Source organism: Tachyglossus aculeatus, chromosome X1 (genome assembly GCF_015852505.1).
Source record: "Tachyglossus aculeatus isolate mTacAcu1 chromosome X1, mTacAcu1.pri, whole genome shotgun sequence".
In the NCBI taxonomy this organism is placed as follows: domain Eukaryota; kingdom Metazoa; phylum Chordata; class Mammalia; order Monotremata; family Tachyglossidae; genus Tachyglossus; species Tachyglossus aculeatus.
The window spans coordinates 7838965-7911053 of NC_052101.1; the positions used below are offsets into that span (position 1 = coordinate 7838965).

General features: G+C 45.0%; 1 protein-coding gene across 3 annotated transcripts; it reads left to right on the forward strand.

Annotated features, from left to right (window-relative positions):
• Positions 1–834: 834 nt before the first annotated feature.
• Positions 835–57743, forward strand: FBXO25 (F-box protein 25). 3 transcript variants are annotated; one of them, XM_038739837.1, is made up of 11 exons: positions 835–870; positions 13384–13524; positions 37075–37178; positions 37741–37790; positions 42054–42146; positions 46701–46794; positions 47574–47758; positions 50249–50431; positions 51896–52039; positions 53939–53965; positions 57136–57743. In XM_038739837.1, exons 2-11 carry the CDS (start codon positions 13391–13393, stop codon positions 57223–57225), a joined length of 1104 nt encoding a protein of 367 aa, XP_038595765.1. In that variant the 5' UTR covers positions 835–870; positions 13384–13390; the 3' UTR covers positions 57226–57743. The 3 variants fall into 3 exon arrangements, with proteins under 3 accessions (XP_038595765.1, XP_038595766.1, XP_038595767.1); XM_038739838.1 differs by lacking the exon at positions 53939–53965; XM_038739839.1 differs by lacking the exons at positions 835–870; positions 13384–13524; positions 37741–37790; positions 53939–53965 and having other exon boundaries at positions 37092–37178.
• The last annotated feature ends 14346 nt before the right edge of the window (positions 57744–72089 follow it).

The following is a 72089-nucleotide window of genomic DNA, read 5'->3' on the forward strand; positions in this document are numbered from 1 at the left end:
GTAAGTGCTTAACAAATACCATCATTATTATTATTATTACTTTCTCTGAGCCTCAGTTCCCTCATCTGTAAAATGGGGATGAAGACTGCGAGCTCTTCCTTGGGAAAACCTGATCACCTTGTATCCCCCTTAGCGCTTAGAACAGTGCTTGGCATGTAGAAAGCACTTAACAAATGCCATCATTATTATTATTTTTAGTTCTCTGTGCCTCAGTTCCCTCATCTGTAAAATGGGGATGAAGACTGTGAGACCCCCTTGGGACAACCTGATGACCTTGTATTCCCCTCATTGTTTAAATCAGTGCTTGGCACGTAGTAAGTGCTTAAGAAATGCCATCATTATTATTATTATTATTATTGTTAATAATAATAAGAAGAAGTTAGCACAGCGCTGTGCACAGAGTCAGCGCACCGACCCCAAGCAGGCGCGAAGGAGGGAGTGGGCCGGGCGCAGCGCGCCTGCGCAGGAGGGAGGGCGGGCGGGAATCCCCAGGCGCGCGCGGACCGCCGTCACGTGCCCGGTCTCCATGGAAACCGGGGCCCCCGCCCTTCTGCGCACGCTCCGGAGGGGGGCGGGGCCTCCGGGTAGCAACACGGGCACGCGGCGGCGGCCCCGGCCAATCCGGTGCGCCGGCCGCGGGGGCTGCCGGCCAATCAGCGGCCCGCCTGCGCTGGCGGACGGAGCGCCCTCTACTGCCGCCAATAACAACAGCGCCGCCGTCCGCCCGCCCGCCTGGCTGCCCGCCCTCCTGCCGGTCCGACCTCTGACCTCTGCCCCCCGTGCCCGCCGTGCCCCCCGTGCCCGCCGTGCCCCCCGTGCCCGCTGTGTCCCTCCGTGCTCCCCCGTGCTCCCCGTGCCCGCAGGGCTCAGGTAAGGGCCGCTCCGTGCGGGGGGATGGCTCCCGTCCTTTCCCTTCCCCCTCCCGAACCCCAACACCCCTTCGGGTCCCCCTCCCTAGAACTCCCCCCTGAACCCCAACTTACCCCCCCTCATCTCAGGTAGCCCCCCCTGAAACCTCTTCCTTCTCCCCCCAACTCCAACTTTCCCTCCCATCACCTCGGGTCCCTCTGCCTACAAACTAGACCTCCCCTCTGAACCCCAACTTTCCCCCTTTCATCCCAGGCCTCTCTCCCCAGGACCCAGGACCTCCCCCACCCCCCCCCCACCACTGAACCCCAGCTTTCCCTCCATCACCTCGGGTCCCTCTCCGTAGAACTCCCCCCTGAACCCCAACTTTCCCTCCCTCATCTCAGGTAGCCTCCCTGGAACCTCTTCCTACTCCCCCGAACTCCAACTTTCCCTCCCATCACCTCGGGTCCCTCTCCCTACAACCTAGAACTCCCACCTGAACCTCAGCTTTTCCTCCCTCATCCCAGGCCTCTCTCCCCAGGACCCAGGACCTCCCTCCCCCACCCCTGAACCCCAACTTTTCATCCATCACCTCGGGTCCCACCCCCTAGAACTCCCCCCTGAACCCCAACTTTCCCTCCCTCATCTCAGGTAGCCCCCCTGGAACCTCTTCCTACTCCCCCGACCTCCTACTTTCCCTCCCATCACCTTGGGTCCCTCTCCCTACAACCTAGAACACCCCCCTGATCACCTCGGGTCCCTCTCCCTACAACCTAGAACTCCCCCCGGAACCCCAACTTTCCCTCCCTCATCTCAGGCCTCTCTCCCTAGGACCCAGGAGCTCCCTCCCCCACCCCTGAACCCCAACTTTCCCTCCATCCTCTCGGTTCCCTCTCCCTAGAACCTAGAACTCCCCCCTGAACTCCAGCTTTCCCTTCCTCATCTCAGGTTGCTCCCCTGGAACCTGACTCCCCCCCCGAACCCCAACTTTCCCTCCCTCATCTCAGGCCTCTCTCCTTAGGACCCAGGATCCCCCCCCCCCCCCCCCACTCCCTGAACCCCCACTTTCCCTCCATCACCTCGGGTCCCTCTCCTTAGAACCTCGGACTCTTCCTACTCCCTATGAACCCCCACTTTCCCTCCATCACCTCGGGTCCCTTGCCCTAATAATAATAATAATTGCATTTTTTAAGCGCTTACTATGTGCAAAGCACTATTCTAAGCTCTGGGGAGGTTGCAAGGTGATCAGGTTGTCCCACAGGGGGCTCACAGTCTTAGATGAGGTAACTGAGGCACAGAGAAGTGAAGTGATTTGCCCAAAGTCACACAGCTGACAATTGGCGGAGCCGGGATTTGAATCCATGACCTCTGACTCCAAAGCCCAGGCTCTTTCCACTGAGCCATGCTGCTTCCCTAGAACGCCCCCCCCCCCAACCCCAACTTTCCCTCCGTTATCTCAGGTCTCTCTCCTGGAACCTAGGACTCTTCCTACCTCCCTGAACCCCCACTTTCCCTCCATCCTCCCGGGTCCCTCTCCCTTAAACCAAGGACTTCCCCCCCAGAACCCCAGCCTTCCCTCCATCATCTCGGGTCCCTCTCCCTAGAACCTCGGACTCTTCCTATCCCCCCAAACCCCAACTTTCCCTCCATCACCTCGGGCCCCCCTCCCTAGAACCTAGGACACCCTCCAAACCCCAACTTTCCCTCCTTTATCTCATGTCTCTCTCCTGGAACCTCGGACTCTTCCTATCCCCCCGAACCCCCACTTTCCCTCCAGCACCTCGGGTCCCTCTCCCTAGAACCTTGGACTCCCCCCAAACCCCAACTTTCCCTCCATCACCTCAGCTCTCTCTCCCTAGAACCTCAGACTCTTCCTACCCCCACCCCTGAACTCCCACTTCCCCTCCATCACCTCAGGTCTCTCACCCTAGAACCTAGGACCTGCCCGTGAACCCCAACTTTCCCTCCCTCATCTCAGGTCGCCCCCCTGGAACCTCTTCCTACCCCCCCAACCCTCACTTTCCCTCCATCCTCTCAGGTCCCTCTCCCTAGAACTCCCCCCCTAAGCCCCAACTTTCCCACCCTCATCTCAGGTCCCATCCCTGGAACCTAAGACTCCCCCCCAAACCCCAACTTTCCTTCCACCATCTCAGGCCTGTTTCTCTAGAACCCAGGACCCCCCTCCCCCACCCCCCAAACCCCACCTTTCCCTCCATCACCTCTGGTCCCTCTCCCTAGAACCAAGGACTCCCCCCCGAACCCCAACTTTCCCTCCATCATCTCAGCTCTCTCTCTAGAACCCCAGACTCTTCCCACCCACCCCCTGAACCCCAACTTTACCTCCTTCATCTCAGGCCTCTCTCCCTATAACTCAGGACCCCCCACACCCCAAACCCCAACTTTCCTTCCCTAAGCTCAGGTCCCCCCAGGACCTAAGATTCCTCCCCAAACCCCAACTTTCCCTCCATAACCTCAGGTCTCTCTCCCTGGAACTTAGGACTCTTTCCAGCCCCATCCCACCGAACCCCAACTTTTCCTTCATAACCTCAGCGCTCTCTCTCTAGAACCTAGGACTCCCACTCTCCACCCCCGAACCCCAACTTTCCCTCCATAACCTCAGGTCTCCCTTGAACCTAGGACTCCCTCTCTCTCGTCATCATCATCAATCGTATTTATTGAGCGCTTTCTGTGTGCAGAGGACTGTACTAAGCGCTTGGGAAGTACAAGTTGGCAACATATAGAGACAGTCCCTACCCAATAGTGGGCTCACAGTCTAAAAGGGGGAGACAGAACAAAACCAAACATACTAACAAAATAAAATAAATAGAATAGATATGTACAAGTAAAATAAATAAATAAATAGAGTAATAAATATGTACAAACATATATACATATATACAGGTGCTGTGGGGAAGGGAAGGGGGTAAGATGGGGGGATGGAGAGGGGGATGAGGGGGAGAGGAAGGAAGGAAGTGGCTCAGTCTGGGAAGGCCTCCTGGAGGAGGTGAGCTCTCAGTAGGGCCTTGAAGGGAGGAAGAGAGCGAGCTTGGCGGATGGGCAGAGGGAGGGCATTCCAGGCCCGGGAGATGACGTGGGCCGGGGGTTGATGGCGGGACAGGCGAGAATGAGGTACGGTGAGGAGATTAGCGGCAGAGGAGCGGAGGGTGCGGGCTGGGCTGGAGAAGGAGAGAAGGGAGGTGAGGTAGGAGGGGGCGAGGGGATGGATGGACAGCCTTGAAGCCCAGGGTGAGGAGTTTCTGCCTGATGCGCAGATTGATCGGTAGCCACTGGAGGTTTTTGAGGAGGGGAGTAATATGTCCAGAGCGTTTCTGGACAAAGATAATCCGGGCAGCAGCATGAAGTATGGATTGAAGTGGAGAGAGACACGAGGATGGGAGATCAGAGAGAAGGCTAGTGCAGTAGTCCAGACGGGATAGGATGAGAGCTTGAATGAGCAGGGTAGCGGTTTGGATGGAGAGGAAAGGGCGGATCTTGGCAATGTTGCGGAGCTGAGACCGGCAGGTTTTGGTGACGGCTTGGATGTGAGGGGTGAACGAGAGAGCGGAGTCGAGGATGACACCAAGGTTGCGGGCTTGTGAGACGGGAAGGATGGTAGTGCCGTCAACAGAGATGGGAAAGTCAGGGAGAGGGCAGGGTTTGGGAGTGAAGACAAGGAGTTCAGTCTTGGACATGTTGAGTTTTAGGTGGCGGGCAGACATCCAGATGGAGAGGTCCTGAAGGCAGGAGAAGATGCGAGCCTGGAGAGAGGGGGAGAGAGCAGGGGCAGAGATGTAGATCTGGGTGTCATCAGCGTAGAGATGATGGTTGAAGCCGTGGGAGCGAATGAGGTCACCAAGGGAGTGCATGTAGATCGAGAACAGAAGGGGACCAAGCACTGAACCTTGGGGAACCCCCACAGTAAGGGGATGGGAGGGGGAGGAGGAGCCCGCAAAAGAGACTGAGAATGAACGACTGGAGAGATAAGAGGAGAACCAGGAGAGGACGGAGTCTGTGAAGCCAAGGTCAGATAGCGTGTTGAGGAGAAGGGGGTGGTCCACGGTGTCGAAGGCAGCCGAGAGGTCGAGGAGGATTAGGACAGAGTATGAGCCATTGGATTTGGCAAGCAGGAGGTCATCGGTGACCTTTGAGAGCGCAGTTTCCGTGGAATGTAGGGGACGGAAGCCAGACTGGAGGGGGTCGAGGAGAGAGTTGTTGTTGAGGAATTCTAGGCAGCGCGTGTAGATAACTCGTTCAAGGAGTTTGGAAAGGAATGGTAGGAGGGATACGGGGCGATAACTAGAAGGTGAGGTGGGGTCAAGAGAGGGTTTTTTTAGGATGGGAGAGACAAGGGCATGTTTGAAGGCAGAGGGGAAGGAACCAGTGGAGAGTGAGCGGTTGAAGATGGAAGTTAAGGAGGGGAGAAGGGATGGAGCGAGAGATTTCATGAGATTTCATCTCTCACCCCCCAGAACCCTGACTCTCCCTCCATAACCTCAGATCTCTTCCCGAACCCCAACTCTCCTAGCCTCATATCTCTCCCTTCCCAAACCCAGACCTCCCCCCCGAATCCCATCTCCCCCATCCAACAGTCCATTATTGACCACTTTATCAAATCATCTTTCATTCATTTATTCAATCATGTCTGTTGAGCGCTTACCGTGTGCAAAACACTGTACTAAGCACTTTCTGCCCTTGTTTGCTGTCAGATCAGTCAGTGGTGTTTATTGAGTGTTCATTGTATGCAGAGCACTGTACTAAGCGCTTCGATCTGAGTACGGTACAGGAGAGTAGGTATCAAAGTTCCCAACCTAGAAGGAGCTCAGACTAGAGAGGAGCTTGCTGTGGAAAGGGAACCAACCACTGAAAAACTGAGGACTCTCTCTGTTCGCTGGGGTTCAGAGAAGATCTGCTGGGGGGATTTTACCGCTTGGCATGGTGGCTTCACAAGCAGATGTGTGGGGTAAGCAGGGTGGCCTAGTGCAGAAGGGCAAGTCTTTTAGCCTCCCTGTCTAATAATAATAATAATCATGATGATGGCATTTGTTAAGCACTTACTATGTGCAAAGCACTATTCTAAGCGCTGGGTGGGATACAAGGCGATCAGGTTGTCCAACGTGGGGCTCACAGTCTTAATCCCCGTTTACAGATGAGGGAACTGAGGCTCAGAGAAGTGAATTGACTTGCCCAAGATCACACAGCAGACATAATAATAATAATAATAATAATAATAATGGCGTTTGTTAAGCACTTACTGTGTACAAAGCACTGTTCTAAGCTCCGGGCCTGTTACAGGGTGATCAGGTTGTCCCACGTGGGGCTCACAGTCTTAATCCCCATTTTCCAGATGAGGGAACTGAGGCTCAGAGAAGTGAATTGACTTGCCCAATGTCACACAGCAGACATAATAATAATAATGATGATGGCATTTGTTAAGCACTTACTATGTGCAAAGCACTGTTCTAAGCACTGGGGCGGATACAGGGTGATCAGGTTGTCCCACTTTGGGCTCACAGTCTTAATCCCCATTTTACAGATGAGGGAACTGAGGATCAGAAAAGTGAAGTGACTTGCCCAAGGTCACACAGCAGACATGTGGCGGAACTGGGATTAGAACCCATGACCTTCTGACTCCCAACCCTGGGCTCTTTCCACTGACCCACGCTGCTTCCCAGTTTCCCGTCAAATGGGGATTAAATCCTAAAATCTCCTATTTAAGAATAATCGTTGCATTTGTTAAGTGCTTGCTATTTGCCAGGCACTTACTAAGCGCTGGGGTGGATACAAGAAATCAGGTTGGACGCAGTCCCTGTCTCGCATGGATGGGGCTCACAGCCTTAATCTCCATTTTCCAGATGAGGGAACTGAGGCACAGAGAAGTGACTTGCCCAAGGTCACGCAGCAGACAAGTGGCAGAACGGGAATTAGAACCCACATCCTCTGACTCCGAAGCCCGTGTTCTTTCCACTAATTAATGCTACTTCCCGCCTAGTGTAGTTCTTGGACTGTAGTAAGCGCTTAAGATAATGCAAATAATTAATGTGAATCTTGTCCCTGGCCACCTAGAGCCCCTGGGCCTGTGTGTGTACTTGTGTGTGGTGTTTGTCTTCACACAACTTTTTCTCTGAGCCTCAGTTTCACACCTAAAGTAAGGGAATTTGGGGGTGGATCCTGCGTTGTAGTCATTCAGTTGTACTGCGCTCTTACTGTGTGCAGAGCACTTTGCTAAGCGCTTGGGAGAGCGTGGCTTAGTGTCAGGATCTGGGGCTTGGGAGTCAGAGGACGTGGGTTCTAATGGCAGCTCCGCCACTTGTCTGCTGTGTGACCTTGGGCAAGACGCTTGGCTTCTCTGGGCCTCAGTTACCTCATCTGCAAAATAGGGATTAAAGACTGTGAGCCCCACGTGGTATCTACCCAACAGCGCTTGGCACATAGCGCTTAACAAATCCCGTTGTTATTATTATCATTATTATAGAACAATAAACAGGCACAGTCCCTGCCCACAACGAGCTTACACATGCCGTCCGAGTGGTTGTCTGCTGTGGTCCTCTGGTTTCTGACTGATTCCAAACACTCCAACCAACAAGAACCAGTCATCAGGACTTGACCCCAACTGGTTGCACTGGATTCCGAGCATTATCAAACCAGTCAGGGACTTTGTCCGACCCAATTATCTTCTATCTTCCGTTAGAGAAGCAGCGTGGCTCACTGGAAAGAGCACGGTCTTTGGAGTCAGAGGTCACGGGTTCAGATCCCGGCTCCGCCAATTGCCAGCTGTGTGACTTTGGGCAAGTCACTTCACTACTCTGGGCCTCAGTTCCCTCATCTGGAAAATGGGGTTTAAGATGGTGAGCCCCAAGTTGGACAACCTGATCACCTTGTATCCTCCCCAGTGCTTAGAACTGTATATATATATATATGTTTGTACATATTTATTACTCTATTTATTTATTTATTTATTTTGTACAGATCTATTCTATTTATTTTATTTTGTTAGTATGTTTGGCTTTGTTCTCTGTCTCCCCCTTTTAGACTGTGAGCCCGCTGTTGGGTAGGGACTGTCTCAATATGTTGCCAACTTGTACTTCCCAAGCGCTTAGTACAGTGCTCTGCACATAGTAAGCGCTCAATAAATACGATTGATTGATTGATTGATTAGAACAGTGCTTGGCACGTAGTAAGCGCTTAACAAATGCCATCATCATCATCATCATCAGTCGACAGTACTGTACTAAGCGCCCTGGTGAGGACATTACAGTAGTTTTGGTCGACACGCTCCGTGCCCACCAGTCTTCTCCCCTGTTCCCTCCCTTACTCTGTCCCACCCTGGCTCCTTGCCCATCTCTCCTTGCTAACCCAGCTCCTTCTTTGTCCTTTTCTCTTTGGGCATCGTCGACCCTCACTCTAGTCAGAAGCCCTCCGCTGTCTTAGAGGGTCCCTTCCCAGCCTGACCTCACTCCTTCCTCTTGCAGCCTTCAGCCCTGATTTTCCCCCGACCCATCTGCCTTTTAATAATAATGATAATAATAATAATAATAATAATAATAATAATAATTAATACTAGTATTTTTGAAGTGAAGCACTGGGATAGATAATAATAATAATAATGGCATTTATTAAGCACCCTGTGCAAAGTACTGTTCTAAGCGCTGGGGAGGTTTCAAGGTGATCAGGTTGTCCCACAGGGAGCTCACAGTCTTAATCCCCATTTTACAGGCGAGGTAACTGAGGCACAGAAAATTGAAGTGACTTGCCCAAAGTCACACAGCTGGCAGTCGGCGGAGCCGGGATTTGAACCCATGACCTCTGACTCCAAAGCCCGGGCTCTTTCCACTGAGCCACGCTGCTTCTCTAATAGAAGATAATTGGGTTGGACAAAGTCCCTGTCCCACGCGGGGCTCACAGTCTTAATCCCCATTTTACAGATGAAGGAACTGAGGTCCAGAGATGTGAAGTGATTTGCCCGAGGTCTCACCCAGCAGAAAAGTGGCAGAGCCGGGATTAGAACCCATGATCTCTTGACTTTCAGGCCCACGCTCTATCCATTAGGCCACACTGCTTCCCAATGAGTTTTCTTCTAAAACCACCCCCACACCCCCAACAGTCTAAGCGTACCACTGACCGAAATTGTCTAGCCAAACTTCCATTTCAAAAAGAGAAATTTGGGAAAAGTCAAAAGGACGAGGATGGCAGGGAGGACCAAACCAATTGTAAAATGGCATCGCACGCTATTTGAGAATGATATGATTCACTCATTGATTGTGCCCATTATATTCATGATGTTTACTTTTGTACAAAGCTACCGTGCCTTTATTATTTAGAGTTGGATGTTGTTGCTTTGTGCTTACACTATAATATATGCCCTGTATGCTCATTTTATTTTAAAGACCTATTATTAGTATTATGATCGCTATTTAATAACTGCCAACATGGCCGCTCGCTGGAATGCAGCTATTAAAAAATCAAAACATGTAATCCTTCATTTTAAAGGTTACTGTAAATGTGTTTTGGTCCTCTTGCCCATGTGACTTTTTAGGAAAGTACACAACTATTATTATTATTGTTGTGGGTATTTACTGTATTTCTAAGCCCTTTGTTTAAGTGGATGCCATTTTTGCAGGCACTCTTTGAATTTCCAGCTATCGTCTGCTCTGCAGTGCTCTGCACACAGTAAGTGCTCAATAAATACAATTGATGATGATGATCTGGGGTTCTCCAGACTCCCCATTTCTTGAAAAAGTAATAATAATAATTGTGGCGTTTGTTAAGCTCTTACTGTACTAAGCACTGCGGTGGATGCAAGCAAATCGGGTTGGACATAGTCCCCGTTCCATGTGGAGTTCACAGTCTCATTCCCCGTTTCCCAGATGAGGTCACTGAGGCCCAGAGAAGTGAAGTGACTTGCCCAGGGTCACACCTCAGTCACGTTGTGGAGCCGGGATTAGAACCCATGACCTTTTAACTCCCAAGCCCGTCAGGTATTTGCTAAGCGCTTACTGTACTAAGCACTGTGGTGGATGCAAGCAGATCGGGTTGGACATAGTCCCCGTTCCATGTGGAGTTCACAATCTCATTCCCCATTTCCCAGATGAGGTCACTGAGGCCCAGAGAAGTGAAGTGACTTGCCCAGGGTCATACCTCAGTCACGTTGTGGAGCCGGGATTAGAACCCATGACCTTCTAACTCCCAAGCCCGTCAGGTTCCCCTCCCAGATCTGGCTGAACACTTTTCATCCTTGTTTCCTTTCCCTGAAACCTGGTGGGAGAAAGCAGGGCGGATGGAGTCTGGGCCCTGCGATGAAAAGTAAAAACACAAGCCAAAAAACCAGACCACTCAGAGGGATGGATCGGTTCAAACCAGGCATCCGGACACCCTAGTGGGACGCCCAGGCCGTCCGTGTCCAACAGTTCCTGCTTTTTTCCCCCCCTTCTCCCTGCTGAGAGTTAGCACGAGGCCGGAGGGAAGACGGGGGCCAGTGGTCGTGGGCCAGGGGCCCGCAGGGAGACGGGCCTGACCCCGGTACAGCGAGTAGGTTGGAGTGAGAGGAGCGAATTGTGCGGGTCGGAGCAGGAAATCAGAGTGGTAAGTTAAGGGGGAGCGGTGATTGAGGGCTCTAAAGGCCATGGGAAGGAGTTTCTGTTTGAGGCGGGGGTGGGTGGGCAGCCACTGGAGATTTTTGAGTGAGGAGGTGGGAGCTGAACGTTTTCCTGGCGTTTGCTTTTTTAGCACAGCGAGAGCGCTGTCAAGTCAAGCTAGCTCTCTCCCTCCTTTCAAAGCCCTACTGACAGCTCACCTCCTCCAGAAGGCCTTCCCAGACTAAGCCCCCTCCTTCCTTCCCCTCCCCATCCCCCCCCGCCTTACCTCCTTCCCCTCCCCACAGCACCTGTATATATGTATATATGTAAGGAGAAGCAGCGTGGCTCAGTGGAAAGAGCCCGGGCTTTGGAATCAGAGGTCATGGGTTCAGATCCCGGCTCCACCACTCGTCAGCTGGGTGACTGGGCAAGTCACTTCTCTGGGCCTCAGTTACCTCATCTGTGAAATGGGGATGAAGACTGTGAGCCCCCCGTGGGACCTCCTGATCACCTTGTAACCTCCCTAGCGCTTAGAACAGTGCTTTGCACATAGTAAGTGCTTAATAAATGCTATTATTATTATTATTGTATATGCTTGTACATATTACTCTAGTTTACTTGTACATATTTATTCTATTTATTTTATTTTGTTAATATGTTTTGTTTTGTTGTCTGTCTCCCCCTTCTAGACTGTGAGCCCACTGTTGGGTAGGGACCGTCTCTATATGTTGCCAACTTGTACTTCCCAAGCACTTAATACAGTGCTCTGCACACAGTAAGCACTCAATAAATAAGATTGAATGAATGAATGAAAGTCGATTGGAAGTGCGATATTAAAGTTATTAAAGTGCACTTCAGTTGGAGATGCCTCGAAGGAGAGAAGAACATTTCCCCCTCCTTCCGCCTTTGTGGCCCTCACAAGCCGAGCAGAGTGATTCCACGTGTCTGATCAATCAATCAATCAATCGTATTTATTGAGCGCTTACTGTGTGCAGAGCACTGTACTAAGCGCTTGGGAAGTACAAGTTGGCAACATATAGAGACAGTCCCTACCCAACAGTGGGCTCACATTTATTAGCCACTTGCTCTGCTCAGCTCTAGAGCAGTCAGCCCATCAAACCCTTATCAAAAGCCCATCACCTCCAAGAGGTCTTCCCCCTACTAATCCCTCATTTTCTCTGTTCCCATTCCCTTCTGCATCACCCTTGCGCTTGGATTTGTACCATTTTTTCACCCCTCCCTCAGTCCCACAGCACTTACGTACATAGCTATAATTTATTTATATTAATGTCTGTCTCCCCCTCTAAACTGTCAGCTCGTTGTGGTCAGGGAACGTGTCTACCAACTGTTGTATCGTACTCTCCCACGCACTTAGTACAGTGTTCTGTACACAATAAGAGCTTAATAGACTTTACACTTACACTTTACACTTAGACTTTACACTTAGACTTTAGACTTAATAATAGTCATTTAGACTGTGAGCCCACTGTTGGGTAGGGACTGTCTCTATATGTTGCCAACTTGTACTTCCCAAGCGCTTAGTACAGTGCTCTGCACACAGTAAGCGCTCAGTAAATACGATTGATTGATTAATAAATACAATTGATTTAGGCACCGGAATGGGTTTTTTTCAGCTTACGGTGGAATCACAGTACACGTGAGTGCCTAAAAAGGCCTTGTGAGGATTGAAGATCAGTGTAAAGTAAGATAAATCTGTGGTTAGTGTCAGTTATTTTTAAAAGTGATTGTATCCATCACAGGTTTTAAAAGAAGCCTGTGTGCACAAAGTATTAGTCAGGGGCATTATATGTGGAAGAGGTGATAGCATTTTCTCTTCACGCAAGACACACGCCAGTTTAGAATAATCCAAGTGAAAGCTTTTTTATGAGAAATAGGCATTTTAGGGCGTTGTTATCTTTCCAGCGCCTGTCCAGACAGCTTGCTGTCCAAAGGTCTCGGGTGGCCAAAGAAGTTTGGGGTATATCAATCAATCAATCATATTTATTGAGCACTTACTGTGTGCAGAACACTGTACTAAGTGCTTGGGAAGTACAAGTTGGCAACATATAGAGACGGTCCCTACCCAACAGTGGGCTTACAGTCTAGAAGGGGGTTACAGAGACCAAAACGTATTAACAAAATAAAATAAATAGAATAAATATGTACAAATAAAAATATCTGTGGGGAAGTAGCCGTGGCTTTGGATTTCCAGGCCGGGCAAGCCCATCCCAGCTGGTTGGGAAGCCTGCTCCCGTGGCCTTTGATCCCTGCTTTCACACTCGATCCGATCCCAAACTCAAGTGTCATCAGAGCCCTGAGGTGTTGTGGGAGGAGGGGGTTGTAATAACCACCTCTGAGAGGACTCATTTCTCTAAACTCCGAACTTGTGTGTGTACAATCGTTGTTCCTCGGTGACTTTGGCAAAATATAGCCCATAGCAGTAATTAGCAATAACCCATAGTGACTCACATGTGAGTAAAACATAGCTCTGTAGAAAACTGACATCACTGGTCGTGAGTTCGGTTTGACTCAAATTTAAGGAAAACACGCCTTAGGTGACTCAAGGACTGGCCCTTTTGTGGTGAAATGTACAGAGCGAATATCTCTGGTGTGTTTTCCCCAATTGTCTTTTGAAACATTGTAAACTTGAAGTGTATCATGCTAAGTGATCGTGGGGGAATTATCATGCAGAGAATTATCGGATTATGTGTTGTTGCATTGTACTCTCCCAAGCGCTAAGTATAGCGCTTTGCACACAGTAAGGACTCAATAGCTTCGATTGAATGAATGAATGAAGTGATCATTGCTGTGGAAAAAAAAATCCGTTTCTCTAAAATCATCCATCTTCCACGATTTGAAGTGGTGTATTGTCTAGGTTCCTTGGAATTTTAAATGCACAGAGACCGGTAGGTGAAGATTGAACTACATGTACCAACTGACCCAAGTCATCTATTTTTCTTAGGAAAACTATGCCATTTTTGGGTCAGGACTGGCGATCACCTGGTTGGAGGTGGATTAAAACCGAAGATGGTTGGAAAAGATGTGAATCCTGCAGGCAAGAAGTCGAGAGCGAAAACCAGTGTAGCAACCTCAGTCACAATCTGTAAGTTTTTCCATGGGGAATAAGAAGTCGATTTAACTGCGATGCTATATCATTTCATTCGGGGCTCAACAAACATTGTCTTAGTTGAGCATGATAATTGTCATGTTCTCTTATATGTGTGTCATCTTTGGTTTATCCGTTTGTGTTTGGCTGAAGTTTTAGCCCCAAACCTCTCTTATTCCCGCTTCTCTGTACGTTAATTATTCGGAGTACTATCTTATTTGTTTGCCTCGACTTTCCCATTCCTCACTGATTACTGAATTTGTTGAACACTGATTTGATCTGAAATTGAAGATTTCCGGAACCCTCCTCGTGTTTTCCAGATCACTGCTTAGAAGAAATGCTAAAAATGTGGGAACACTCAAGAGGTTTCTTGATAGGTATGCTAGTAGTGGTTTGCATCAGGTTCCATGAGAATAAACGAATGATTAATAGTTTCTATATAGCACAGTGGGGTCAGTTCAAGACCTAAGAGAACATCTTGCTTTCAAAATAATTCAGGTTGCCAAAGGAGGAAGTTTTCTGGGAGATGCTTTGTATTCTTTCTCAGCGCTTAGTATGGAGCTGTGTATACAGTAAGTGGTTAATAAATACTACTACTATCTAGTGATTGGAGTCATTCTTCTTTGCCCGGGCGATTGTGTAAATAATGTTTGATGCCGATGGAAGAGAAATAACTTATTGTGAAGCCTTATTTGCCTCATGGCAAAGAAAAGTAATAGCACTCAGAATTTTCATGCACCTTCGACTGTGATTAGCATGTGTGATAATAATAATAATAATAACAACGGCATTTGTTAAGCACTTACTATGTGCAAAGCACTGTTCAAAGTGCTGGGGAGGATACACGATGATCAGGTTCCCCCACTTGGGACTCACAGTCTTAATCCCCATTTCACAGATGAGGCCCAGAGAAGTTAAGTGACTTGCCCAAAGTCACACAGCTGACAAGTGGCGGAGCCGGGATTTGAACCCATGACCAACATAAAGTGGTGTTACATTTGCCCACAATTCTTCTGAGGAGGTAGAGCCGATAGGATAAGACCCCATTTCTGAGTCAGAGAACTGAGGGACGGGTTAAGGGATTTGCCTAGATCCATCTGTAAATTGGGTTTGGAGCCCAGGTCTCCTGAACTGTAATTATTTCCTTTTACCTCAAATCTTATTGCTTAAAACGAAAGCAAGAAAAACATACTCAAGCATTAGCTGTCGGGCCAGTGCCAAAATGGAATCTCAAACTAAAAAAAAAGAAAAGAAAAAATTTTAATTTTCTACTTTTGGTTCTTATTTCCCCCAGTTTGGGGAGGCTTCACGGACCAAAGTAACGTTTTCTGATAATAATAATAATAATAATAATGATAATGCTGGTATTTGTTAAGTGCTTACTATGTGCAAAGCACTGTTCTAAGCGCTGGGGGGAACACAAGGAGATGAGGTTGTCCCATGTGGGGCTCACAGTCTTAATCCCCATTTTACAGATGAGGGAACTGAGGCACAGAGAAGTGAAGTGACTTGCCCAAGGTCACACAGCAGACATGTGGGGGAGGTGGGATTCGAACCCATGACCTCTGCCTCCCAAGCCCGCGCTCTTTGCACTGAGCCACGCTGCTTCTGATAGTTCCGTTGTCCTCAACCAAGCATCTGGAACAGGCGTCCCACAGGCTCCGTTTAATAATACTAACAATAGTGTTGGCATTTATTAAGTGCTTACTATGTGCAAAGCACTGTTCTAATATTTCGAATTAGAACATTTCTAACGTTCCTCCAAAACGCGGATGGATCGCGAACCATCGGACTGTGGGATATCCTTGTCCCCATCGACTAAATGTCATTTGTTAGTTTCCTCCGTCCAGGCCCGACCGAGGATCAGACGCTTAGCGATTCTCGCTTTCCCCTCCAGTCTTTCTGGACTTTGAGCCTTGGGAAACCCAGGCATCCTTTAATCAGTCGATGGTCCTGGGTGCAGAGCACTGTACTAAACGCTTGGGAGAGCACGGTGACGCATTGGTAGACACTTTCCCTGCCCACAACGAACTCTCAGCTTAAGCTCCTTGTGGGCGGGGAACATGTCTCGGGCTTCTCTTCTAATTTCCTCAGTGCTTAATCCTGAGTTCTACCTCCTACTGGTTCTACTTTCCTCAATGCTTGGAGAAGCAGCGTGGCTCAGCGGAAAGAGCCCGGGCTTGGGAGTCAGAGGTCACGGGTTCGAATCCCGGCTCCGCCACTTGTCTGCTGTGTGACCTTGGGAAAGTCACTTAACTTCTCTGAGCCTCAGTTCCCTCCTCGGTTAATACAGTCGTATTTATTGAGCGCTTACCGTGTGCAGAGCACTGTACTAAGCGCTTGGGAAGTACAAGTTGGCAACATATAGAGATGGTCCCTACCCAACAACGGGCTCCCAGTCTAGAAGGGGGAGACAGACAACAAAACAAAACATGTGGACGGGTGTCAAGTCATCACAACAAATAGAATTAAGGCTAAATGCACACCACTTGTGCCACTTGTCTGCTGCGTGACCTTGGGCAAATCACATCATTTATAATAATAATAATAATAATAATGACGGCATTTATTAAGCACTTACTATGTGCAAAGCACTGTTCTAAGCACTGGGGAGGTTACAAGGAGATCAGGTTGTCCCACGGGGGGCTCACAGTCTTAATCCCCATTTTACAGATGAGGTCACTGAGGCACAGAGAAGTGAAGTGACTTGTCCAAAGTCACACAGCTGACAATTGGCAGAGCCGGGATTCGATCCCATGACCCCTGATTCCAAAGCCCGTGCTCTCTCCACTGAGCCACGCTGAAATGGGGATTAAGGCTGTGAGCCCCACGCGGGACAACCTGATCACCTTGTATCCCTCCCCCCAGTGCTTAGAACAGTGCTTTGCACATAGTAAGCGCTAAACAAATGCCATCATTATTATTAGTAGTAGTACGGTGCATTGCACCCAGTGGGCACTCAATATACTTTTTCTCCCACTGCTAGACCCGCACCCAGCCCCCCAACTCCTGGACCCTGCCTTCCATCCCAACATTCTTTTCTCTAATAATAATGATGGTATTTGTTAAGTGCTTACTATGTGCAAAGCACTGTTCTAAGCGCTGCGGAGGATACAAGGTGATCAGGCTGTCCCACGGGGGGCTCACAGTCTTCATTCTCATTTTACCGATGAGGTAACTGAAGCCCAGAGAATAATAATAATAATAAAGATGGCATTTATTAAGCGCTTACTATGTGCAAAGCACTGTTCTAAGCGCTGGGGAGGTTACAAGGAGATCAGGTTGTCCCACGCGGGGCTCACAATCTTCATCCGCATTTTACAGATGAGGTCACTGAGGCCCAGAGAAGTGAAGTGACTTGCCCAAAGTCATACAGCTGACAGTTGGCAGAGGCGGGATTCGAACCCATGACCCCTGACTCCAAAGCCCAGGCTCTTTCCACTTCTTTAACTAGGGACTCTCATGGTTCCTGCTCAAGCCTTTCTTTTTTATGGTATTTAAGTGTTTACTGTGTGCCAGGCACTGTTCTAAGTTCCGCCTCATTAAGTTGGGCTTAGTCCCTGTCGTACCTGGGGCTCACGGTCTTAATCCCCATTTTCCAGATGAGGTAGCTGAGGCCCGGAGAAGTGAAGTGGCTTGCCCAAGGTCACACAGCAGAGAAGTGGAGAAGTCGGGATTCGAACCCTGAAGCAGCGCGAAGCGGGGTGGCTTAGTGAGAAGCAGTGTGGCTCAGTGGAAAGAGCCGGGGCTTGGGAGTCAGAGGTCGTGGGTTCTAATCCCGACTCCGCCACCTGTCAGCGGGGTGACTTTGGGCAAGTCACTTCACTTCTCTGGGCCTCAGTTACTTCATCTGTCAAATGGGGATAAAGACTGTGAGCCCCACGTGGGACAACCTGATTGCCTTGTATCTACCCCAGTGCTTAGAAAAGTGCTTGGCACATAGTAAGCACTTTAACAAACACCATCATTAATTACTTAATTAACCCAGGTCCTTGCAACTCCAGTGCCTGTGGTTGTTAATCAATCGTATTTATTGAACACTCCCCGGATGCAGAGCACTGTAGAAAGTACAGTGTACAAACACCGTAACGGAGTTGATAGACTTGTTCCCACATGCCAGCTGGGTGAATTTGGGCATGTCACTTTGCTGCCCTGTGCCTCAGTTTCCTCATCTCTAAAATGGGGATTCAATACCCGATCTCCCTCTTACTTAGACCGTGAGTCTCGTATGGGGCCAGGAACCCGATTATTCTGTATCTATCCCAGTGCTTACTACAGTGCTTTAGCACAAAGTAAGTGCTGAACACGTACCTCAGTCGTCGTTCGGAACTGTCATCTACATACGCTGTCATACACTGCCACTCGACTGATGGACCGAGCGCTCTTGGAAAACTCTTCTCAGCCTTTAAAACGCGTCAATGATAGCGGGATGTTTCCCTCTCTGTGCGGTCACTTGGCAAACCTGGGCATTACTCTTATACTCTTTCCCAAAGAAATCAATTTCTCATTCCCTAATACATTCTGTTGAATCTCATCCGTTTTCTAGACTTAATTGTGGTTAAATATTTTTAGCAGAGGCAGGCTTGTTTTTACACTTGATCTTTGAAGTTTACTGGAGAGAGCCTCCCTTCCCCGCAGCACCTGTATATATGTTTGTACATATTTATTACTCTATTTATTTTACTTGTACATATCTATTCTATTTATTTTATTTTGTTAATATGTTTGGTTTTGTTCTCCGTCTCCCCCTTCTAGACTGCGAGCCCGCTGTTGGGTAGGGACCGTCTCTATATGTTGCCAACTTGTACTTCCCAAGCGCTTAGTACAGTGCTCTGCACACAGTAAGCGCTCAATAAATACGATTGATTGATTGATTGATTCGTGGTAGTGGACCTCGTCATCATCATCATCATCATCAATCGTATTTATTGAGCACTTACTATGTGCAGAGCACTGTACTAAGCGCTTGGGAAGTACAAATTGGCAACATATAGAGACAGTCCCTACCCAGCAGTGGGTTCACAGTCTAAAAGGGGGAGACAGAGACCAAACATACTAACAAAATAAAATAAATAGAATAGATATGTACAAATAAATTAAATAAATAAATAGAGTAAAAAAAAATGTACAAACATATATACATATATACAGGTTCCCAGTTGATTATAGTAACCTTGCATATTAGATTGGATTGAGAAGCGAGCATGTGAATATGCCGCTTGGGGATTATATAATAGCGTGCTATAGCATTTACTGGTTGTTTTCTGATCATCGATCAGCAACTTCAAATATCAAAAACTGTTGTCAAAGCAGGAGCTGTTAACTTGCTTCAGCATTTTATGTATGGGGTTCACTCGTGTTAAAAAACCTTAAGATGTTTTTGAAGGCCGTAGGATTTCCAACAGTTGCTCATAGGAGAAAAAATAGTACATTCAAAGGTATTTTAACTTAACAGGAGACATTTTAAATCTCGGATCCATTTAATAAAAGGAACTGGTTGAAGTGATTACGAGAGGTAGTGAATTCGTTCATTCGTTCAAGTATATGTAAAAGTTAAGGAGGGAAGGGAATCTAGTTTACTTGGAAATCATTTATAATCCCACAGTTTTGCTTTTTTGTTTCACAAAGGATAACATTGATTTATAATTTGATTTTTCCCGAGTCCGATCCCAGGGAAAAGCTTCTTTACTGAGAATTGTCCGAGAATTGTTCTTCCATCCATTTCTTCCCTTGCCAACCCCAGTAATTCTGTTTAGGAAATTTAAATAAAAATGGCTTCACATTATGGTTGAAGTGTAAGTGCCCTGAGCAATTTCTCGGGCACCGAAGGCAGAGCGCTGGAGAGTTATATTGTCCTCAGAGCTGGAGCCATTACCTTTCTGGAAGAAATATATTTCCATGGGAATCAAAATACATTAAAAAAAGGAAGTGAGAAGCAGCGTGGCTCAGTGGAAAGAGCCCGGGCTTTGGCGTCAGAGGTCATGGGTTCAAATTCTGGCTCCACCAATTGACAGTTGTGTGACTTTGGGCAAGTCACTTCACTTCTCTGGGCCTCAGTTCCCTCATCTGTAAAATGGGGATGAAGACTGTGAGCCCCCCGTGGGACAACCCGATCACCTTGTAACCTCTCCAGCGCTTGGAACAGTGCTTTGCACATAGTAAGCGCTTAATAAATGCTATCCTTATTATTATAAGTGCAGATGTGTCATCTGCACTTACCAAATTATTAGCTGACAGAGAAGCAGCATGGCCTAGGGGAAAGAACACAGGCCTGAGAGTCAGAGGACCTGGGTTCTAATTCCGGCTCCGTCACTTCCCTGCCGTGTGACTTTAAGCAAGTCACTTGCTTGCTCTGTGCCTCAGTTTCCTCATCTGTCAAACGGGGGTTTAATGTCTGTTCTCCTTCCTACGTATACTGTGAGGCCTGTGTGGAACGGGGGCTGTGTCTGACCAGGTTATTTTATATGGAGTTCAACGCTTAGTACAGTGGTTGGCACATTAAAAAGCGCTCAACAAATGCCACAGTTTATTATTTCCATTGTTGCCGGAGCAGAGAAATATCTTTTTAATGAGGAGTTCTTAGGCAGAAGCACTAGAGGGCAATACTGTTTCTGCATGAATAATAGCCTTTTTCAAGGTCGAATAGAAACACAATTATGCCAGATATTAATTGAACATTTAGATGGGTTCATGTGTTTTTTAGTCAACAAATTCCACCATTTGCCCAAGACGGATGAATGCCCAACCGAAATCCATTTAGCAGAAGTATAGTGGTTAGGTTTACCTAGTGCTGTCCCAGTTTACATTTTTAGAAAAGTCGGTGTAGTGACGATTCACTGAACAGTCAAATAATAAAAATATACATTTGGGGGGGGAATTAGGCGTCCCTCAAAGTTAGATGTTTTCACATATTTATTTTATTTTGTTAATATGTTTTGTTTTGTTGTCTGTCTCCCCCTTCTAGACTGTGAGCCCGCTGTTGGGTAGGGACTGTCCCTATGTGTTGCCAGCATCCCAAGCGCTTAGTACAGTGCTGTGCGCACAGTAAGCACTCAATAAATACGATTGAATGAATGAATGAGTGTTTTCCCTTCAATCCATTCTCTTTTAGCAACTTTCCTGGAAGTCACTCTAGAGCTCAGGGCCAGGAAGTGACCATCAGGTCTAGAATACTGAGTTGATATTCCTCAGTAATAAGAATTGAGATAGGTGCTATAGTTTGAACAAAATAATGCATCTCTGCCAACCGTGTTACCATCCATAAGCCTAGAGGACTGACATCTGCCAAGCGCTTACTACAACGCTCTGCACATAAGTGCTCAGTAAATACGATTGACTGACAATAATAATAACGAATTATGGTACTTGTTCAGCCCTTACTATATGCCAAGCACCGTTCTAATCACTGGGGTAGTTACAGGGTAATCAGGTTGGTCATGGGGCTCACACTCTTAATCCCCATTTTCCAGATGAGGTCACCGAGGGCCAGAGAAGGGAAGTAACTTGCCCAAGGTCACCCAGCAGCCATGTGGCGGAGCCGGAATTAGAACCCATGACCTGCCGATTCCTCGGCCCGTGCTCTATCCGCTAAGCCACGCTGTTTCTCAGTGACGATGATGCTGATGGACTGGTGGGTGCCAATGTGGCTGACAAAGGTGCAGTGTCCCTCCCAAATAGTAATGGCTCAGTAAGTACCGTGGATTGATTGATGGGAGGAACACGGATGTTTTATCCCCATCTCTTTCTCATTCTGTACTTGAGAACGTAGCCGGGATTAAGCCCGAGAAGCAGTGTGGTTTAATCATCATCATCATCAATCGTATTTATTGAGCGCTTACTATGTGCAGAGCACTGTACTAAGCGCTTGGGAAGTACAAATTGGCAACATATAGAGACAGTCCCTACCCAAAAGTGGGCTCACAGTCTAAAAATGGGTTTAATGGGTAGAGCTCGGGGCTGGGAGTCAAAAGGTCCACAGTTCTAATCCCGGCTCTGCCACTCGGCTGCTGCGTGACCCTGGGCAAGTCGCTTCACTTCTCTGGGCCTCAATTACCTCATCTGTAAAATGGGAAATAAGACCGTGAGCCCCAGGCAGGAGAGAGACTGTGGCCAACCTGACTTCAGTCAATCGTATTCGCTTATATCTACCCCAACGCTTAGTACAGTGCCTGGCAAGTCCATCGTATTTGCTTGTATCTACCCCAATGCTTAGTACAGTGCCTGGCACTTTTAGACTGTGAGTCCACTGTTGGGTAGGGACTGTCTCTATGTGTTGCCAACTTGTACTTCCCAAGCGCTTAGTATAGTGCTCTGCACACAGTAAGCGCTCAATAAGTATGATTGATGGATTGATTGATTGGCATAGAGTAAGCACTTAACAGACTATAAAAAAAGCTTCCCTTCTATAATAATCGTAATGATGGTATTTGTTAAGCGCTTGCTATGTGTAAAGCCCTGAACTGAGGCTGTGCAGTGCATTCATTCCTCCATTCATTCAGTCGTATTTATTGAGCACTTACTGTGTGCAGAGCACTGTACTAAGCGCTTGGGAAGTCCAAGTTGGCAACATATAGAGACGGTCCCGACCCAACAGCGGGCTCGCGGTCTAGAAGGGGGAGGCAGACAACAAAACAAAACATATTAACAGAATAGAATAAAGAGAATAAATATGTACATGTAAAATAGAGTAATAAATATGTACAGACATATATACATATATACAGGTGCTGTGGGGAGGGGAGGGGGAGCAGGGGGAGAGGAAGGAGGGCGAGTGCATTGATGAGGCTTTGTTTGATTCCTTTAGACTTGAGGCTTTTAGACTGTGAGCCCACTGTTGGGTAGGGACTGTCTCTATGTGTTGTCAACTTGTACTTCCCAAATGCTTAGTACAGTGCTCTGCACACAGTAAGCGCTCAATAAATGCGATTGATTGATTGATTGATTGATTGATTGATTCATGGTTTGGAGCTCTTAGGTCTCCCAGAGTCATTCACATTAAAATGGTTCTGGTGTTTTCTTCTGGAGGTAACCTTAATCTTGGGGTACAGCCTTAATCTTGAGGTGCAGGCCTCTAGTAGGGCAGCTTGGATGCCTTTGTGAAATTCCTTGCCTGCGCCTTCATTCTCTAAGTTTGCTTTTCAGCAGCCCGGGTGCTTGGGTTCCACTCGGCGATTAACGTTGGCCTCACCGTTGGTGAGAGGTGGGAATCTATCAGACGTCGGTCACCTTACCCACCTACAACAATAATGGCAACATTCTCTGGTCTTAGTGTTGGAGGGTGATATTGGTGTAAAATGCCGTTCATCTAGTCTGTAAAAATCCGAGGTGCTGCTTCTTATCAAAAGAAATAGCTTTATAGGACAACAGTGTGACCGAATTATCACCGTGTAAGAATGAGCTAGTTTCGTGTCTTTGTTTTTTCCTCAGCTTAAAATGAAGCCAGTAAAAAGTGATTTTTTTCAAGGAGTTCCAAACAAATTTGAACTTCTGCTCTGCTTAATCCTGTCTTTGCCCATTGCTATTCTCCCTGACCTTGGCAAGTCACTTAACTAGTTAGCTGTACATTAAAATGGGGATAAATATTATTTCCCAGCGTAAGCTGGTGGAGACTCAGAGTTGGGAGTCACGAAGACTGGGTTCTAGTCCCAGCTCAATAATTATGTCATAGTCATTTAGTTTCACACCGCAGGAGTGCCGGGAGGATTAATGAGTTTGAATTGGCCCTATCATGAATAACATGGAAATTCAAGCACACGGCACTGGAGAGTCGGAGAAAGTTGCTTTTGTTTTTCTCTGGATAAAGTCTTCTGTTGGGGAATGACAGAGGAGGCTCAATTTGGAGACTCCAGGACAGAGAATCAATCGATCAATCAGTGGTATGTTTGTACATATTTATTACTCTATTTATTTATTTATTTATTTTGCTTGTACATATCTATTCTATTTATTTTATTTTGTTAGTATGTTTGGTTTTGTTCTCTGTCTCCCCCTTTTAGACTGTGAGCCCACTGTTGGGTAGGGACTGTCTCTATATGTTGCCGACTTGTACTTCCCAAGCACTTAGTACAGTGCTGTGCACACAGTAAGCACTCAATAAATACGATTGATGATGATGATGATGATGGTAATAGAGCACTGGTCTGGGAATCAGAAGGTCACGGGTTGTAGAACCGGCTCCGCAACTTGTCTGCTGTGTGACCTTGGACAAGTCACCGCACTTCTCTGTGTCTGTTACCTCATCTGTAAAATGGGGACTGAGATTGTGAGCCCCTCGTGGGACAGGGACTGTGTCCACCCCGATTTACTTGTATCCTAGTACAGTGCCTGACATAAAGTAAGCGCTTAGCAAATACCACAATTATTATTATTATTATTATTATTATTATTTATTGAGCGCATACTGTGTGCAGAGCACTGCACTAAGTACTTGAGAGTACACAATAAAAATAGGGGTTAGACACCTTCTCTGCCCACAACAAGCTTCCAGTCGAGAGACCTGCATGGGCAGATTGATTATAGAGAAAGTTGCCTGTGTATTTACTCTCTTTTGGTCCTTGAACGCTCACTATATTTCCTTATCTTCATATCCAGCAAAATCGGCCGTTTGGATTCAAAAATTGTTGGTCAGAACATTGAGATCAGGTCACTTTTGCTTCACCTTTCGGAAAGCTTGTCCTCTAGACTGTAAGCTTGCTGTGGGCACAGAATGTGACTACCAAATGTTCATTCATTCATTCATTCAGTCGTATTTATTGAGCGCTTACTGTGCGCAGAGCACTGTACTAAGCGCTTGGGAAGTACAAATCGACAACGTATTGGGACGGTCCCTACCCAACAGCGGGTTCACAGTCTAGAACTGTGATGCAGTCATACAACTGTTGTGTTCATTCATTGTCGTATTTATTGAGCGCTTACTGTGTGCAGAGCACTGTACTAAGCGCTTGGGAAGTACAAGTTGGCAACATATAGAGATGGTCCCTACCCAACAGCGGGTGTCGTATGTATTCTCCCAAGTGCTGAGGAAGCACTCTATAAATGCAATTGATTGATTGATTCCAAAGTCAGTTGGACTTTCTGACTAGATCTTGAAGTGTTTGGAATCGGTATTCAATTGAAATGTGCCGATGCTTTTCCTCGACCAGGTTAGGCAGGAGTTGAATCTGTTAATTAATTATCGCTCATTCAATTGTATTTATTGAGCGCTTACTGTGTTTTCTGATTCCCAAACCTTGATCTCCATTCTTCCCGACAGCAGCCCCCTCCTTCCGCCAACAAAATCGGCATTCGTTTGTCAACTGTAGCAATAAGGCTTACCGTAGCTATTTGCTCCTTCCCATTGTTTGCCTCATGTTTGCAATTATTTCCTTTCTTTCACCAGCAGTGAGTTTTAATCATAGTAATAATAGTTGTGGTGATAATAATAATAATAATAATGATAATGATATTAAGCGCTTACTATGTGCAAAGCGCTGTTCTAAGCGCTGGGGAGATACAAAGTGATCAGGTTGTCCCACGTGGGGCTCACAGTCCTAATCCCCATTTTACAGATGAGGGAACTGAGGCACAGAGAAGTGAAATGACTTGCCCGAGATCACACAGCAGACAAGTGGCAGAGTCGGGGTTAGAACCCGGGTCGTTCTGGTTCCCAGGCCCACGCCCTATCCACTAAGCCACGCTATTTCTCGACCTTAAATAATAATAATAATAATAATAATGATGGCATTTATTAAGTGCTTACTATGTGCAAAGCACTGTTCTAAGCACTGGGGAGATACAAGGTGATCAGGTTGTCCCATGTGGGGCTCACAGTCGTAATCCCCATTTTACAGATGAGGGAACTGAGGCACAGAGAAGTGAAGTGACTTACCCAAAGTCACACAGCTGACAATTGGCAGAGCCGGGATTTGAACCCATGACCTTTGACTCCAAATAATAATAATAATAATAATGGCATTTGTTAAGCGCTTACTATGTGCAAAGCACTGTTCTAAGTGCTGGGGGGATACAAGGTGAAGGATACAAGGATCCAAAGCCCGTGCTCTTTCCACTGAGCCTCGCTGCTTCTCTGAGTGGCACTTACTATGTGCCAGGCACTGTACCAATGTGGCAGAGGCAGGATTAGAATCCATGACCTTCTGATTCCCAGGCCCGTGCTCTTCCCACTCTGCCATAGTATCCTCAGTCCTGTTCCTTCAAACAGCCAGGCAGGGTCACAAAGCAGGATGGGAGCTACACTCATTCATCCATTCAATCGTATTTGTTGAGCACTTAATGTGTGCAAAGCACCGTACTAAGTGCTTGGGAGAGTACAGTATTCATTCATTCATTCAATCGTATTTATTGAGCGCTTACTGTGTGCAGAGCACTGGACTAAGTGCTTGGGAAGTACAAGTTGGCAACATATAGAGATGTTCCCTACCCAACAGAGGGCTTACAGTCTAGAAGGGGGAGACAGAGAACAAAACAAAACATATTAACAAAATAAAACAAATAGAATAAATATGTACAAATAAAATAAATAAATAAATACAGACCCATTCCCTGCTAATAATAGTAATAATAATAATGATGGCATTTATTCATTCATTCATTCATCCAGTCGTCTTTATTGAGCGCTTACTGTGTGCAGAGCACTGTACTAAGCGCTTGGGAAATACAAGTTGGCAACATCTAGAGACGGTCCCTACCCAACAGCGGGCTCACAGTCTAGAAGGGGGAGACAGAGAACAAAACAAAACATATTAACAAAATAAAATAAATAGAATAAATATGTACAAATAAAATAAATAAATAAATAGAGTAATAAATCTGTACAAACATATATACATATATACAGGTGCTGTGGGGAGGGGAAGGAGGTAAGGCGGGAGGATGGGGAGGGACGGGAGGGGGAGAGGAAGGAGGGGGCTCAGTCTGGGAAGGCCTCCTATTATTATTAAGCGCTTACTATGTGCCAAGCACTGTTCCAAGCACTGGGGGAGATACAAGGTAATCAGCCCCATCCCAGGTGGGGCTCACAGTCTTAATCCCCATTTTCCAGATGAGGGAACTGAGGCCCAGAGAAGTGAAGTGACTTGCCCAAAGTCACACAGCTGACAGTTGGCAGAGCCGGGATTTGAACCCATGTCCTCTGACTCCAAAGCCCGGTCTCTTTCCAGTGAGCCACGCACGCTGCTCACAGTGAGCTCCGAACTCCAAATTCTCCCCCACCCTTTCTCTTCCACAAACAGGTTTCACCCACGGAAGAGAGGATATAGAGAACGATGAAAGTGATGGGGCCCAAACTATCACCTTTTATTAGGTTCTGTGAGAGCAACAGCTTAATAAATGCCATTGGGCCCAGACACTTCGACTTTCATTCAGTTGTATTTATTGAGCGCTTACTATGTGCAGAGCACTGTCTTTGCTCTTGGAGTCTTTAAAAAGTCCTAGAGAAGCACAGTTGCCTAGTGGATAAATCCCAGGCCTGGGTGTCAGAAGGACCTGGGTTCTAATCCCAGCTTCGCTACTTGTCTGCTGTGTGACCTTGGCCAAGTCATTCCACTTCTCTGGGCCTCAGTTCCCTCATCTGTAAAATGGGGCTTAAGACTGTGGGCCCCACGTGAGACATGGACCGTGTCCAACTCGATTTGCTCTTATCCACCCCAGCGCTTAGTATAGTGCCTGGCATTAGAGAAGCAGCGTGGCTCAGTGGAAAGAGCCCGGGCTTTGGAATCAGGGGTCGTGGGTTCGAATCCCGGCTCTGCCAATTGTCAGCTGTGTGACTCTGGGCAAGTCACTTCACTTCTCTGGGCCTCAGTGACCTCATCTGTAAAACGGGGATGAAGACTGTGAGCCCCCCGTGGGGCAACCTGATCCCCTTGTAACCTCCCCTGCGCTTAGAACGGTGCTTTGCACATAGTAAGCGCTTAATAAATGCCATTATTATCTTCTAGACTGTGAGCCTTCTTCTAGACTGGGAGCCCACTGTTGGGTAGGGACTGTCTCTATATGTTGCCAACTTGTACTTCCCAAGCGCTTAGTACAGTGCTCTGCACACAGTAAGCGCTCAATAAATGCGATTGAATGAATGAATATAGTAAGCCCTTAAAAAATGCCATTATTGTTATTATTATTCTACCCTCCAGGTACCTGTCTGAGGATAATAAGCAGTCTTCTGCAGGTCTTTAGGTTCCTTCCTTCCTCCTTCACCTCAGCAGTTTCAGCACCTCTTCCACCCTCCCTCTCTCCAAAAAGATATCAGAATGGGATGTAGCATGGGCCCGGGATTTAGAGGGTTCTGGGTTCTAATCCCAGCTCCGCCCCTTGTCTGCTATGTGACCTTGGTCAAGTTGCTTAACATCTCTGGGCCTCAGTTACCTCATCTGTCAAAGGGGGATAAAGACTGGGGGCCCCATATGGGACAGGGACTGGGTTCAACCTGATTAGTTTTGGGGCACCCCGGCGCTTAGTACAGTGTCTGGCACATAGTAAGCGCTTCACAAATACCATAAAACAAAACAAAACAAAAAAAAACAAAACAATAACACCCCCCAAAACCCCTTTGGGTTTTTTGGCTTGCTGAGGGGACTCAGAAATTAAACATATGGCCCTGGAATCCAGAATTCCAGTTAATGTGATTCTGTCAGTGATGAATCATAGGAGCTTAAGAGGAAGCGTCATCTCACAAATGAGTAATCATCTTGATTTTTGTTGTCGTTGTTGAGTTAAAACTTTCCTCTCTTTGTGATCCAATTCACTTTATTAAGTAAAAGCTTTCAGGCAAGTTTTCAGTTGTCATACCCATTTTGGCTCTTCCCATCTCCCCTGAGCGTTCTTCGGTTTAAACGCCGTAGGACTGATGTCATATGAATGCTGTCCAAGACTGTCAGCCTTCAGTGTGACAAATCGCCAGCCTGGGATGTTTTAGGAAAATGGGTTAGGCAACCAAGCGACTTTGTGCGATTGGCTTTATTGTCTGCTAAAATATCAAAGCCCGTTTTCTTTTTGAGCCAATATCTTTGAATGCTGCCGCCTTGGATCGAAAACCCAGTGCAGTATGTGACTGTGGAAACGAAATGTTGGGATTAGGAATGCAAATTCCATTTCTTTAAAATTGAAAAAACGATGACTGCCTCAAGAGGACCAGTAGTGGTGTATGAACCGAAGGTTTAGAGTAAGGTTTTATTAAAGTATACCTAATATAGGAGTTTTAGAGTTGACTTTTTTTTTAAAAAAAGAGAAACATTAAGTGTGAGGTTTTATAGCATATGAATTAGCCTTTGGGCTCTTATTCCAGAAGCAGACATCTGAAAGTAAAAGAATTGGAGGTGATTTTGAAAGGTTGTTCTTAAATCAAATGCAAATGTCTAATGGAGAGTCGGGCCAAAAGACAGTGGATCGTCACCCTGGCTCCCCGTACTTATCGCCACTTGCCCAGGGCAGTGTCCTCAATAGAACGACTGTGTCCGAAGGGGAAATCTCTCCATCTCTCCCTCCACTTCCCATTTTTCTTTTTTTTTTTTGCAAACAAATGGATCTCTCCTGTCCTATTTCTGCACCGAGTCAACAGAGTCATCGAGCGGGGAGATTTGTCCAAAGATAGTGCTCACCCATCTCCCCTCAAGGTAGATCGGTATATTGTTATGATTCTTATCAAATGCCGTCGAGTCGTTTCCGATTCATAGCGACTTCACGGACGCGTTTTCTCCAGAGCGTCCCGTCTTCCGCCATAATCCGTAACCTTGCTAACCGTTCTTCCGTTAGCAGTGTTAGGGTTCTTACCCATCTAGTTGCCGGTCTGCTTCTCCCTTGTTTTCCCTGGACTTTTCCTAGCATTAGGAAAGAGACTTGGTCCTGCTGATGGATGACGTATCCAAAATATGCTCACGTAAGTCGAGTCTTTTGGCTTTCCGGGGACCGGTATGTTCCCGGGCCTCTAATTTTCCAAGATGGCATTGGTGATGGCGAGCTCCCAGCCAGGTGTGTGTATGCGGATGAAACATTAACAAATTGAGCCTTCCTTTCTCTGCCCTGGTTGTTAGACCTAGGTAAGAGAAGCAGTGTGGCTCAATGGAAAAGAGCCCGGGCTTTGGAGTCACAGGTCATGGGTTCAAATCCCGGCTCTGCCAATTGTCAGCTGGGTGACTTTGGGCAAGTCACTTAACTTCTCTGCGCCTCAGTTACCTCATCTGTAAAATGGGGATGAAGACTGTGAGCCCCACGTGGGACAACCTGATTACCTTGTAACCTCCCCAGCGCTTAGAACAGTGCTTTGCACATAGTAAGCACTTAATAAATGCCATTATTATTATTATTATTATTATAAGAGCCATGCTGTGCAAATGGATTTGTCCCATACAGGACCTTGCTCTGTTTTCCAACCTATCTATCTCTTATCGTCCCGGCCCTCAAGTGATCGCCCAACCAACAGCTTGGGCCGTATGCACATGGAGACCTTTTGTACAGGGTAGAGGGTGCGATATGTATATATGCCTGTACATATTTATTACTCTATTTATTTTACTTGTACATATCCATTCTATTTGTTTTATTTTGTTAGCATGTTTGGTTTTGTTCTCTGTCTCCCCATTTTAGACTGTGAGCCCACTGTTGGGTAGGGACTGTCTCTATATGTTGCCATCTTGTACTTCCCAAGCGCTCTGCACACAGTAAGCGCTCAATAAATACGATTGATTGATTGATTGACAGAGACATTTTTCCAACAGCGGTGATGGTCTGCACTGAGCCATCCACGTTGTCTTCCCCGGTGGTTTGGTGATCACCCTGTGAATGTTATAGAGAAGCAGCGTGGCTCAGTGGAAAGATCACGGGCTTGGGAGTCAGAGGTCCTGGATTCAAATCCCGGCTCCGCCAACTGTCAGCTGTGTGACCTTGGGCAAGTCACTTAGCTTCTCTGTGCCTCAGGTACCTCATCTGTAAAATGGGGATTGAGACTGTGAGCCCCACGTGGGACAACGTGATCACCTTGTATCCTCCTCAGCGCTTAGAACAGTGCTTTGCACATAGTAAGCGCTTAATAAATGCCATTATTATAAGAAGGCTAATTGACTGGGGTTGGGAGTGCCGGCTGTAGCTGTAGAAAGTGATACCTCAGGATGTCCTCCTTTGAGGTCGAACCATGTGCTCAGAAACTAGATTGGGAAACCACAAGCATCTAGCCCTGAATCTCTAGGCTGTAAGCTCCCTGTGAGCAGGGATCGTGTCTATCGGCTATAAAGTATTTCGTTCTCTCAAGTTCATTCATTTAATCGTATTTATTGAGCACTAACTGTGTGCAGAGCACTGTACTAAGCTCCTGGGGAGTCCAATATAACAGTAAACAGACACACTCTGCCCTGCCCACAGGAAGCGCTCGTTGAAATCAATATTGACCGATCAGTTAGAGTATCCGCTTCTGCCTCTTAATAGAGCAGGGGACTAACTACGTGACCTTGGACAAGTCACTTAACTTCTCGGAGCCTCAGTCCCCTCATCTGTAAAATGGGGATTAAGACTGTGAGCCCCACGTAGGACAACCTGATCACCTTGTATCCCCCCCCAGCACTTAGAACAGTGCTTTGCACATAGTAAGCGCTTAACAAATGCCATCATTATTATTATTATTATTATAAACCCCCAGAGTGAAGTCAGTGGAACTCCTCTGGAGGATCAATCGATCGATCAGTAGTATTTAGTAAGCTCTTACTGTGTGCAGAGCGCTGTTCTAAGCACTTGGGAGAGGACAGTACAACCAAATTATCGGGATGTAGTTCCACACCGAGATGGAGAATATCTCCTCCTTCTTCTGGACTCGGGGCGCAGACGGGACATGACGCCTGTGTTGGGGTGATGAGTTTATGGGGCCCCCAGAGCAGGACTGGGGGTCCGGCCACCTGGGAGGGGTAGGAGGTGGACAGAGAGAGGGGAGAGAAGTAAAGAGGGGGAGGCAGTGTGGCCTAGTGGATAAATCGCGGGCCCGGGAAGCAGAAGGACTTGGTTTCTAATGCCAGCTCCACCGCCTACCTTCTTTCTGTGCTCATTAATCCTTTGAACTCTACATTTTGAAGCCACTCAAAATTCTTCTTAACCCCAGATCTTTCATCTTAAAACTGACCAGAGAGAATTATATAACCTTTGCCAACTTTAGAGAAAGTAACAGAAACCATAAAAAAAAAAAAAGAGAGGAGATGGGCACTTATCAAGTCACCACCCAGTGCTGTTGTCTTCGATCCCAACGGAATGGCAGTTGCAATTCCCAGAAATAAATGATTCTCTTCCTGGATTGTATTTTGCCGGATTTCTAACCCTTAGTGGGAGAGTTATGCTGGAGCGTCTCCGCTTCTAGATGGAGCGGCGGTGATCTCGGGACGTCGTATGTGCCGTCCTTGTGTTTCTGGTTGCCGGATTATCGTTTCGTGGGGGCAGGTGGCAAAGTTGGATGGGTTGATTCAAGTATGTCTGTAAAAGGAGTCTAGTCGCTTTAATGACCTTTTAGACTGTTGTCCCCTCTAGACTGTAATCTCAAAATGGGCAAGGAATGTGCCCGCTAATTCTTTAGTTTCATACTGTCTCAGTTCTGATGATTTTGACACCTGTCCACATGTTTGGTTGTGTTGTCTGTCTCCCCTCTCTTGACCGTGAGCCCGTTGTTGGGTAGAAACCGTCTCTATATGTTGCCAACTTGTACTTCCCAAGCGCTTAGTGCATGCTCTGCACACAGTAAGCAGTCAATAAATATGATTGATTGAATGAATGAATGAACACTGCTCTGCACGTCGCAAGTGCTCAATAAATACCACTGATTTTATTTTAGGCAATTTCCCCTGAAGAGAGTTACTGGTGTGCCGTTCGAGCCGATGGCTTTGATTCGAGAAGTTTAATATTCCAGGAGCGTAGTACGTCAGACAAATTGTAGACTTATGGAGCCCCTGTTGTATTTCGAAATCTGTCCACTCTCTCTACTTAAAGCGTGTCATGTTGTGTAAGGACCATTTTTTTAAGTCATCCCCCTTTCAGGGTAAGAGACGTTTATCAGGCTCGAGAAACTAGAAGGTCGGAGAGAGGAAACGTCGCCTCTGAAATATGGATGAACTGTTTGGGCAGGTATGGGGTAAACGCTTTTAGATTTTGGAAATACTCGTTCAGAAGGAAAATTTGTATGCAAATGAATAGTCTTTCTGCGCTCATTAATCATTTGAACTTTATATTTTGCAACCACTCATAATTCTTCTTAACCCCAGCTCTTTTATCTTAAAACTGACCGGGAGACTTATGTAACCATTTCCACCTTCACCTTTGCTAACTTTAGAGAAAGTAACGGAAACCTTGGAAGTTGTGAACAAATCAATCAGTGCTTAGAACAGTGCTTTGCACATAGTAAGTGCTTAATAAATGCCATTATTATTATTATTATTATTATTATTATTATTATTATTATTATTATAGTCTTCCTCTCTCAAACCTCACAAAGACCTATCTTGCCACTGACCTCTCACCCACGTCCCGCCTCTGGCCTGGAATGCCCTCCCTCTTCATATTACTCTATTTATTTATTTACTTATTTTACTTGTACATATCTATTCTATTTATTTTATTTTGTTACTATGTTTGGCTTTTGTTTTCTGTCTCCCCTTGTTAGACTGTGAGCCCACTGTTGGGTAGGGACTGTCTCTATATGTTGCCAATTTGTACTTCCCAAGCGCTTAGTACAGTGCTCTGCACATAATAAACGCTCAATAAATACGATTGATGATTGATGATGATGATAGCCACGGACAATTACTCTCCCCGCCTTCAAAGCCTTATTGAAGGCTCCCTTTATTCATCCCCCACTTTCTTCCCCCCAGTCCCACAGCACATATGTCCATATCCGTAATGTATTTATTTATATCAATGCCCGTCTCCCCATCAAGACTGTAAGCTTGTTGTGGGCTGGGAATGTGTCTTATATTGTTCTATTGGACTCTCCCGGCACTTAGTACAGTGCTCTGCACACAGTAAGCCCTCAATAAATACAATTGTCTGAGGAGAGGAAGAGGGAGAAAGCTGGAGATCAGAGGCCCCCTTGGCCTCCATTGTTTTGTCCACTTTCCGCGCCCTGAGGGCGGCGTGTGCTCCAGAACCATACGTAATTATGTGTGGTGGTGGTTGAGATTTTTTCAATAAACCTGGGGTTCTTGGCCAGTTTTTATACCTAAAGTTTAGCTACTCAATATTTGGACAGTTTAATGAACGGCCCACGTCCTCCCCCTGGCCTGGAATGCCCTCCCTCCACACATCCTTCCCAAGTGCTTAGTACGGTGCTCTGCACACAGTAAGCGCTCAATAAATACGATTGATTGATTGATCCGCCAAGCTAGCTCTCTTCCTCCCTTCAAATCCCTACTGAGAGCTCACCTCCTCCTGGAGGCCTTCCCACACTCATCCCCCTTTTTCCTCTCCTCCTCCCCATCCCCCCGCCCTACCTCCTTCCCCTCCCCACAGCACCTGTATATATGTTTGTACAGATTTATTACTCTATTTATTTTACTTGTACATATTTACTATTCTATTTATTTTGGTAATGATGTGCATCTAGCTTTAATTCTGTTTGTTCTGTCGACTTGACACCTGTGTACATGTTTTCTTTTGTTGTCTGTCTCCCCCTTCTAGATTGTGAGCCGTTGTTGGGTAGGGACCGTCTCTATATGTTGCCAACTTGTATTTCCCAAGCGCTTAGTGCAGTGCTCTGCACACAGTAAGCGCTCAATAAATGTGATTGAATGAATGAATGAATCAAATATGCTTAACGGATTGACAGACTGCTGTGGATTGAAGTTGCTTAATATTTGCCTTCTGAAGCGCCCTCCTTTTTTTTTATTTTTAAATGCACTTTAGCTTGTCTTGATGATTTACAGTTATTGCTAGTTCTGCTTAAGTCTGTTCTGACAGTGATAAATAGATTCATTTGGCAAACTCAGCTGTTTTTATGAAAAGTGAACACTGGTGAGCGAAAAAGCGTTGTAGACAATTTTCTCGTCAAAGAATGACAACGGGAAAATCAAGCAATTTTGCTTCCTTGTTGGGGAGCTTAAGCTATTCCACTTATCTATACAAAGCACAATGCTTTCAAACAGGGGATAATCAAGTTATCAGAGTGTTTAGAAAAGAAGGCATCCCTGTTTATCATGATTCTCTGTAGGCCTCGAGCTTCTGTGACTAAGAAGCAGAAGCCTCAATTTAAAAGCCATATTGTCTGAAGATGACAATTTCTTGACTTCTGATTTGTTTATTTAAACAGAATAACCTATAAAAATCCAAATTGTTCTTGCTGGGTTTGCTGCTTAGTGCTACTAGAACTTTCCGGAGCCCTGCACGGGTGGCCTTTCTGGGTCCTCTAGACTGAAAGCTCGTTGTGGCCAGGGAACGTGTCTATCAACTCTGCTCGATTGGACCCTCCCAAGCGCTCACTTCAGTGACTTCAGTAAGCGCTCAATAAGTAAGATCGATTGGCGTGTCCCAACAGAGCCTTGCATGAGCTATTCCAAAACGGTTGGATGATTCCCAGATCTGCATTTCTAACCCTAATTGCTCTCCCTCTCTGCGGTCTCGCCTATCCTCCTGCCCTTAAGACATCTCCACTTGGGTGTCCTCCCTTCACCTCAAACTTAACATGTCCCAAACCGAATTCCTTATCTTCCCACCTAAACCCTGTCCTCCCCGACTTTCCCTGCACTGTCGACAGTACTGCCATCTTTCCTATGTCACAAACCCATAACTTTGGCGTTACCCTTGACTCCCCTCTCATTCAGGCGCTTAGTACAGTGCTCTGCACACAGTAAGCGCTCAATAAATACGATTGATGATGATGATGATGATTCAACCCACATATTCAGTCTATCCCTAAATTCTGTCAGTTCAAGCTTCATAATATTGCTAAAATCTGCCCATTCCTCTCCATCCCAAGTCCTACCATGTTAATCCAAGCACTTATCCTCTCCCGCCTTGATTACTGTATCACCCTCCTTGCTGACCTCCCTGCCTCCTATTCAGTCATTCATTCATTCAGTTGTATTTATTGAGTGCTTACTGTGTGCAGAGCACTGTACTAAGCGCTTGGGAAGTACAAGTTGGCAACATATAGAGACAGTCCCTACCCAACGGCGGGCTCACAGTCTAGAAGGGGGAGACAGGCAACAAAGCAAAACATATTAACAAAATAAAATAAATAGAATAAATATGTACAAGTAAAATAGAGTAATAAATATGTACAAATATATATACATATATATATATGTATACTCCAGTCCATACTTCCCTCTGCTGCCCAGAGCATTTTTCGACAAAAATATTCAAGCCGTGTTTCCCCACTCCTCAAGGACTGGTATATGTTGCCAACTTGTACTTCCCAAGCACTTAGTACAGTGCTTTGCACACAGTAAGCACTCAATAAATACGATTGATTGATTGATTGGTAAGTAGAAACTTCTTACCGTCAGCTTTAAAGCAGTCAATCACTTTGCCCCCTCCTACTTCACCTGCCTACTTTCCTACTCCAACCCAGCCTGCACAGTTTGTTCCTCTAATCCTATCCTTCTCCCTCTTCATAGCGGACGGACGATCGCTCTCCCCTCTTCAAGTACATCTCTTCCAAGAGGCCTCCCCCAACTAATTCCTCATTTCCTCTTTTCCCATTCTCTTCTGCGTCATCTCCCTGACTTCCCTGATAATGATGGCATTTATTAAGCACTTACTATGTGCAAAGCACTGTTCTGATACCCACCCTCCCCACCAGCCCCACAGCACTTACGTGCATATCCATAATTTATGTCTATTAATGTCTGTCCTCCCCTCAAGACTGTAAGCTCCTTGTGGGCAGGGAACGTTTCTGTTCTGTTGTTGAGTTGTACCCTCCCAAGCGCTTGCATACAGTGAGTGCTCAATAATTACGACCGATTGATAGATTGATCCGGTTTTCACACCCGCTACGACTGGTGAGTTGGGGGTAAGGGGTCTGCTCACAATGCTCACCCCTAGTGAGACAAAGATGTCCTTCCCTTTGTGACACTTGTTGCTTTGTGGGACTGTCCTGGTTTAGGACCAGAAAAGAGTTCTGAAATGGGAAGTGAGGGAGATTAAAGAAGGCGTGAAATAGGAAGTGAGGCTATGGGGAAGCTAGAAGGAAGATGGGAGGGCCTGAATATTACCCATTGTCTGTGCCTGAGAATGTGACAACTGGTTCTCTTTTCTTGCCAATGAGGAAAAACCAAAATTTAGGGTTTCAATGAAGGCCAGCAGTAAGGGAGCAAACCTAAGTGCTGTGGAAAAGGTATTGGAGCGAGGAACTGGGTATAGCATATGTTTTTAGCAGATTTTCTCAAGTGGAAAAATCACCAGCCTCATCCCTTTAGGTGCACGACTTGTTGCTCCCAAAGCAGCCATTTCATTTTAGATAATCTGACTAGAAGGCGATCCAGGTTTGCTGTTGAATCTGGTTATGAAGTTCCCTGCGGTAAGGTAATGCCGTCTATAAATTTTGTCCCGGGAAATTTGTGCAGATTCCTAATGGAATGTCCCCATTTATTTCAGCCTCTTAAACAGCGAAGATGAAGAAATATTCAATACCGAAGAGTGCGAATATGCTGCCAAAAAAAGGAAAAAAGATCATTTCGGAAGTAACACAAGCACCCAGTGTAAGATTTTATTATTTGAAGTGTTGAAGTAAATATGTTTACAGTGTTCATTCTTCTGTTTAGAATGGTAAAACTTTAGAATGGACTAAATATCTGGATACAGTAATCCGATTCAGCAGTTTTGAAAAATTATCTGATAATATAGAGAGAATGCAGCATTATACAGTAGCATTGATTCATTTAAGTTTTGATTAGCCTAAATTACCGTGCAAAATTTAATGATTTTAAATTATGCATTTTTATTGTTAATACTGAAATCTAATTATAGGGAATTCATTTATTCTGATTGTTTTTTTTTTCTTTTTGGTCCTTATCATCGGTTTTAAAAATATGCAGCCTTAAGAATCATGCTACAGTTGTGTTCAAATGAAAATGATCTCACTGCATACCAATATCAGAATGTAAATTGGGAAATCATTACATGAAACTGCAGATTGGCACCTCGGATAAGCTAAATCAATTAATTCTTTAAATCTGTAATTGTAAAGCTTGGCATTTCTTTTTGTAGAATTTTTAAAAATAATACACTGAACATTAAAATCAAAGTTAATTTTTATTGTAGGTTTCTATCGAGAAAAATGGATATATGTCCACAAAGAGAGCACCAGAGAAGTAAGTGTCATAAACTGGCGAGTGTGAGAATTCGGTCTTCTTTCCACTGTGCATTGCTTAGTGATCTCTGGTGAAATTCAGAGTTTGATTAGCATCCTGTGGCTTCATAGCATTTGCTTGGCTTAAGCAGCGTGGCCAAGTGGAAAGAGCCCGGGCTTGGGAGTCAGAGGTCGTGAGTTCTAATTCCGGCTCCGCCAGTTGTCTGCTGTGTGACCTTGGGCAAGTCATTTCACTTCTCTGGGCCTCAGTTCCCTCATCTGTAAAATGGGGAGGAAGACTGTGGGCCCCACATGGGACAACTTGATTACCCCAGTGCTTAGAACAGTGCTTGGCACATAGTAACCGCTTAACAAATACCATCATTATTAAGAAGAAACCAGCACAGTTAGGGGTGGAGTTTGGGGGCTCCTTTGTCAGCCCTAGTTAGTGAAGACTTCTCTCAGCACGTAAATCCATAGGAGCCATAGATGGTTTTCAGGTGGTCTGAAGAGCTACATATGGTGGCTGTTTTTCTGGGTTTGAAGAGAAAAATCTCCGGGGTGAGTATTTACCTGCCGACTCTGCTAAGGGGTTGTGGGAGGTTTGAGGAATGTGCATGGTGAGGAATTTTACTGCTGAAAAACAGCCAACCCCCTAATTGGAATATATGCATATCTGTAATTTATATATTCATTCAATCAATCATATTTATTGAGCACTTACTGTGTGCAGAGCACTGTACTAAGCGCTTAACATGTTAATATCTGTCTCCCCCACCCCCAGACTGTAAGCTCATTGTGGGCTGGAGTGTGTCTGTTTAGTGTTGTATTGTACTCTCCCAAGTGCTTAGTACAGTGCTTTGCACACAGTAAGCACTCAGTAAATACAATTAAATGAATGAATGAGTGGAAACTAGGTAACAGAAAGTGCATATGATTTGGATAATATGTAAATATTTGAGATGCTTAAGAAGGGAGAGGAGCAGCCTATATTGCTTACATTCTGATCTTCCTCTCTCCCTGATCCGTGTGGCATTATGTCACCTTGAGAAGCTTTTCAAGAGTCCGGCTTTGGTTAGAAAGGTTTGAATCAATCAATCAATCAATCGTATTTATTGAGCGCTTACTGTGTGCAGAGCACTGGACTAAGCGCTTGGGAAGTACAAGTCGGCAACACATAGAGACAGTCCCTACCCAACAGCGGGCTCACAGTCTAGAAGGGGGAGACAGACAACAAAACCAAACATGCTAACAAAATAAAATAAATAGAATGGACATGTACAAGTAAGATAAATAAATAAATAGAATAATAAATATGTACAAACATATATACATATATACAGGTGCTGTGGGGAAGGGAAGGAGGTAAGATGGGGGTGGTGGAGAGGGGGACCAGGGGGAGAGGAAGGAAGGAAGAACTGAAGCAGCGTGGCCTCATGAAGAGAGCATAAGCCTGGAAAGCAGAAGACCTGGGTTCTAACATCGGCTCTGCCTGGTGCTTGCTATGTGACCTGGGGAGAGTCACTTAACTCCTCTGTGCCTCAGTTTCCTCATCTGCAAAATGGGGATCCAATATCTATTTTCCCTCCGATTTAGACTGTGAGCCCCAGGCGGGACAGGGACTGTGTCCAACCTGATTAGCTGGTATCTACCCCAGCGCTTCGAACACGGTTTGACACACAGTAAGCGCTTAACAAATGCAATGATAATAACTTCTCTGAGCCGAAGAAGAGACTTGTAACATAATAATAATAATAATAATGGCATTTATTAAGTGCTTACTATGTGCAAAGCACTGTTCTAAGCACTGGGGAGTTTACAAGGTGATCAGGTTGTCCCACGGGGGGCTCACAGTCTTAATCCCCATTTTACAGATGAGGTAACTGAGGCCCAGAGAAGTTAAGTGACTTGCCCAAAGTCACACAGCTGACCATTGGCGGAGCCGGGATTTGAACCCATGACCTCTGACTCCAAAGCCCAGGCTCTTTCCACTGAGCCAACGCTGCTTCTCTGATAACATACTCAGTTATCTCTCAGGGTCTCTCTGCTAGTCGTCAAGCTCGCAGGCGGATAGGTTCCGCTTAGAGAATTAATCTAATCCCGCTTAGATTCCGCTGCTTAGAGAAGCAGCGTGGCTCAGTGGAAAGAGCCCGGGCTTTGGAGTCGGAGGTCATGGGTTTGAATCCCGGCTCCGCCACGTCTGCTGTGTGACCTTGGGTAAGTCACTTAACTTCTCAGAGCCTCAGTTACCTCATCTGTAAAATGGGGATGGTGACTGTGAGCCCCACGTGGAACAACCTGATCACCTTGTATCCTCCCCCAGCGCTTAGAACAGTGCTTTGCACATAGTAAGCGCTTAACAAATGCCATCATCATTATTATTATTATTATTATTCCCTACTGTCCTGAGGGAATCTTTCCTGTGTCGTGGCCCCTGCTACTGCTGCTGCTTAACTCCTCAAGCATGTCTGCTCCATGTCACTCTGCCCTTCCAGGGGCTTCCATTCTGTTAATAATAATGATGGCATTTATTAAGCGCTTACTATGTGCAAAGCACTGTTTGTTCTAGGCTATGGCCAGCTTTCTCCCTTGAGGGAGGCATGCTTCAACTCCTCAGGCTGGGTTGATTTCAGGGATTCCTTGAAAGCCCAGATAGAGACATCTGGAATGTATTTTTCAGTGTAGGTTTCCCTTATTCTAGCCTCAGGATGCCATTTTTATTTTGATATCAACCAACCAAGTGGTATTTAGTGAGCACTTACTGTAGTGGTAGAGAAGCAGCGTGGCTTAGTGGAGCATGGCTCCATTCATTCACTCATTCACTCATTCATTCATTCACTCATTCATTCAATTGTATTTACTGATTGCTTACTGTGTGCAAAGCACTGTACTGAGCACATTTTAGACTGTGAGCCCACTGTTGGGTAGGGACTGTCTCTATATGTTGCCAACTTGTACTTCCCAAGCGCTTAGTACAGTGCTTTGCACACAGTAAGCGCTCAATAAATACGATTGATTGATTGATTGATTGGAAAGAGCCCAGGCTTGGGAATCAGAGGTCGTGAGTTCTAATGCCGGCTCCGCCACTTGTCGGCTGTGTGACTTCGGACAAGTCATTTCACTTCTCGGTGCCTCAGTTACCTCACCTGTAAAATGGGGATGAAGATTGTGAGCCCCACGTGAGACAGCCTGATAACCTTGTATCTATCCCAGTGCTTAGAATAGTGCTTGGTACATAGTAAGCGCTTAACAAATACCATCATTATTATTATTATTAATAGTATTTATTAATCAGTGTTAAGAGAAGCAGCATAGTGTAGTGGATAGAGCGCAGGCTTGGGAGTCAGAAGATCATGGCTTCTAATCTTGGCTCTGCCACAGATCTGCTGTGTGACCTTGGATAAGTCACTTCAGTTCTCTGGGCCTCGGTTACCTCATCTGTACAATGGGGATGAAGACTGTGAGCCCCACGTGGGACAACCTGATAACCTTGTATCTATGCCAGTGCTTAGAATAGTGCTTGGTACATAGTAAGCGCTTAACAAATACCATCATTATTATTATTATTAATAGTATTTATTAATCAGTGTTAAGAGAAGCAGCATAGTGTAGTGGATAGAGCGCAGGCTTGGGAGTCAGAAGATCATGGCTTCTAATCTTGGCTCTGCCACAGATCTGCTGTGTGACCTTGGATAAGTCACTTCAGTTCTCTGGGCCTCGGTTACCTCAGCTGTAAAATGGGGATTGAGCCTGTGAACCCCACATGGGACAGGAACTGCTCTGCTTGTATCCAGCCCAGCGCTTAGTACGTGCTTGACACATAACGCTTAATAGATACCACAATTTTATTGAGCACTTACTGTTTGTGGAGTGCCACACTAAGCTCTTGGGAGAGTACAGTACAACTCATAGACACAAACCCTGCCCTAAGGAGCCTGCTTATTTTTGCAAACCACATATCGATCAGCCAGTGGTATTTATTGAGCACTTACTATGTGCAGAGCACTGTACTAAACACTTGGGGAAGGTACAACAGATTCGGTAGATGGAATCCCTACCCACATGAAGCTTACAATGTATGTATAGATTCGTGGATGAAAATGTGGGGTTTAGCTCAAAGGCACTATTTTATGCTATTCAAATTAGCGTAATGTCCCAAAACCTCTAAAAAAACCCCTGTCTACTATGACATTTCTCTTTACTAGTAAAATGGGCCTTTATGTTTTTCATACGTCCACAGTGAGTATCTAATGTACTTTAACGGCTTATTTTTTTGTTTTTAAAGAGGCATGGTTATTGTACCTTGGGAGAAGCCTTCAATCGCTTAGACTTTTCAAGTGCCATTCAGGATATCCGGCGGTTCAACTACGTGGTGAAAGTAAGGTTTTTAATATCAAAAATCAATGTGGCTGAGTTTCGAATTCCCGCCCCCCCTCTGGTCGTATCAAAAAAGCTGTCAAATAGTAAAGGTTTCGATGTGATTAAAATCAATTCGAAAGAAAGCACAAAATCTTATTTTCTGTATCTCGGTAATACTAAATAGCCTCATCCAAGAACAATAGGTATATTCATTCATTCACTCATTCAGTTGTATTTATTGAGCACTTACTGCATGCAGAACACTGTACTAAGCGCTTGGGAAGTACAAGTTAGCAACATATAGAGACGGTCCGTACCCAACAACGGGCTCACAGGCTAGAAGGGGGAGACAGACAACAAAACAAAACAAGTGGACAGGTGTCATCAGAATAAATAAAGCTAGATGCAGATCATTAACAAAATAAATAGAATAGTAAATAGGTATATTTCAGTCTATTGCTCTAATCGGGAGTCTAAAACTCAGTATGTCCAAGACTGAACTCCTTATCTCCCCTCCAAAACCCTGCCCTCTCCCTGACTTTCCCATCACTGTTGACGGCACTACCATCCTTCCCGTCTCACAAGCCCGCAACTTTGGTGTCATCCTCGACTCCGCTCTCTCGTTCACCCCACACATCCAATCCGTCACCAAAACCTGCCGGTCTCGCCTCCGCGACATCGCCAAGATCCACCCTTTCCTCTCCATCCAAACCGCTACCCTGCCGGTTCAATCTCTCATCCTATCCTGACTGGACTACTGCATCAGCCTTCTCTCTGATCTCCCATCCTCGTGTCTCTCCCCACTTCAATCCATACTTCACGCTGCTGCCCTGACCATCTTTGTGCAGAAACACTCTGGGCATGTCACTTCCCTGCTCAAAAATCTCCAGTGGCTACCAATCAACCTACGCATCAGGCAAAAACTCCTCACTCTCGGCTTCAAGGCCGTCCATCCCCTTGCCCCCTCCTACCTCACCTCCCTTCTCTCCTTCTCCAGCCCAGCCCGCACCCTCCGCTCCTCTGCCGCCGCTAACCTCCTCACCGGGCCTCTTTCTCGCCTGTCCCGCCATCGACCCCCGGCCCACATCATCCCCCGGGCCTGGAATGCCCTCCCTCTGCCCATCCGCCAAGCTAGCTCTCTTCCTCCCTTCACAGCCCTACTGAGAGCTCACCTCCTCCAGGAGGCCTTCCCACACTGAGCCCCCTTCTCCCTCTCCCCATCCCCCCCACCATACCTCCTTCCCCTCCCCACAGCACCTGTGTATATGTTTGTACAGATTTATTACTCTATTTATTTTACTTATACATATTTACTATTTTATTTTATTTTGTTAATATGTTTTGTTTTGTTGTCCATCTCCCCCTTCTAGACTGTGATCCCGCTGTTGAGTAGGGACCGTCTCTATATGTTGCCGACTTGTACTTCCCAAGCACCTAGTACAGTGCTCTGCACACAGTAACTGCTCAATAAATACGATTGAATGCATGAATGAATGAGCAAGTACAGTGCTCTGCACACAGTAACTGCTCAATAAATACGATTGAATGAATGAATGAATGAACAAATGCAAGGCCTACTGAGTAACAGCGAGAGATCAGTGGTGTCTCAATTTCAAATAAGATCAGTAAAAAAAGGAAGACTGAAGGGAGGGTGATCCCTGATGTAATTAGCAAACAGGACAGTGGGAGACAGAGAAGCTATGGAAATAAGATTGTCAATCAAACCAACAGAGATAAGCCTAAAAGACCATTTGATAATGCTGTTTTTGTTTGGTCAACTAAGCCAACATTTGCTGAGCTCTGTATGGATACACAGGAGAGTGCTTTGAGAAGTTTGCCTATATTAATTTTGGGACTTTAGATGTTTACCCAGCAGATATGAAGGGCCACTTTTTTTTTTGAAAATCAGGTCTTTGAAGTGAGCAAGTATCCGTCACTCCAAAAAACGAACATCAGTCACTGTGCAGTTATCCAGTATTGGCAGAGCAAAAAGCTTAAGTCTTCAAATCTTTCAAACAGACTTTGTGTGTGTACTCATGTATTAGATAAGTCTGACTGCTAAGCACATTAGACTAGACAACAGTTGTAGAAAGAAGCGGCCCTATCTCTTGCCATTGATCTTTTTCGTGGTTCTCAGGCAAGGGCAACACTGCCAGATCAGCAAAAGACCCTGATTCCACCTATTATGCACTGCTGAAAAAATGCCTTTTGAAACAAACCCTATGAAAATTGATTTCTAGTTGAGATAAAGAGCCTCCACTCTATATTTCTAAATGAATCATTTCTTAAGGATCAATCGTTTCATTGCTCATTTTTCAGTGGTTTCTTCCGTTGTGATTATAGTCAGCCCTTAGATCTTTTTATAATTTAATGGTGGCCATAAAAATTAGCAATGTTGCTTTCTTGCACAATGGCAGTAGGGCCCATGTTTACCCACCAAACCATGGCTTTTCTGATGGTGGAGAGCTAGACTAGAGACCTTTGAATCACAAAGGACTGTCTTTTGAGGGTTCTTAAATCCTCCATCCTTAAATTTCTGAACTAGTGCCTTCATTTATTCTATTTTTTTTCCTCAGTTCAGGGTGCATTTAGCCAGAGGAAGTAAAATCCATTCCCCCACCTCTGTCTCATCCCTTTCAGGACATAAGCATTGTGTTTGAAGTGATTGTGTCTTTATGAATTGGACTGTGCTCAGCATTCTGAGGGAATTTAATAAGCCTCAAGGGATTAAATTACTCACCCACAGAAATTAATGTAACCTCTAATTTGAAAGAATAGTCCGGTCATCCCTGCAATGACTTTCTTGTTCAGACTAAAGATAATCTTCACCATCAAGAACATTCTTGCTTTTCAAAGGGCAAGCTGCTAGGATTTTTAAGATAGAAAAAAATATGTTGCCATCTAATTGTGGTAAGCTTATGAACAAAGTAAAATGAATCCTCATTTACCATCAATAGCTATTTGTTCAGTCAGTCCTATTTATTAAGCGCTCACTGTGTGCAGAGCACTCTCTTAAGTGCTTGGAAAGTACAATTCAGCAATAAAGAGAGATAATCCCTAACTACAAAGGGTTTACAGTCTAGAAGGAGGAAGACAGACTTCAAAACAAGTAAAAAGGAATCAATATAAATGAATGCAATTATAGATTTATACATACAGACTTAAGTGCTGTGGGGCTGGACAGGGGAAGAGCAAAGGGAGCAAATTGAGGTGATGTGGAAGGGATGGGGAGCTGAAGAAAAGAGGGGCTCCCCCCCACTTTTTTTTCCCCCATCACACCGAGTGATATACATGGCTTAATTGTTTGCTTATAGAAGATTGGGTCCGTTAATTCATTCAGAGAAGAAAGTATAGTCAGACTTTCAACGGAATATTAATTTTTCATCTGAAGGCATCCTGTTCATTCATTCATTCATTCAGTCGTATTTATTGAGCTCTTACTGTGTGCTCTGTACTAAGCACTTGGGAAGTACAAGTTGGCAACATATAGAGGTGGTCCCTACCCAACAACAGGCTCACAGTCTAGAAGACTGTTATTTCTGAGTCCACAGCCTTACAAATCTGTGCCTACAATCTGCACCATTAAAAAAAAAGTCCATCACCCGATTTTTATTTTTTTTTCTAATTAATTTTGCGTTAGTTAACGTTTGGCCCAAATGAGCCCCGGTGCTATTTGGTGGCAGCCAGGGCGGGTGGGAAAGAATATCAGAGTTTATCATCATCAGTGGTATTTGTTGAGTGCTTAACTATGTGCAGAGCATTGTACTGAGTGCTTGGGACAGTACGATACAGCAAAGTTGGCAAGTCACTTAACATTTCTGTGCCTCAGTTACCTCCTCTGCAAAATGGGGATTAAGTCTGTGAGCCCCCCGTGGGACAACCTGATTTACCTTGGATCTACCCCAGTTGTTAGGACAGTGCTTGGCACATAGTCAGTGCTTAACAAATAGCATTATTATTATTGTCACACGGAGATTACAGTCCATATTTCTGCATTTTTGGAACCTAGTAAAGGTGGGAAGGGTCCTGGTTGTCAGCTCTGACCTCGGAGCAGAGAGCTGAGGGATACTTTGGCCTGATTTTCCCCTTGATCAATCAATCAGTCAATCAATCGTATTTATTGAGCACTTACTGTGTGCAGAGCACTGTACTAAGCGCTTGGGAAGTACATGTTGGCAACGTATAGAGATAGTCCCTACCCAACAGTGGGCTCACAGTCTAGAAGGGGGAGACAAAGAACAAAACCAAACATATTAACAAAATAAAATAAATAGAATAGATATGTACAAGTAAAATAAATAAATTAATAGAGTAATAAATATGTACAAACATATACAGGTATATGTATATATAAAACTGATATCCAGTTGGCCTTATCTCTCTGAGGCTACTATTCACACAAAGTTTTAAAGTCCTACATCTGATAAGTTGTTCCAGTGAGAATTAAACCGAGCACATAACCAGCTAAGATTTTGAGTTTGAGTGACCCATCCTGTGGAATGTTTTCTTCTTTATCGTTTTTTTTAAATATCATCCCAAACTTGTTTATTTTTTTTTCCCTTTCTCTTTAAAGCTGCTGCAGCTAATTGCTAAATCCCAGTTAACTTCATTGAGTGGCGCGGCCCAAAAAAACTACTTCCACATTTTGGATAAAATTGTCCGAAAGGGTAAGGAAACAACTGTAGAAAGAGAGTGCTTTTTCTACGTTGTGGTCGTTTGGTGGCATTTTCCATTTGCTTCCTAAGCATAAAGGGATTTCTGTTGATGTAAGAAATGGGATGATTAATTTGTTTGTAGGCGGGCTTTTCATTGATGTCACTAGCTACTGCCAAGCTATTGTTTGCAAAATTGTGTAGGAATGTGTACTCACAAATCTCTTGTAAATTTTGGTGTGCATATATGTACTTGACCTTGGAAATACTGTTTATGTTTACTTATATATGTATATCCTATGAGAGAGAGACAGAGCGCGCTTGTGCTCACGGAAAGAGCATGGGTTTGGGAGTCAGAGGACCTGGATTCTAATCCTGAGCAAGTCAGTTAACTTCTTTGTGCCTCAGTTTCCTCAACTGTAAAATAGCAATTAAATCCTACTTCCTCCTACTCAGACTGTGAGCCCCATGCGGGCTGGGGACTATATCCAACTGGATAAAACTTGTGTCTACCCCTGTGCTTAGAACAGTGCTTGACACATAATAAGCGCTTAACAAATGCCATATATATGTATATGGGGTAGTTACTGGCACTTTAGGAGATAGACATTTAACACATCTGAAAATCATATGCTTTCTGACCAATCTGCAAAAAGTATTTGTTTTTTTAGTGTCTTTCAATTGGAAGTGATTTGAAAAGTGATCCTTCTGTTCATATACTGTGAATTGAATATATTAGAGAATTGTAGATTTTTAAATTGCAAGCATTAATGTTGCTTCTGTTTTTTTTTCAGTCCTGGAGGACCATCAAAATCCTCGTCTCATCAAGGATCTTCTCCAAGATCTGAGCTCTACGCTCTGTATTCTCATTAGAGGAGTAGGAAAATCAGTCTTGGTGGGGAACATCAATATTTGGATTTGTCGTTTAGAAACCATTCTTAATTGGCAGCAACAGCTAAAAAATCTTCAGATGAACAAGGTGCGTCCGTGTGTGGAGCGGGCATTTTCTTGAACTCAATCCAACATAACTAGAGTCACCAATATGTATATTAGGAGATATATTTATATATAGGATATGTGTGCGTATAGGGGAAGAACTTGTAAACAAAATGAAAAAGACTTGCTTCACTTTTACAAAAAATAGAGAGAATCTCTTAAGGGGGTTTATGTAGAGAGGTGGGATTAAATGAATGGATAATCCGCCCAGCGGCAATAAGCAGACCCTTTGAGACCCATACATTAAATATTTTTCTTCAAAATGGCAGGTTTTGATGGGCCCACTCGCCTCCCCATCCCCCTGCCCCCAATTCCGCCTTGCAAGATCCATCAGTCCAGCTCCTTCCACGTGCGTCTTTTCTTGGTCCGCAGTGATATTAGTTCTTTTCATTCCCGGATGCCAGGGCCACCCACTGCCAATCTGATTGCCCTCTCCAGGAGTTATCTTTGTGTTCTCCTGGTTCCCCACTTCTCTCAGTGGGGAGGAAGTAGGAGGGAAGACATCTGGCAGATGCCTTCCCTGAACTCCTCGGAGAACTGAGTGGTTTTGTTCCCTCTGCCCCCACATTCAGAAACCACCAGCGGGCACGGTCTCACTCGCAGGATGTTGCCCTTCCGTGAATCGGTCGTTGAACCCAGAGTAGAAGTGCCTTTTCTGCTGCGAGTGGCGGGTTCCTAGAATACTCAATCAATCAATCAATCATATTTATTGAGCGCTTACTGTGTGCAGAGCACTGTACTGAGCGCTTGGGAAGTACAAGTTGGCAATATATAGAGACAGTCCCTACCCAACAGTGGGCTCACAGTCTAAAAGGGGGAGACAGAGAACAAAACCAAACATACTAACAAAATAAAATAAATAGAATAGATATGTACAAGCCAAATGTCTCCGAGACAAAATTATCTAATAAATGAGAGTCCTTAGGCAGCTGGTCCATCGGTCAGTAGGTGCCTTATAATAATAATAATGCTAATTAGGGTCTGTCATACCTTTTAAAGTAGTAGCAGCAGTCGGTGAGTGACCCAGTGATGGCCAAGAGCTTCAGCTGTAGGTTGTCTGGAATCACTCATTCATTCATTCAGTCGTATTTATTGAGCGCTTACTGTGTGCAGAGCACTGTACTAGGTGCTTGGAAAGTACAGTTTGGCAACAAATTGAGACAATCCCTGCCCAATGGGCTCAAGTCAGTCAGTGGTATTTATTGCACTTTTACTGTGTGCAGAACACTGTACTAATCACTTGGGAGAGTACAACAGGTCACCGACACATTCCCCACCCACAACGAGGTGAGCATCCCCTGAAATTAAATTGGACTATCCCCTCTGGACTGTAAACTCGTCATGGGCAGGGACAGTGTCTGTTGTATCGTTCTATTGGACTCTCCCAAGCCTTTAGTACAGTGCTCTGCATACAGTAAGCATTCCCTAAATATGATTGATTGATTGATTGTATCGTCAAAGAATGTGACTCAAGTTTCTACTCCTGACTTTTTCCTCGCCCCCTTTCCTAACAAAGGGCATCTTTCACCTGTGGTAAAAAAAGCTGTCTTGATGGGTGGCAGTGGTGGTGGTTATTATTATCATATTTGTAAATAGAAGCTAAATAGTGGAAGGAACATGGAGCCAAGAGCCAGGAGAGCCAGGTTTTAGTCCCAGCTCTGCCGCGTTCTGCTTTTTGACTTTGGATGATGATGACAACGATGATAATGAAAATATTTAAGTGCCTACTCCGTGCCAAACACTCTACTGTACTGTTCCTTTTCCTCTCTGCCTCAGTTTCTCCATCTCTAAATGGGGGGTGAGATATCTGCTGTTCCTGCCTCAGCTTGTAAGCAGGAAATATGTCTGTTTATGGTCTGTTTCAAGTGCTTAGTACAGTGCTCTGCACACAGTAAGTGCTCAATAAATATGAGTGATTGAATGAATGAATGGTTATATTGTCCTCTCCTAAGCACTTAGTACAGTGTTTCACACACGGTAAGTGCTCAATAAATATGATTGATTGATTGATGAATGAATACCACTTGCCCTGTCTGCAGTGCATTCATTCGTTCAGTCAGTCAGTCGTATTTATTGAGCTCTTACTGTGTGCAGAGCACAGTACTAAGCTCTTGGGAAGTACAATTCAGCAACAAGTAGAGATAATCCCTGCCCACAACGGGCTCAGAGTCTAGAAGAACACCACTGGGGCAACTTCCCAGACGGTTTCAGGGATCCTGTGTACATTACAGTGCTCTGCACACAGTAAGCACTCAATAAATACAACTGAATGAATATTGGAATATAATTCTCTAATTGGTTTTTTTTCCCCCCCATCTGAAGCTATTCCAAAAATACCAGTTTCAGGTGTGGATGCGTGCAAAGCAACCTTTCAGAGTCTCTCAATTAAAAATCGTCCAAACCTTTTTTTTAATTATTTATTTATTTATTTATTTATTTATTTATTTATTTATTTATTGTTTTTGTTATTCAGCATGTCAACAACGGCCTTACCCTTAGTGATCTCCCCCTGCACATGCTAAACAATATATTCTATCGGTTTTCTGATGGCTGGGACATTGTCACTTTGGGTCAAGTTACTCCGACGTTGTATATGCTCAGTGAAGACAGGCAGTTGTGGAAGAAGCTTTGTCAATATCATTTTGCTGATAAACAGGTATGGGGGTGTGAGGGGCGGAGGGAGAGGGAGGGCGTGGTACGATTGTATTCTTTCTTTGCTTCCGAAGAGACTTCCCTTAGAAGCAGCGTGGCCTTGTTGGCGAGAGCACAGGCCTGAGCGTCTGAAGGACTTGAGTTCTAATTACGGCTCTGCCACTTGCTTGCTGTGTGACCTTGAGCTAGTCATGTAGCTTCTCTGGGCCCACTGTTGGGTAGGGACTGTCTCTATATGTTGCCAACTTGTACTTCCCAAGCGCTTAGTACAGTGCTCTGCACACAGTAAGCGCTCAATAAATACGATTGATTGATTGATTAGTTTCCTCAGCTGTAAAATGGGGATCCCTAGGACAGGGACTGTGTCGGACTTAATTAGGATGACCCTACCCCAGCGCTTCGAATAGTGTTAAACACACAGTAAGCGCTTAACAAATAGAGAAGCAGCGTGGCTCAGTGGAAAGAGCCCGGGCGTTGGAGTCAGAGGTCATGGGTTCAAATCCTGGCTCCACCAACTATCAGCTGTGTGACTTTGGGCATGTCACTTCTCTGTGCGTGTTACCTCATCTGTAAAATGGGGATTAACCCCCCCCCCAACAACCTGATCACCTTTTAACCTCCCCAGCCCTTAGAACAGTGCTTTGCACATAGTAAGTGCTTAACAAATACCATCATTATTATTACTGTTACCATTTTTTAAAAAGGTGTGGTGGCGGGGCGGGGGGGAGTATATTTTGCCCTGAGAAGCAAAGGTTTCTGACATCCCTGTGGTTAGTGAGACCAAACACTTGTGGGATACATCTGGTAGGCCCTGAATGACATTTCAGAAGGGTCCTAATGGTCCAGAGAAGGTGATTTTAAATGTAACAAATGGGAATGAAAAAGGACCATGTAGTGTGTAAAGACGTTTGGCTTCTTAATGTTGTTGTTACACAAATATAAATTCCAGTCAGTATATCATCAGTTGGTTCTCCAAGTGAATTTTCCCTGTCCTCTTCACAAATGGCTCCATTTCGCTTAGAGGCCTTAATTAAGGGCAAAAATGCGGATGTTTAAAATTGATCTGGAGAAAAAATGCCAACCATCATGTCAAGTGCAGTTGAGGTGCAGCACCCCCATTTTCCCATGGTGATAATAATAATCATGGTATTTTTTTAACGCTTACTATGTGCTGGGGTGGATACAAGCAAATGGGGTTGGATGCAGTCCCTGTCCCTCGTGGGGCTCACAGTCTCAATCCCCATTTTACAGATGAGGTAACGGAGGCACAGTGAAGTGAAGTGACTTGCCCAAGGCCACCCAGCAGACAGGTGGAGGAGCCGGGACTAGAACCCAGGTCCTTCTGACTCCTAGGCGTGTGCTCTATCCGCTAGGCCTTGCTGCTTCTTTTATGTGGATTTCCGTGGATTTGGGAGGGCATCCGTTTTACTCACGTTGGTTGATCATAAAGCAACATTTTCGTCTCCAGTTCTGTAGGCACTTGATCCTCTCCGAAAAGGGGCACATCGAATGGAAGCTGATGTATTTTGCTCTTCAGAAATGCTACCCCATCAAAGAGCAGTATGGCGATACTTTACATTTCTGCAGACACTGCAGCATCCTCTTTTGGAAGGTAAGGTGCGCGAATCCAGGACTCCCACCTGAAACTGCAGTGATAGAATTTGAAATTGAACCTCGTGTCCTTAATAATCAAAATTTGGTATCATCATCATCATCAATCGTATTTATTGAGCACTTACTGTGTGCAGAGCACTGTACTAAGCGCTTGGGAAGTACAAGTTGGCAACATATAGAGACAGTCCCTACCCAATAGTGGGCTCACAGTCTAAAAGGGGGAGACAGAGAGTCTAAAAGGGGGAGACAAAATAAAATAAATAGAATAGATATGTACAAGTAAAATAAATAAATAGAGTAATAAATATGTACAAACATATATACAGGTATCATTTATACTTGCTATAAATTCTGAGCACCAATTGGAGGAAAGCCAGCAGTAGGAATGGAAAGGTGGATCTCATTTTCTAGCTCAGGAATATAGGACGCAAAGAATGTAATCTGTACAGAATGTTTTAATAATCAGTCGTATTTATCGAGTATTGACTGGGTGCAGAACACTGTACTAAGCGTTTGGGCAAGTACAACAGAGCTCATAGACACATTCCCTGCACAGAGAGAAAGAGAGATAGAGTGTGAGTGTGTGTCTGCATGTGTATCATATAGATGATCTATAGTTCACTACTAACAGTTGTGATACCGTACTCTCCCAAGCACTTAATACAGTGCTTGGCACACAGTAAGTGCTCAATGAATATGATTGAATGAATGAATGAATGGACAATAAAAACAAATCAGGAAATGTAGTCATAGTCAAGGAATTTTTGAAGAGCCTGTTTTGCTTGCTGGTAGTTTTCTGTCTTATTTATTCATATTAATGTTTGTCTCCCCCTCTAGACTGTAAGCTCATTATGGGCAGGGAATGTGTCTGTTTATTGCTATATCGTACTCTCCCAAGTGCTTAGTACAGTGCTTTGCATGCAGTAAGCACACAAATATAATTGACTGATTGATTGTCTAAGGCAGTACTTGTTACCAGCCACTTTCAAACACTTCAGAGAAAGAACAAGTTCAAATATTTATTTTTTTCTTTTAAAAAATTTTGGCTGATAAAAATACGAGGAAAGGATTGTCCTAAAAGCAGCGCCCTGGAACAGTACATTCGGAGTCAGGTTCTCTGAGGGCATTTTTGGTGTGGAAGATTGCCTGCTGTAATTTTGCACTTTTATGAGGCGTTATGTTACTAGGCTTCTGACTCGAGTGAATAAAATGTGTATAAAAATCACCCTATTAGCATAACATTGTGCGAGATATGGATAGGGAAGACACAATCCTTTCCTGGGTGAAAGGGGAATAAACAGATGAAGAAAATTATCTAGGAAGCTAAAGGCTGGTTGCCCTGCTATTAATATAAGGAGAAACCTCAGTAGCATTTTATTCGTTTCTAAAAGCATGCTAATTTTTGTTGGCACAGTTCTCACATAGGTACTCAGTGGAATGGAAATTCTGCCACTATTAACTTTTTTAGGGGGGAGAGAATAATTTTTTTCTGCTTTCTAGCTCCCTGTGACTTTGATAATCCGTACCTCTAGAGCTAAGCACTGAAGTTAATGTGTTTTTCATCATCCACTACACGTTCCAAAAGCAACGTGGGTCATTGAGATGTTCTGTAGTGTTTTGGGGCTTGTGTGTACATTGTGTCTGGAAAAAAAAAGTCACCATTTTCACTCTTGGGGCCTGAAGTGTTTGATGGGAGAGTAAGGGGAGGGTAGCTGTTTGGTTTTTTAAAAAAAATACTAAATGAAAGGCTGTAGGGAGAACACACATTCTTCTGGTAAACAACGAAGCGTGAATTAAGCCTGAAAATGCAATACCATCCTACCCTTTCCAATTCTTAACCTTTCCTTTTTTGCTTTACTGCACGTCCCTTCCTGATTCTCTCTTCATGATCTCAAAGGACTACCACCTTGCTTTGTTGTTCAAGGTACTTTCATCCTTTTCCGTTTACAGTAGATCTGTTCTGTTCTGCTCCGCTCTAATCAACTAAAATGGAGATTATGTCTGGGGTAAATTAAGGTCTGGCAGGCAGGTCTGGCAGTGAGCTGTTCAGTTCCATCGACCCTCGCATCTCTGTCACATTTTACAACACGCACTTCATCCGTAGGGATGAATGCCAAGTACGATCAAGTATTAAGATAAAGAGATGAAATCAATCACGTTTATGGAGTGCTTACTACGTGCAGAGTACTGTTCTAAGCACTGGAAAGAGCATAACTAAAATTATGTTTCCTGTGCACTGAGATGAGGCAGCCAGTTATCCGAAATGACAGGTCTTAGAGACTGGACTTCAAGTTGGTGAGAATCGTAGGATAAGATATTTGGTTTTTATGAACATTTTCAGTGAGATAACAAGTACCTTGTTTCGCATGGTTCTTTCAGACTTCGCCATTGGTGGAGATTTTGAGATTCCCAGTTATTGTTTCACGAACTCTTTAGAAAATTATAGTTATATGTTAACTTCAATTCAAATACCTCATATCAGCTACTCAAATCAAATCAAACATAACCCTCCCTGCCCCCCGCCCCCCAAAAAAGTTTTATCCCTCCGCCAAATTGTTTAACAAGTGGTTTGGTTTATCCAGAGAAAACATCAGGGCAGGGTATTCCTGTAATATCTCTAATTCATCACCTTAAAATGAGGATTTTACAAAAGACCATTGATTTTGTATTGGGGGGAGGGTCTTCTCTATAAGTTGAATGTGTGAAATAGTCACGTGTAGAATGGATATTGACACAAATGCCAAGTATTAATAAGCTCTGGGAATCAAATGAATCCAAGATTTTTGCTAGTTGAATTTCACTCTCAATTCCTTATTGAAGATGGCCATGGACTCAACAAATGGAACTGTCAGCATTGCCCCACAGTGACAGTTAATAACCAAAAATGTTCAAGGCAGTGAAAACGTGGTTTTCCATGGAGTTGGGGCCCTGTCTCTTCTTGTGTCTCTGTGCTCTTCTGTTTCTCTAAGAATTTTCAACTCTTACTTCTTGTGAAACTCAACCCTGAGAATTCCCCCCAGGATTTTGGTCTCAGGAAGGGATGAGCACAGCTGAGCCCTTCGGTCCCTGCTTCCGCCATCTGCTCTGGTCAGAAGGCCCTGGTTGGCTCCCGTCCCATCCAGTCTGCCCCTTGAAAAAAACACCAGTGTAGACGGGATGCATTTAGAGGTGCCTTTTGGGAGATCCAATTCCATCACGGCCTAATCACCCCTGATGGTGCCAGGAAGCCAGAGGGCACCCATTCAGGTTTGCCGTACGGATGAAGTCCCGATAACGGGTTGTCAGGGCAGACATCTTTGGAAACCATTGTTACCCAGGGGTACCACCGTGTTATCCGAAGCAAACAATGCTGGGCTGCTGACTAGCACAAAGGAAATAGTGAAACGGAGGAGGAGGAGGAGGAGGAAAAATGTGGGGAATGGTCAGAGCATACAACAGATTCCAGTGGCTTAGTGTTTGGAAACTGAGGAGAGGTAGGTCGCGAGGTGGGGGGAGGTTTCAGATACACCCTCTACACAATTGCTCCATCATCTAAATGAGTGTCTCTTACCAGAATCCCGCCTTGGACTATCGGGAAGTAAAGGCCGGTTATTAGAAAGACCTGGTTTGTAATCCCAGTTCGCCACATGTCTGCAGTGTGACTTTAGGCTATTCACGTCACTTCTCTGGGCCTTAGTTACTTCATCTGTAAAATGGGATTGAGAGTGTGAGTTCCATGTAGGACAGAGACTCTATCCAACCTGATTAACTTGTATCTCCCCCAGCACTTAGAACTGTGCTTGGCCCATAGTAAGTGCTTAACAAGTACTATTATTATTATTATCATTATTATTAGTAGTAGTAGTATTACCCAGGGGCCCAGGCTGCTGTTTTACAGGGATGTATTTCTAACTCTCCCGCTCTTTAGTTTTCCTGAAGGAATTCCTCACCCATGAATTATGGTTATGGTTGTTGTTATTATTGTCATTATTATGTTGCTTGTACTGTACTAGGCGCTGTGGTAGAGACAAGCTAATCGGGATGGACATCATCCCTGTCCCAGTGTTAATGGGAGGGAGTCTGATGAAATCTCCATATTAAAGAGAAGGGAATTGAGATGCAAAGTGAAGTGACTTACCCAAGGTCAAACAGCCCAGGGGTAACAGAGCTGAGATTAGAAATTTAGGTCCTCTGCTACCAGATGCAGCCCCAGCCTGGGAGTCAAAAGGTTGTGGGTTCTAATCCCAGTTCTGCCACTTGTTTGCTGTGTGACCTTAGGCAAGTCACCTCACTTCTCTGGGCCTCAGTTACCTCATTTGGAAAATGGGGATGGAGACTGTGAGCCCCACCTGGGCCAGTGACTGTACCCAACCCGATTTGCTCGTACCCACCCCAGCGTTTAGTACAATGCTTGGCACATAGTAAGCGCTTAAAAAGTACCATTATTATGAGAAGCAGCGTGGCTTAGTGGAAAGAGCACGGGCTTGGGAGTAAGAGGTTGTGAGTTCTAGTCCCTGCTCCGCCGCTTGTCAACTGTGTGACTTTGGGCAAGTCGCTTCACTTCTCTGTGTCTGTTCCCTCGTCTGTAAAATGGGGATTAAGCACATGTGGCACAAACTGATAACTTGTATCTTCCCTAGAGCTTAAAACAGTGCATGCCACATAGCGCTTAACAAATACTATTATTTTTATCATCATCATCATCATCAATCGTATTGAGCGCTTACTATGTGCAGAGCACTGTACTAAGCGCTTGGGAAGTACAAATTGGCAACATATAGAGACAGTCCCTACCCAACAGTGGGCTCTGATATCAATCAGTCAAACAGTTATATTGATTGAGCGCTTGCTATGTGCAGAGCACTGCTGAGCACTTGGGAGAGTACAACAATAGACAGGCGCATTCCCTGCCCACAATGAGTTTACAGTCTAGAGGGAGAGACAGACATTAATAGAAATAAATAAATGCCACTAGGCCACACTGCTCCTCCTGCCTTAGACTTGCCCCATATGTGAAGGGTACCATTAAGTCATTTTAGGGTCTGTAACCAGAACTAACCGTGTGTCCTCCAAATGTTGGCATCGGACTGTACACATCTGTTCTTTCCCCTGCAGGACTCTGGACACCCATGCACGGCCAGCGATCCAGACAGCTGTTTCACACCGGTGTCTCCTCAGCACTTCATCGATCTCTTCCGATTTTAACCACCCCGGGGACTCCGTTTAGTCGTCTTGGAAAAGAGACTGCGCTGTTTGCTCGTTGGGCAGTATCTGGAGGCGAATGTCGGCGGGGAAAGGAATGTCGTGACGGGAGGGCGAGAACATTCCTGCAGAAATGTATTTGCTGAAAATATAGGGGAAAAAAAAAAGACTGGTTTCATATTGAACATTTTTTTGCCTTTTAATAGAGGGAGGGCGGGTGGTTGGCTCGGGTGGAGATGACCCAAACAATGAATTTCTTATTTCTTAAAAAATCCAGTGTTTTCTGAGCTTGTGACGATAATTGTGCCCTTCAACTTGGGCTATTGCTGAGTCGACACTATTGACCCCAGAGCATGCTTGTAAATAGTAAGTTATGCTTTTTCTTAGTGGACTGTAACTGTTGAGAAGGGAAAACAAAAACTGACCTTGTATTTTGTGTGTATATATATATATATATGTGTGTGTTATGCCAAATATTTATTTTTCTTAAAATGTATTCTATTGCTCTAGGACACCTTAAGCTCAAATGTCTAAAAACCAAACTCATCTTCCCTCCCCAAACCTCTGCTCCATCTCCCTTCCCATCCCAGTTGGTCACCACGGCCAAGACCTGGGACAGCGATATTTTCTCCGACTCCTCTCTTTGAACTCTCACCTTCAATCTGTTGCTGAATCTCTGTCGGTCCTTCCTCCATACCATTTCCCGGATTTCCCCCTTCCTTTCTATCGTATCAGCGACCTCCCCGGGTTCAGGTGCTCAGAAACGGAACCATCCTCCTCTCTGGTCACTCCACCTCCAGCCTCTCTCCCTTCCTGAGTCCGTACTTCACCGTGCTACTTGGATCACTTTTGTACAGCAGCATTCCGCGTTCCTCTCTGCATCAAGCAGAAATTCCTAACCGTCATCCGTAAGACATGGCATCAGTTCTGTCAGTGTCCCTTTTGACACATCCTCCATCTTCTCCCATTAGGGCCTCAACTCACACTCTGCATTCCTCTCAGACGAATTTACGCTCAGTGCCTCTGTCACACATCTCAATCCCACCCTCCCTCTTCGGAGCGGCAAGACCGCACCTTCCCCCTTCTGAAACCACAGCTCTTCCAAGCGACATTCCCCAGTTTTTCTGCCTCTCCACAGCCTTTATCCCCCTCAGGATCTCACCTGAAAAGTTTCCAGTCCTCTACCAGTCTCGGCGACGTGAGGGAGAGTCAAGCAGGGGCCTACCCATTCCATTCCTAGCTCGGGCAATGGCTAGCGAGTGGAAGGCCATCGGCTACAAGTCAAAACTCACCTGTGCTGGGCAGCAGCGGCACGGGAGAGTCAAGGGAGGAGACTCAAGTTGACCGCGTGGAAGGCGGCGATGGTAAACCCCTTCCGGATTTTTATCGGGAAAACTCTGTGGATCCACTCCCAGAACGATTGCGGAGGGAGGTGGGGCGTTCTGGGAGAGAGGTGTCCAAGGAGTCGCTATGGATTGGAAACGATTCAACAGCATAAGACAAGACAAGACCACGTCCTCTGCCCTCCCAGCTAGCCAGAATACTTCTGTACATACGGTTTACATTCTCTATAAGCACGTGCTTTTTTTTAACTTACTCTACACTCCAGTCTCCTCTTCCTGTAAATTGCTTCGCGTCTGTATTTCCTGTTAGAATGTAAGCACCTTGCAGGCAGCAATTTTGTCCTCCGCCGTTAGCATGCTCTCCCGAACGCCTAGTACGTGCTCAGAATACACTTGATTATTAACTGCAGCCGTCCTTTCCATCAGAGCAGGCCTTGTGGAAGGTGATGCTGATGGGAGCAAACATCATAGCCCCTATCTGTCTCTTTGAGTTCATTTGTCCGTATTGGTTAACTTCTCCCCGCTGACTTTGGAGCTGATCTTTGTAATGTGTTTGCTAAGGCCCACGAGGCTGTGAATTTGTGTAGGGATTCTTCAGGGGTGTGCAGGAAGGGGAAACATGAACAAACCATATACATTTCTTAGCCGTTCCCTAAGGACGAATGTGTGGACCAATATATGTCACCAAAAGAAACAATGTTTCTATTCCACCGGGCTAATTTAGAAGCCGATTTTGTAGATGATGTAATAAATTATGGTTTCTCTATGGAGTGTGGTTTACATCATTGAGTTCTGGCATTGAAACACCTCTGTGCACTAAGCATTGTGCTAAACAGTGGAAGAGGTAGGAAGTTAGACATCATCCCCAGCCCACAGGCGGTCCCACCATCAACCTGATTTGCCAGCATTTTAGAACAGTGCCTGGAAAATAGTAAGCATTTAACAAATACCGTAATTATTATTGTATCGACCCCAGTGGTTAGTACAGTGCCTGGCATATGGTAAGTGCTTAACAAATGCCATTATTATTATTACTATTAACCAATCAGTGAATGTTATTTGAGTTCTTACTGTGTTCCAAGCACAGTACTAAGCTCCTGGGGGAATACAATAGAACAGAGCTGGCAAAGAGGTTCCCTGCCCAAAGTGAGCTTCCAGTCTGGAGGGAAGAAAGAACTGGGCAAAGGGAATAAGAAGGGCTGAGATCATGAATCAGAGGAGCAGCCGGTTCCCTTCTCCCAGCAGGCCCCTTGGCCCTGTTTGTGAGGTAGGAAGGAGGGTGGTGCTGTCTACAGTGATGAGAAAGTCCAGGGGAGGGCACGGCTTGGTAAGAAGGGAAAGAGTTGTGTTTAACATGTTCAAGTTTGAGGCGACGGCAAGACATCCAAGTCGAGATGTCTTGAAGGCAGGAAGAGATGCAAAACTGCAGAGAGGGAGAGAGATCTGGAAATCATCCGCACAGAGGAGGTAGTTGAAGCCACGGGAGTGAATTAATTCTCCAGGGGAGGGGGTGTAGATGGAGAACAGAAAGGTACTCAGAACTGAACCTTGAGAGATTCCCCCCCGGACACAGTTATTTAGGAGGTGGGAGGCAGAGGAGCCCATGAAGGAGTATAAGGAAAGGCCAGAGAGATAGGAGGAGAACCAGGAAACGACAGTGTCAGGGGATAGTGATTGGATAATGATTTCACAAGGGGATAGTCGAAAGAGTCAAAGGCAGCTGAGAGGACGAGGAGGAGGATTAGGATGAAGTAGAGGCTGTTGGATCTGGCAAGAAGATTATCACCAGTGATGGTTTCTGTGGAGTGAAGGGGACAGAAGCCAGATTGGAGGGGGTCAAAGAAAGAATTAGGGAAGAGGAATTTGAGACAGCGGGTTTGGACAACATTTTCAAGGAATTTGGAAACGAATGGTAGGAGGAGATGGGGCATTAACTGGAGGGAGCCTTGGGGGGTCAAGGGAGGGTTTTTTTTTAGGATAAGGGAGATATGAGCATGTTCGAAAGCAGTGCGAAAAAAGCCACTGGAAAGCGAACAGTTGAAGATGAAGGTTAGGGAGAGAAACCAGGGAGGGGGCAAGTGTTTTGGTAAGGTGTGAAGGAATGCAGTCAGATGCTCAGGTGGAGGGGGTGGATTTGGGGAGAGGTTTCCATAGAGAAAGATGTGTGTACGGGCTAAAAAAAAAAAGAGAAACTACTTTCCAGCATCAGATTTTTTTTTAAGCCAAACAGGCTCAAGTGCCCAGAATCTGTTAAACTACTCTTAAACATGTCATGGCGTCATCATTTTTCCTATCCTAAACAATTCTTGAAATGTTCCACATTTTCCAAGAAAATCCTAAAACAGTTGATAATGAAATTCATCTTCAAAATAAAAATAGATAACTCGTAGATGTCAATATCAAAACTCTTTAGATAGCACTTCAAGAATGAGTCATGTAAGGCAGTGGTGAGTTCACAGTTCTTTGGGGTTTTTTTTTCTTTTTTTCTTTCCTTTTTAGAGTCTTTGGCTACGGTGGCTTTGCCAAAAATAGATAGGCTTGCCGTAACTTTGAAAAAATACAAAAACAGTTCACATCAGAGGCGATTGCTCTTATGCAGTACATACTTAGTAAAAATGTTTCTCTGACCTGAGCGTTGACTCCTAATGAAGAGTGATATCTTGGCAGCAGCAATTCATCTGTTGAATGAAGAGATGAATTTCCCTGAAGAAAAATCTTCCAGATGATAATGTTGGAATACTTAACGAGCATTGGCCTATCCTGGCCTGTAGGTATGTCACATTGCTTTGGAAGATCTATGGATCTGGCACAGAAGCACTTAATGAATACCATAAAACACAAAAACAAAGCACATCCAGATTGTAAGCTCCTTGTGGGCAAGGAATGTGTCTGGTACTATTGTCATATTGAACTCTCCCAAGCGCTTAGTATAGTGCTCTGCACACAGTAAGCGCTCAATAAATCCAACTGACTGACCGAGTCTGCTGTGCTGCAAAGACCATTCATTCATGCAATCGTATTTATTGAGCGCTTACTGTGTGCAGAGCACCGTACTAAGCGCTTGGGAAGTACAAGTTAGCAACATATAGAGACGGTCCCTACCCAACAGTGGGCTCACAGTCTAGAAGGGGGAGAGAGAGAACAAAACCAAACATATTAACAAAATAAAATAAATGAAATAAATATGTGCAAATAAAATAGAGTAATAAATACGGACAAACATATCATCATCAATCGTATTTATTGAGCGCTTACTATGTGCAGAGCACTGTACTAAGCGCTTGGGAAGTACAAATTGGCAACAAATAGAGACAGTCCCTATCCGACAGTGGGCTCACAGTCTAAAAGGGGGAGACAGAGAACAAAACCAAACATACTAACAAAATAAAATAAATAGAATAGATATGTACAAATAAAATAAATAGAGTTAAAAATATGTACAAACATATATACATATATACAGGTGCTGTGGGGAAGGGAAGGAGGTAAGATGGAGGGGATGGAGATGTATATATGAGCATATATACATACATAGACCAGATCTGCTCTGCTCTGTTTGGGTCTGAAACCACAGTACGATTTGGGGTCGCGGAGGGTCGACTCCACTTCAGCGGGGAGACCTTGGCTCTAAAAATCAGAAAGTCTGGGTTCCAAGTCCCAGATCTGCAATTAAGTCCCGTATCGTCAGTGGGGAAGAGCCGGAATCCTGAGATCAGCTGGCTAACGTGGCCGATTACCCCGGATTTGGGCACATACAAGGATGGAGTAGGAGTTTAGAACAACGCGTGAGCTTCGCATTCCCCCAACCTGAAGGACTGACAGTGCGGGAAGAATGTCTACGGCCGGGTGCCATCCACATCAACCCGGGCACCGGTGGCTGCCCTCAGTTTAATAACAATAGTAATGATTGTGCTATTTGTTAAGCACATATAATGTGCCTGGCACTGTTCTAAGCTCTGGGGAGATACAAGGTGATCAGGTTGTCCCACATGGGGCTCACAGTCTTAATCCCCATTTTCCAGATGAGGAAACTGAGGCACAGAGCAGTGAAATGACTTACCCGAGGTCACACAGCAGACAAGTGGCAGAGTCGGGATTAGAACCCGGGTCGTTCTGGTTCCCAGGCCCATGCCTTATCCACTAAGCCACGCTATTTCTCGACCTTAAATAATAATAATAATATTGATGATGGCATTTATTAAGCGCTTACTATGTGCAAAAGACTGTTCTAAGCGCTGGGGAGGTTACAAGGTGATCAGGTTGTCCCATGTGGGGCTCACAGTCTTCATCTCCATTTTACAGATGAGGTAACAGGCTCAGGGAAGTGAAGTGACTTGTCCAAAGTCACACAGCTGACACGTGGCAGAGCCGGGATTAGAACCCATGACCTCTGACTCCCAAGCCCGGGCTCTTTCCACAGAGCTCCGCTGCTTCTCAATGCTATTCTTTAAATGCTATTAGAAAAGCAGCGTGGCTCAGTGGAAAGAGCCCAGGCTTCGATAGGAGGCCCGCTGAGGGACAGGGGACCAAGGGAGTTCTGCTCCCCTCTCCATCCCCCCCATCTTACCTCCTTCCCTTCCCCACAGCCCCTGTATATATGTATATACGTTTGTACATATTTATTACCCTACTTATTTATTTATTTTACTTGTACATATCTATTCTATTTATTTTATTTTGTTAGTATGTTTGGTTTTGTCCTCCGTCTCCCCCTTTTAGACTGTGAGCCCACTGTTGGGTAGGGACTGTCTCTATATGTTGCCAATTTGTACTTCCCAAGCGCTTAGTACAGTGCTCTGCACACAGTAAGCGCTCAATAAATACGATTGATGATGATGATGGAGCGGATACGGTCGAAAGCGACAATTTGTGTCGGGAAAAGGCAGCTTGGGCAAGCAGACCGAACGGGATGTCAGAGGGCTCTGGAATACTGGAGGGGGTCAAAAGAACGGATGAGAGAGCGGGAGCCCTTACAAGAGTCTTTGGGAAGGAGCCAAACCTCAAAGCCAGAACTTTAGAGACACAATTCAGCTGAGGCTCTTAAAGCTGCCTGGAAAGGAAGAAACAGCAAAGATGGAAAAAGCCGCCCGCTCCCGATTTTGTTCCTTGGGCTCTGGGGATGGCCCGGTTCTAGCCGACACCTGGGGAAACTGTCCAGCTGTGGGCCTGAGGTAAATCCTGGCCAAACTGCAGAGCCCCAAGCCCCGGGGACACCCAATTGTTCTGTTCCTCCGGGTGAGGGGGTTCACGGCTCTGGTTCAATCTTATTTATTGAGCGCTTTAATGGGTCCAGAGCACCCTGGGCAGAACATACTGTGTTCCCCTCCCCCTCGTCCCCCTCTCCATCCGCCCATCTTACCTCCTTCCCTTCCCCATAGCAGACTGTGAGCCCACTTTTTAGACTGTGAGCCCACTGTTAGGTAGGGACTGTCTCTATATGTTGCCAATTTGTACTTCCCAAGCGCTTAGTACAGTGCTCTGCACATAGTAAGCGCTCAATAAATACAATTGATGATGATGATGTATATATGTTTGTACATATTTATTACTCTATTTATTTAACCTGTACATATCTATTCTATTTATTTTATTTTTTTAGTATGTGTGGTTTTGTTCTCTGTCTCCCCCTTTTAATAATAATAATAATGATGATATTTGTTAAGCGCTTACTATGTGCAAAGCACTGTTCTAAGCGCTGGGGAGGTTACAAGGTGATCAGGTTGTCCCATGGGGGGGCTCACAGTTTTAATCCCCATTTAATCCCCATTTTACAGATGAGGGAACCGAGGCCCAGAGAAGTTAAGTGACTTGCCCAAAGTCACACAGCTGGCAGTTGGCGGAGCCAGGATTTGAACCCATGACCTCTGGCTCCAAAGCCCAGGCTTTTTCCACTGAGCCACGCGGCTTCTCTAGACTGTGAGCCCACTGTTGGGTAGGAACTGTCTCTATATGTTGCCAACTTGTACTTCCCAAGCGCTTAGTACAGTGCTCTGCACAGAGTAAGCACTCAATAAATACAATTGATTGATTGATTGATTGATTGATACTGTGCAGAGAATCAGCCTGGTGTAGCGGCTAGTCCACGGGCCTGGAAGTCTAATCACAGAAGGACCTGTGTTCTAATCCCAGCTCTGCCACTTGTCTGTTGTGTGACCTTGGGCAGGTCACTTCAGTTCTCTGTGCCTCGGTGACTTCATCTGTAAAATGGGGATTGAGACTGGGATCCCCATGTGGGACGGGGCTGTGTCCAACCCCATTTGCTTACATCCACCCCAGCGCTTAGCACATAGTAAGCACTTTACAAATACCATAATTATTATTATAATTACTAAGCCCTTTGACAAGTGCAATATAACCTCCGGATCCTTTTTCAAATGCCCAGGACGGAAGGAGCAGTCACATCTCGTACACGCTTAGTACAGTGCTCTGCACACAGTAAGCGCTCAATAAATACGATTGATGATCTCGTATTTTCTATTTCTGGTGTCCAGAAAGACAAGGAGAGATACCAAAACTTCTGGAACCTTGAATCGGACCAAGTCTCCCAGGGCTCCAAGAATGGATGGGTCATCAGGCAGCGTGGCTCAGTGGAAAGAGCCCGGGCTTTGGAGTCAGAGGTCATGGGTTCAAATCCCGGCTCCACCAATTGTCAGCTGTGTGACTTTGGGCAAGTCACTTCACTTCTCTTTGCCTCAGTTACCTCATCTGTAAAATGGGGATGAAGACCGTGAGCCCCCCGTGGGACAACCTGATCACCTTGTAACCTCCCCAGTGCTTAGAACAGTGCTTTGCACATAGTAAGTGCTTAATAAATGCCATTATTATTATTATTATTATTATTATTATTATTATTATCAGGGTCCAGACCCCTTCCCCATGAGACAGTGGAGTCCAACTGGTCTCCCCCGGGCCAGGGAAGTGAGGTGCTATTCTTTTTTAATAGCACTTACCTTACCTCCTTACCTCCTCCCCTTCCCCACAGCACCTGTATATATGTATATATGTTTGTACGTATTTATTACTCTATTTATTTATTTATTTTACTTGTCCATTATCTATTCTATTTTATTTTGTTAATATGTTTTGTTTTGTTCTCTGTCTCCCCCTTCTAGACTGTGAGCCCACTGTTGGGTAGGGACCGTCTCTCTATGTTGCCAACTTGGACTTCCCAAGCGCTTAGTACAGTGCTCTGTACGCAGTAAGCGCTCAATAAATACGATTGATTGATTGATCAATGGTATTTGTTACATACTTATTTCGTGCCAGGCACTGTACTGAGCATTGGGGTAGATACAAGCTAATCCGGTTGGACGCAGTCCCTGTCCCACATGGGGCTCACAGTCTCAATCCCCATTTTACAGACGAGATCACTGAGGCCCAGAGAAATGAAGTGACTTGCCCAAGGTCGCACAGCAGACAAGTGGCAGAGCGGGGATTAGAATTGAAATCTCTCTCAGTCCCAGGCCCGGGCTCTACCCACTAGCCATTCCTCCCCTCTAGGCCGTGAGCTCATTGTGGGCAGGGATTGCCACTGTTTATTGTCATATTGTTCTTTCCCAAGCACTTGGCACAGTGCTCTACTCACAGTAAGCGCTCAATAAATACGATTGAATGAATGAATGAATGAATTAACCAATTCCTGTCAGCTGCATAGCCCTGCAAGAACCCAATGGACCGACAGCTCCAGTTATAGACGAGGTTGGTGGGAATCACCTCAAGAACTGCCCTGTCGAAATATTTTATGCAATAAATGAAAAAGAACCTTTTCAAATTTACTTCAATCCATTTCTTGTTTAGGGCTGTTTAAAAAGATTTGAGAAAGTCAATGAATTTTTTAATTTAACTTCCACAGTTGTTGCTTTTCCTACTGGAATTTCCTCTTCGGGAAAATGAATAAATCATACGATCAAAAATGGGTTTGCTTCCTTCTGGGAAATAAACAGATTTGTTTTCTTATCTTTATCCCATCACATAGTGCCAAGCCATTGTCGAAAAGTTTTTAAAAAAGTAAACAAGTTCCAGGAGTAAACTGACCTTAACCCTGGGAAAAAAAAAAAAAAATCACTATCACACACTGGGAAGTAGTGCAGAGATCAGAGGACATTTGGGAGGAAAAAGTTTCACTTAACTGCACACTCTAAAAATGTAAGTCCTGAAGAAAAACTTCCCACATCCTTTTTTTTATGAATTGGAGGTAAAGCAAGGTGACAACTGCAGTCATCTCGATGTCCATAACTTGTCATCTTTCGGACACTGAGGAAAACGTTATACAATTCTGATACTCTCTTGACAGAGAAGGTGTCCTGAGGTAGGTTTGCTCAAACTGCGGATTTAATCTTTCTGTGCCAGGTGGGAAATTTATTGATTAAACAGTCGGATTAAAAGTCTTTCCTCTCACGGTCTAAGGAAACTTCCTGAGGGTAATAGAAAGCAGGTTCGTTATTTTTCCAATCTGTTTTAGTTTAGACTGTAAATCTTTTGCGGGACAGGGATTATCCAGCCTAGCGCTTGGCACAGTATTTGACCCAAAGTAAGCAATAAATAACCCAATTATGATGATGGTGGTGCATGTTTTCCCAAAGGGCTTTAGACTCTCTTATTTGATTGTGAGCACCCACTGAGATAGTAAATACTGGAGGATTTTGGAGACCAAACTCCGTCTCATTGACCTAAAGCTATGCCTTATCCGCCTAGTAATATATTCTGCAAATAATAGAGTCAGCGAGAGCTGTCAGAAGACGACGACCGACCAGACGAATATCGGACCTAAGCCAGGACAAGGCAAAGCTCTGCCAATGGCCAGATAAAAGCAAGGAGCTTGAGAAGCTGCCTGGCCTCAGGAGACCTGGGTTCTAATCCTGCCTCTGCCACTTGACCGTTTTTTTTTAATGGCATTTATTAAGCGCTTACTATGTGCAAAGCAGAGTTCTAAGTGCTGGGGAGGTTACAAGGTGATCAGGCTGTCCCTCGTGGGGCTCACAGATTTAATCCCCATTTTCCAGAGGAGGAAACTGAGGCACAGAGAAGTTAAGTGACTTGCCCAAAGTCACACAGCTGACAATTGGCGGAGCCGGGATTTGAACCCATGACCTCTGACTCCAAAGCCCGGGCTCTTTCCTACTGAGCCACGCTGCTTCACCGTTATGTGGTGATGGTGAAAATAATGGTAGTAATAACAGCAATGATGACAGTGATATTTGTTAAGCGCTTACTATGTGCCAAGCACTGTATTAAGTGCCAGTGTAAGTACAAGATCATCAGGTCCCACATGGGACTCGCCAGTCTAGGTAGAGCAGGTGTGGAATCCACACCTTACAGATGAGGAAACTGAGGCACACAGAAGTTAAGGGACTTATCACCTCATCTGTAAAATGGGGATTAAGACTGTGAGCCCCTCGTGGGACAACCTGATCACCTTGTAACCTCCCCAGTGCTTTCAACAGTGCTTTGCACATAGTAAGCGCTTAATAAATGCCATTATTATTATTATTATTATTATTATATCCAAGGTCACACAGCAGCCAAATGGCAGAAATTGGTCTTAGAACTAGGTCCTCTGCCTTCTAATAATAATAATAATTATGATATTTGCTAAGCGCTTACTACGTGCTAGGGTAAATAAATTAATCAGGTTGTCCCATGTGGGGCTCACATTCTTAATCCCCATTTTACAGATGAGGTAACTGAGGCCTGGAGAAGTGAAGTGGCTTGCCCAAGGTCACACAGCAAACAAATGGCGGAGCTGGGATTAGAACCCACGACCTCTGACTCACAAGGCCGAGCTTTTTCCACTAAGCCATGCTACACCATCTTCTCCAAAACTGAGCTAATGGCACTATTGTGCAGGAAAAGCTATAAATATTCAAGATTATAGAATGGCTAAAAATGTGAAAAGTCGGAAAGAAATGAAAGTTCCTTGGCATTAAGCTTCCTTATATGTGGCTTCATTAACTTTAAGGATTACAATAAAATCTCATGACACGGAAGGTTTTTAAATGGGTCAGGAGAAATGCACATAAACCCGAAAAACGGCTGGACATAAATAAGTCAACCATCTCACACGATCATTAAAACAAAAATAAGTTCCAGGGGAACTTGAGGAGAGAGAAGTGTGGGGAAAAGGGTTAGGTAGTTATGGCAGCATTTGTAAAGGAAAATACGAAGGTGAAGTTTAGTTTTTGGGTTTTTTTACAACGTTAACCATGATTTTCCATTGAAAATGAGTGAGGCTGCCTTTTTCCAGGCACGCTGGAGACAATGAGGGATTTTTTTTTAATGCCATTTGTTTAGCACTTACTACGTGTCAAGCACGGTTCTAAGCACTGGGGTAGATACAAATTAATCAGCTGGATACACTCCCTGTCCCACGGTGGGTTCGCAGTCTAAGGAGGAGGGAGAACAGGTATTGAATCCCCATTTTGCAGTTGAGGAAACTGAGGCCCAGGGAGGTTAAGTGACTCGCCCAAGATCCCACAGCAGGCAAGTGGCAGGGCTGGGATTAGAGAAAACCCAAATCCTCTGACTCCCAGGATGGTGCTTATCCACTTAGGCCATGCAGCTTCCCTATTTCCACACTTTTCCCGATTTTGAGTCTTAATTTTCCCAGGCAACATGATAAATGCGAAAACATTTAAGCTGCCGAGAAGGGCCACTTCTACAAGAAAAGAACGACAATGGTTTGCAACTAAGTGGGAGAAAAATGATTTAAAAAAAAAAAATCCTTCGGGTTGGCCTTACCTTTCCCTTGTTTCAGAAATCTCATCCCTGCTTCAAGTATGAAGATATTTTACTCATCATTGAGGTTCCAAGCGCTCAGTACACTGCTCTCAAGTGCTTAATACAGTGCTCTGCACATGGTAAGCCCCAAATAAAAACCACTGGTGATCTGACTCCCATTCTAGACTGTAAACTCGTGGGCAGGGAACACATATTCTACACTCCCAAGCGCTTACTACGGAGCTCTGCACATAGTAAGCACTCAATAAATACAATTGAATGACTTTTTCCAATAGAGAAGACAAACACCGCACTGGGAAAATTGACCCTACGACCGAACCAAGAATCAAGATATTAGTTTGCAAGGTCGGCAGTGCCAGAGAAGCTCAATTTTCCCAACTTATTTTTGTTCCCTCAGCAGTCAATATTTATTGAATTCATTCATTCAATCGTATTTATTGAGCGCTCACTCTGTGCAGAGCACTGTACTAAGCACTTGGAAAGTACAATTCAGCAACAGAGACAATCCGTACCCAACAATGGGCTCACGGTCTAGACGCCTTCCCTGACTAAGCCCATTCATTCAATCCTCCTTATTGAGTGCTTACTGTGTGCAAAGCACTGTACTACTACTAATAATAATTATGGCATTTGTTCATTCATTCATTCCATCGTATTTATTGAGCACTTACTGTGTGCACAGCACTGTACTAAGCTCATTCATTCAATCGTATTTATTGAGCGCTTACTGTGTGCCGAGCACTGTTCCAAGCGCTTGGGTAGATACGAGGTAATCAGGTTCACAGTCCCAACCCCCATTTTCTGGGTAACTAAGGCCCAGAGAAGTGAAGCGACTTGCCCAAGGTCACACAGCTGACAAGTGGTGGAGCCGGGATTAGAACCCACATCCTCTGGCTGCCAAGCTCGGGCTCTTGCCACTAAGCCACACTGCTTCTCATAAGCAGGAGAGTACACTATAACAATAAACAGACACATTCCCTGCCCACAACGAGCTTATAGTTTATGCTTACTTTGTGCAGGGCACTGTGCTATGTGCCTCTGAGAGTACAATACCACACTCCCTGATCAACTTTCCAAAGCAAATCGTCGTCCTTTCTTTGATCTGTTACGCCTTATATCACCTGAAGATTGGGTTTTTGGGTTTTGATCACCCTACCTCTCCTAAACCTTCACGATACTGAGATCAAGCGAGGTGATTTAATTAACCCCAAATGTGTAAGGCCTTATCTAAAAACAGTTAAGAGTGGTCACCTTGTAACCTCCCCAGCGCTTAGAACAGTGCTTTGCACATAGTAAGCGCTTAATAAATGCCATTATTATTATTATTATTATTATTACCAGTTAAGAGAAGCAGCATGGCCTAGTGGATAGAGAACAGGCCTGGGCGTCAGAAGAAGGTCATGGGTTGTCTGCCGCTTGTCTGCTGTGTGACCCTGGGCAAGTCACTTAACTTCTCGGGGCTTCGGTTCCCTCATCTGTAAAAAAGGGGATTAAGACTGTAAACTCTATTATGGACAGGGACTGTGTCCAACCCGACTATCTTGTATCTCCCCCAGCACTTAGTGCCTGGCACTTAGTAAACGCTTAACAAATACCATAATTATTAATTACTATTATTTGTTAAGCACATCTGCGCCAGGCACTAGGGTAGCTAAAGGACTCATCAGGTCTTCTGGCTCTCAGAATGGTGCCTTTTCCATTAGGCCATGCTGCTTCCCTATTTCCACAGTTTTCCTGTTTCCAAGTCTTAATTTTCCCGGGCAGCATAATAACAATAACAATAATAATAATAATAATAATAATAATAATAATAATAATAATGGCATTTGTTAAGTGCTTACTATGTGCAAAGCACTGGGAGGATACAAGGTAATCACGTTGTCCCACGTGGGGCTCACAGTCTTCATCCCCATTTTACAGATGAAGTAACTGAGGCACAGAGGAGCTAAGTGACTTGCCCAAAGTCACACAGCTGACAAGCGGCAGAAGCGGTATTAGAACCCACGACTTCTGACTCCCAAGCCCGGGGTCTTTCCATTAATGCCAAAGCATTTTACAGGTGAGGTTACTGAGGCACAAAGAAGTGACTTGCCCAAGGTCTGATTTCCAGACCGATTAACTCATTCATTCGTATTTATTGAGCACTTACTGTGTGCAGATGTCCGGAGAAGCAGCGTGGCTCAGTGGAAAGAGCACGGGCTTTGGAGCCAGAGGTCATGGGTTCAAATCCCGGCTCCCCCTGACTTTGGGCAAGGCACTTCACTTCTCTGTGCCCCGTTCCCTCATCTGTAAAATGGGGATTAAGACTGCGAGCCCACCGTGGGACAACCTGATCACCTTGTAACCTCCCCAGCGCTTAGAACAGTGCTTTGCACATAGTAAGCGCTTAATAAATGCCATCATTATTATTATTATTGACAGGCTCCAGAAATGCCGCTTGGATCGTGAACAAATGAACTGTGGGCTGTACATAGTAAGCGCTTAAGCGCTTAAGAAATACCGTCATTATTATTATTATTATTATTATTATTATTATTATTAGTTATTCCCCCTAGACCACAGGCATTCCTCATAAGTGAGTAACCTCAGCACCCAGGTCATTCTAAACGTGGAGGATACACAGGGGTGAAATATTATTATTATTAATTATTATTATTATTATTATTATTATTATTATTATTATTATTATTATTATTATTATTGGGAAGCAGCGTGGCTCAGTGGAAAGAGCACGGGCTTTGGAGTCAGAGGTCACGGGTTCGAATCCCGACTCATCCATATGTCTGC

Excerpts from the sequence above, each read along its gene's own strand:
- FBXO25 (XM_038739837.1), top strand. The coding sequence starts at position 13,391 with ATGCCATTTTTGGGTCAGGACTGGCGATCACCTGGTTGGAGGTGGATT. Across the intron at positions 13,525-37,074 it reads AGCAACCTCAGTCACAATCT|CCTCTTAAACAGCGAAGATG; the intron begins GTAAGTTTTTCC and ends CATTTATTTCAG. Across the intron at positions 37,179-37,740 it reads AAGTAACACAAGCACCCAGT|GTTTCTATCGAGAAAAATGG; the intron begins GTAAGATTTTAT and ends TTTTTATTGTAG.